Here is a 72,089-nt window from a genome sequence, read left to right as displayed (position 1 = left end):
AACATCATTTTGAGTTTCTGTTACTATAGGTATAATTTTACTAGTTTCTTCTATAGAAGACCATGATGTACTTCTGGTATTTGATAAATATCAAAAGCATTTGGCTTAGTTTTAACTCTGTTCTCAAGGGCTTCCTTTGAGACCACTAAACCATGCTTGAATTGAATTGTGGTACTCTCTACTGTAGGAGCACAGCTAGTGCTTTGCTGGAGTAAAGGACAGAATCAGTTGTCAACAGCAAATCTGACCCCAAGTCTAGGTTTATCAGCCCTAGATGAGAGGCTCAGACTTGGAAAGCATCTTAACAGTTCTAGAATCCAACCACACATTCTGTGTTTGCATCTCCACTGTGACATTGCTGCCATCTTCCCTCACTTTCCCCAAGATGTCCATCCCACAGAACAGATCCTGCAAACTAAAGTGTTTTGATTCACTTGCCTGGTGTTTATTTATTTTTCTATTTATTTATTTATTTATTTTTAAATGTGGATGCTTTTTAAAAAAAATTGTTATTGATTGATTTTAGCAAAAGAGGAAAGGGGTGTGTGTGTGTGTGTGTGTGTGTGTGTGTGTGTGTGTGTGTGTGAGAGAGAGAGAGAGAGAGAGAGAGAGAGAGAAACATCAATCTGTTCCTATATGTGCCCTGACCAGGGATCGAATCTACAACCTCTACGCTTTAGGATGACGCTCTAACCAACTGAGATATCTGGCCAGGGTTTGCCTGGTGTTTAAATGTGTGTTTGTTTTTTAATATAGCTTGTAACATTTAAAAAATTATCAGGAGTGTTGTAGCCACTCCCCCATTTAGACAAAGCATTTGCTTTCCAGCTCACCACCATTTCTATCCAGACTGCTGTTCACTCATCATGTTTCTTCTGTAGCCTTGGAGTTTCTCATTTCTGTCCAAGACCCTATGCGCTGACTTGACATTATGAAGAACTGACTCTAATCAACATAAATGTCCATGTTTTTTAAAAGGGAGAACTCACCTTTACTTCTTCAGTTACAGTCTTCCTGCTACAATTTATGTTTTCTTCACTCTTCTAATTTGTGTCTCCACAATCTGTTGATAGTCTAGTTCATTTGAATCAAATACTCTTTGTACTCTCACAGGGTCCACATTTCTCAAAAATAGGTTCTATGTACTTGGGGCAGGAACAAGGGAAGAGTTTTGGTCCCTACACTGGACTTAATAGCTCATCTAGGCAAAGTTGAAAAATGGAGAGTTGAGGCAGATTAATCTACATCAGGATGAACAAGCTCGCTCATTGTGGGAAGCATCATTCCACTTGCTGATGGCTAGCTAGTTCTATGTTGAGAGGATAACTGAGGACCTTTCTAACATTCGGTGCTGTTAGAACTGACTTGGGAGAAGAATATATAATTGTGCATATGAGAACTAAGTCTGATATCTTTGATGGTTAATATCAAAGTAAATTTCTTAAACCTCCTATGATTTTTCTGGACTCACTTGTTGTTTATTGTGCTTAGCTCAAATCTTGAGAAAGCTAACATTTTCTTTACATTTATATTCAAAATATATTGCCACTATGGTTACTTTTGGGTGGTCTACATGTTTCCTTAAACTTGGACAGGGCCCACCCAGCTGTTAGGAGAGAGATTACCTTACTTCTAAATGATCAGATTTCCGCCTACAGGTTAATATAGGACTCCCTCCAACAGTACCTCTCAGGAAATTTAAATTTTATATATACACACACATACATATATGCACATACATATAAGAGAAACAAATGGAGATATTATAAACATAAACCATTTTTTTGCTGTTGTTTTTGTCTGTTTTTACTTTTTCTGTTTTTTGGGTTTGGGTGGTTTTCTTTTCACATTAAACTACAGTATTTGAAATGGGCATTTGTCTATCCCTTGTCACAACAGACAGTAGTGACTATGCTCTCGACCGTCATACTGAATGTTTCTTCGAGGTAGAGGAAGCCGGTGCCCCACCAGCCGCTCGGCTCCCATATTAACAGACAATAGCATGAAGCACCTAGAGTTACCGGGCAAATCCATTATTAGTTGGAGAAAGGGGAAGCATTTCAAGTAAAATACAGGACAACCAAATATTTAACATAACTCAAACTCTTCTCCAATTTCTGAAATTCTGATCTTAGTTTACATTTTAAACTGCAGCTTTTTAAAATCTAACCCCATTAAAGAGTGACTTAGGACTGCAACAAAACTATCATTATCACACAAAAGGATTTTTTTCCCTGGTGCTATTTCTAGCCTGGTTGGAAACTGGAAGCTTTAGAAATCTACCAAGGCTATTTAATTATGCTGGATTTTTTTTTTTTTTTCCCAGTATTGAGGCCTGTGGGCTTGGATAAAAGTCAGAGAAATCTGTGGTAACATCTCAAAACATATATTTTCATGTAAAAATATTATGAAGAAAAGAGAGAATGGGGGTGCAAATGTATCAAAGAAAAGAAAAAAAAGAAAAGATGATTCCAGTCTTTGATAAGTTCACATGGTTTTAGTTCTTGTCCAAAATAACATTGCAGTTGAAAGTGAAATAATTCCAGGTGCCTTAGACATGCGAGGTGGGAAGTGAAGTTACCGAAGTCCATCTGTGTCGTCAGGGGAGAGAAGATTATGGAGAACAATCATGGAAGAGAGGCTTGGGAAATTTACCCAGAACTCATTGAATCGGTCTTTGATATGGTGCAGGCTTCCACAGGGAGAGAGAGAAATGAAACTGTATAGGAAAGACTGAGCTCGAGAGACAAGGACTGGGTACTGGAATTCAGATACAGCCTCCGCTAGTAAAATAAAAGCCCCTTGTACTGAGTGAGTACCCCGGCCCTTCCCTTCACAAAACAGGTTTACTCTGAGAAGTGATATAAACTAAAATCTGGGGAAAGGGAATCCTATTGGGACAAAAACGGAAAGAATTCTTTGTGGCTATTTTGCAGATACCTTTGTAAAGCAAGTATTCATTTATTAACTTCATTATTCTGTAAGTCTGAATTTTCTTATGGTGAGATTTCAAAACAGGGCACAACTGTTGTTTATGTATCCGTGTGAGGCCCTTGAAAGGTGAAGTTTATGTCTTGGTTAATTTATTATTGTTTATCTGCTTTGTGAAGATGACTTTCTACTCTATAAACCCCAGGGAGGATCTGTTTGTTATTCATCTGGCATCATAGCTATTATGTAAATATATATATATATATATATTTTAAGAATTTCCGTCGTGGAGTATGGCCTCCAGGTAAGAGAACAAACACTTAAATCAGCCCTCTGTCCAATGCCTGAGTCAGGGAGAAGTTGAGGGGGGGGGGTGTCCTCCCAGCTGAACAGAAAACATGGGGGTGGGGCCGGGAGGGGCTGGGAAGCATGGGCCTGGGTAACAAACGGGCTTTAAGAAGTCGTGATAGACAAACTCGGCCTTTGGGGGAAGACATGTGAAACCCACTCCTCTAAGCATTTCCTTTGGAATCATACCACAGGGCTCCCTTCTTATTTGCTTTTAGCCACAGCTATTGACTCAAGGAGATGGTGTCAACGGTTGTGTTTCCTGTTGCAAAGCTCACTTGGCTGGGGAGCTGCCTTTCAGGCCTGGGCACCTGAAGATGGATGTAGAAGAGAGAAAACCACAGAGTGCGGACGGACAGGCAGGCATTGGAGAAGGCAGCCTCCCCAGGGCCAAGCGCTTGAGGATCCAGGAGCAGGCCCGCTTGTTGCTCCTGGCGACGGCAGGGGCTGCCATTCATTCATTCCAAAGGGGGCCTGCGGGAGGCTTTCAGGTGAGCGGCTGGAACCACTCATATGTTTCGTTCAGCTCACCGTCCATGTACTGACAGCCTGGGTATGAGGCAGAAATACATAGGAAAGGAGGGAGAAGGGGATGCTCTACTTTGAAGTATTTTTCTCATTTATTGTTCTCATTTGTAAAGTGCTAACAATATTATTCAGCATACGTGATCTCAGAAGGGTAAATAAAAATAATATAAGCAACAAAGCTCACCGAAGCTCTGACCCAGGGAAGACATAATGTCCTGTTGTGAGTGTGAACGTCACTCTTTCTTTTATTTTTTTTAATTTTTATTAATTTTAATGGGGTGGCATTGATCAATCAGGGTACATAGGTTCAGAGAAAACATCTCCAGGTTATTTTGACGTTTGATTATGTTGCATACCCATCAACCAAAGTCAAATTGTCTTCTATCACCTTCTATCTGGTTTTCTTTGTGCCTCCTCTCCCCCACTCCCTCTCTTTCATCACTCTTGATGTGAGTGTGAAGTCCAGGCTGTGGTGGGAAGGGGAAGCTCCAGAGCATGGTGGGAAGTCCACCACCATTTACAAATGCACCACTTCCAACAGCCTCAAGTACGATCCTGTGTCCAAGCTGGCCATTCTTACTGAATCTAGTGTGCTTTACTAAGCTATTGCCTCTCAGCTTCACATCCATCCTTCCGTAGTCCACTCTGGGGCTCTGGAAACTACCTTTTCTCTTTGTCACCTGGTTCTCTGTGAAGAAACCAACGAGAAGGCTAGTGAAAGACTGGAAGGCATGAAGAGGGGAGCTTGGCAACACACTCAGATCCCATTTCCAGTGTGTGCCTACACTCCCACAGCCCCCCTCGGTGTGCCCAGCTCCTCTCTCCCAGAGACAAAGTGTCAGCAAGTGAATCCCTTCCCAGACATCAAGCCCCAGATCCATGGAGGTCTCCTAAGGTCTCCTAAGGTTTCTAGGTTCTGATAACCCCAGTGTCCTCCCTCTGGTTTTCTAGCCTTAGACATGGCAGGTGCTTTTTGTATATTGTTGCATTATCTTGGTGTGCCTTTTTTGATTTTCTTGTTCTGGAACACCTGTTCTTTTCTTTTTGCACATTTTAACATGAAGCTTAGAGTACCGAACACACCCTGATGTACCTTGCTTTTTCCAGGTCACAATATATTTTGTAGATATTTGTCTATAGAAATCTTTTCCATTTTTATGGTAGCTGTGTAATATTGCCGGTTTGATGTACCATAATTTGTCTAGTCTCTTATTGTTAGACATTTGGCTGATCTCATTATTTTAGAAAATTAAACATTTCAACAAATGACATGAAAAAATTACAAATGCCATACATCATTTGCATATGTGCATGTGTATATGTGGAACAAATTTTCTGAAGAGACATGGCCTTGATCATACTCACTTAGATATTGCCAAGTTCTGCGGAGAAAAGGGAACTCTCATCCACTGTTGGTGGGACTGTAAAGTAGTACAACCATTATGGAGGAAAGTATGGTGGTTCCTCAAAAAACTGAAAATAGAACTACCTTATGACCCAGCCATCCCTCTACTGGGTATATACCCCAAAACCTCAGAAACATTGATACGTAAAGACACATGTAGCCCTATGTTCATTGCAGCACTGTTCACAGTGGCCAAGACATGGAAACAACCAAAAAGCCCTTCAATAGAAGACTGGATAAAGAAGATGTGGCACATATACACTATGGAATACTACTCAGCCATAAGAAATGATGACATCAGATCATTTACAGCAAAATGGTGGGATCTTGATAACATTATACGGAGTGAAATAAGTAAATCAGAAAAAAACAAGAACTACATGATTCCATACATTGGTGGAACATAAAAACGAGACTAAAAGACATGGACAAGAGTGTGGTGGTTACCAGGGGTGGGGGGAGGGAGGATGCAGGAGGGAGGGAGGGAGGGAGAGAGTTAGGGGGAGGGGGAGGGGCACAGAGAAAACTGGATGGAGGGTGACAGAGGACAGTCTGACTCTGGGCGAGGGGTATGCAACATAATTTAATGACAAGATAACCTGGACATGTTTTCTTTGAATATGTGTACCCTGATTTATTAATGTCATCCCATTAACATTAATAAAAATTTATTTAAAAAAATAATAATAAAAACAAAAAACAAACAAACAAAAAAGATGTTGCCAAGTTGCCCTCTCTAGGGACCATATCAGTCTACATTCGTGCTAACAACGTTTGAGAGTGCCTGCTCCCTCTCAGCTTCACCAACTGGGTGTTAGAAACCTCTTTTGGAGTTGATAAAATGAGTCTTTCATTGAGCTTCTGGGACATAGCTGGGACAGTTAAAAGATTCTTTTATAGACCTTTAAAGTCTGGAATACTACTTTTCTGATCCATAAATAATCTCTTTCTCCAAGCCGAAGTTCCCCAGGGAGCATTCTGCTTTCTGTTGGACCCATTCTCTGCTCTCTCAGCACAATGGTGAAGCCTGGGGAGAGGCAGCCCAAGGGCCGGAGGTTGTGCTTTGAAGTCCGAGCCTGAGGATGTCTCTGGATGCCAGTTCGACCTTACCTCCAGATTTCTTTTCAGGGTTATTCTCCAATGTCTTTATTTCTAGTAATTTGATCTTATTTTGCAGGCATGAGGACCTGTAGAAGTTTTCATCAGGGTGGTCAGTGTGGAGAATGGACTGGTTGGGGATGGTCCTGAGCCCAGGTGACTCATGACTGAGGCCCGAGGAGGGCAGTGCTGCAGCCGTGAGTGGGGAAGGGGGTTTGGTCTCCAGAGATGGAGGGAGGAAGACCGGCTGATGGGCTGGAGGGAGATGGGAGCTCTGAGGAGGAGGGGAGAAATCACTCATGACACCATGTTAGCTTCGTATACTTGATGAATAGGGAATAAAAAAGAGTAGGTGGAAGATTGAAGAAAAGTTTTCACTGCGTATTTTTAGACGATTATTTTTCTAAATTTTTAAATGAAAGTTTTTAAACATGCACTAACTTAGAATGAAAGCATATTGAACACTTCTAAATGCATTACCTCAGTGAAAAAGTTATTCATGCTTTGCCATATTTGATTTATACACATACACTATACAAAGAAAAATATTTGTTTTTGTAGAAATATTTGAAAGTAATTTTCAGGCATCACAAGTTGCTAAATAATTCAGCATGCATCTCCCAAGAATAGGACATTCTCTCTCATAAACACAATACCATTTCAACATTTAAGAAAATTTATGCTATTTCTCTAATACTCTCCAATTTAGAGTCTGTATTCAAATTTCCCATATTGTACTCAGTCTCTTTTATTGATTATTGTAAGCAGGATCCAATTAAGTTCCATGCATTGCAGTCGGTTATCTATTTTTAGTTTATTTATTCTAGAAATCCTTCATTGTATAAATGATATTGACTTTTATTATGTATTGTCTTTTTGAAGAGACCAATTATTTTATAGATTTGTTTGATTATTACCTTGTGGTATCATTTAATTTGTTACATTATCCCGGTTTTATGTGTAACAGCAAGTTGGGTTTAAAGGCTTGATTACACTTAGGGTAAACACTTTTGGCAAATAATTTACAGGTAAAGCCTTATACTTTATATTTTACCCGATCAACAGGTATATAATTTCAGACTTTTCCACAACTAATGATACCACATTTGTCCGTGAAAAGATAAATTTTCCTCTTTGCAATTCATAAATGGTGTGTGTGTGTGTGTGTGTGTGTGTGTGTGTGTGAGAGAGAGAGAGAGAGAGAGAGAGAGATGTTTTGGCACCTTGCCAAAGGGTAGAAGGCTATTATAACTTTAATTTGAAAAACTGACCTGTGGAGTTGTCCAATGGAAAACTGGTGGAGTTTAGGGAGAAGAGGTTCAGTGAGAGGACTGGAAACCGTGGGTGTCTGGATGATGTCTGAAGTGGGTGAAGAAGATGTGATCACCCAGGAAGAGCATACAGAGAAGCGGTCTGGGCAAAGGCAGTAGACACAGAAGAAAGCAGAAAAAAGAGTTCTGAACAAGAATGTGAAAACACACGACTGGGAGATAAAAGTTTCAAGTTGGGGTAGAGGGGCAACAACAGCCACCCTGCGGAAGGTCTCCTGAGTTGAGGCCTGGAAGGAGGTTATGGGATGTGGAACGCAACCAGAAGGTTCTTAGTACATTGTTGAGGACAGAATCAGCTTGGCAATCAGGCCAAAGTCTGAATCAGAGAAAGGCCATATTTTTTTTTCAAAAAGCTGGATGTGGGTCAGAGAGTAAAAGGGCATCTTTAGAAATAAGAAAGTGTAGTCCTGGAGAAGATTTTATTTTGGTTGCTTGTTCATTTATAGGATGCAGTACTTTTTATTCTATTTTAGGACAAAGGAAAAGAACCAGAGGAGAAAGAGACAACTAAAGAAGTAAAGGGATAATTTATAGGTTGTGGCATTAGACGAGAGGGCACGGGTCACGAGCAAGGACACAGGTGTTCGCCTTGGGAAAGAACTGTCCCCTTCAAGATAAAAGTTGTCAGTAAGGATGGGGGAAATGTTTTAATATGTTGGGGAGGGAAAATGGAGGAGTTCTTGTCTGATGATCTTGTCCTCAAGGAGGGAGTCAGTTCTCTCATTTTCTAAGACAGCAGATGTGGGGATTCAGGGCCTCGAAAAGAGTGAAGAGTTTTAAACAGCTGCTGTTGAGAACTGGAAAGGGAGCCTATGTATGCCCATGTGATAGCAGGGAAGAAGACTGTGAAAAGGTCACCAAAAATGGAAATGAAAGGTCTGCTCCTTCCACATCTGTAGCTCATTAAGATCATAGCTTCCTAAAGAGTCCTCATGTGACTCCATCTGCTTGTGCTATAAGTTTAAAAAGTGGTGTCAGGGGTGCCTGGAAGCCAGCATTCCCACCCTGTCTGACAAACACTCCACGGACGGACAGCCCTGCTGCCCCCACGCAGGGTCAGGGAGATGCTTCAGAAGTCGGACTCACAGAGCCCCATTGTGGCATGTCAGAACCCACAGAAAATGTTCCTCCTGTGCATTATTTATGACTTTCTTGCATTTATATAATATCCAGCTTCCTGAAAGTAATTTGTTTTGGATTGTGTAGAGCTGGGCAGCACATCAAAGGTATGCTAAGCAGTGGTAATAAAACATTGAGGTTTATGGTCACTGAGGTATTAAATATCACTCATAAATTACAGGGTGAGTATTTTAAATGAGCTATGGCTCAGAGAACAGTAGGCGCCCCATCTCTGCACATATTAATTGCTACTGCCTGCCTTATTAATTATCAATAGTTCCAAAGGCTTTGTTGCTGTTGTTTTCTTAAGAAACTACTCTATGTCCTTTCTATGGTTCTGTGAGTGTGTGTGTGTCTGTGTGTGAGTGGATGTGTTGTGTGTCTAAGCTTGCACTAAGCATAACAAAAACATGAGGATACTTTAGAATACTGCAGAGTCTGATAGCCTTTCATTTAAAAATCAAACTCTCCTCCTTGTTAACCAATGGTGCGCTGGGTGCCACTTCCTAACAAGGCTGTCAGCTTCCTGCTTTGGACTCCTAGCAGCGAAGTCAGAAGGACAATATAAATCTGTTTCACTTCCAGTTCTGATCAGTTTGACTTTCTGGTTCTAAAGCTCTGTCCAGTGATTCTCACCCCTTTTGTGCTAAGTCACACCTCATTGGTATCAACTAAATCTCACAGCTCCTTCCAGTGTGAATTCTCCACTGTCCTTCTGTCTGCACCCACATCCAGTATTGCTTCATCATGCAGTCTCCGAGTTCCTCTTCCTCTCTGCGAGCCTCTGTATGTTTCTCGTCAGATGAGTTCCTTTAGATTTTTGTGTTTAATTATTCAATCAGGAAATTACCAAGGACTCCAAGAGGACACCCAAGTCCTGACCTTGGAAAGAGCCTGGTGTTTTAGTAGAACTGAATAACTCACACTTTGGGAATTTAATCATTTAAAACAGACACTTCAGACACACAGTCACCCCAAGAGTATCGAACGTGGGGACTCTCCAGCTTTGCATAGTGGGAACCGATAAGAGGTTTAGGAAGTAGGTGGCTGAGCACATAAATCAGGCTAGATTCCTGTCCTTAGGTGGCCCCGATCCTTTCTGATCAACACAACTTTCACCGCAGGTGGTTGTGTGCCACTGCCTTTGTCCAGCAAGGCCACGCTAGACTTGTTTAGTTTGATTTCAATCATATGAAAAGAAGATTCCCGGAGAGGAAAGGTAGGTGAATGTAGTTTTAGTCCCACAGGTTAGACCTGCTGTGTGCAATAGGGAAACTAAGAGCCGTATTTGGCCAGCGAGCTCTTGAAATGTGGTGAGTAAGACTAAGGAATGGGCTTTGTCATTTTGTTTAATTTTGATTAAAATTTAAATTAAAAATCAATACTTGATTTAGTTAGAAAATGTCTATGACTCTTTGGAACAAGTTATATATGTGACTCTACATTTACAACTCTACATTTTAAGAAATCTAAATGCAGAGCAAGTATTATATCTGTTTGGATGATATATTTAGAAATATATCATCCAAACAGATATACTCTAAGTGTAAAATGCCCACCAGGTTTTAAAGACTTAGTATATAAACATTAAAAATATTAAAAATTTTGATTACATATAGAATATTTTGAATATGATTAGTTAAATAAAATTATCAGAATTAATTTTACCTGTTCATTTTTATTTGTTTAATGTGGCTACTAGGACATTTTAAATTATATATGTGGCTCATGTGTTTCTGTTGGACAGCTCTAGGCTAGAACAAATATTTGTTGGAGGGGTGTGGGGACCCTTGGAGCCCATTCCTACTGAATCCTATCTACAGAAATCTTGATTGTAGCAATCGCTTGGCACTAGTGGGCAAAACTTTCAAGAAAGCACTGAAATACTTACCTAAGGGAGACTGTCAAGACTGGAAATTCAGACTACATGCTGATTAAGGGTTTGAATTGCTCTATAATAATAACCACCAGTCATCTTCTTTTGAATATTTTTAAACTTTATGTAAATTACATTTTTCCTGTAGGCTTCCATGGACTTTTTTGTTGTCCTGAACATTACATTTTCTGAGAGTTATCAGTAAGGGTCCTTGTAGCTCTAGTTAATTCAATTTTACTGCTGTAGAGTGCATAGTACTTATTATATGTATACACCGCAGTTTATTTACTGGCCTCCTTTTGATGGGCATAAGATTGTTTCTACCATTCAGGTTGTTTCTTAGCATTACAAACAAATTGTGCTATGAATGGTCTTGTTCGCATTTCCATGTTCACATACACAAGAGTTTCTCTAGAGCGTAAGTGTGGAACTGAGATGCCAGGCCTATTGTATACACATCCTCAACCTGACTGGATAGAGTGAATCATTCTCTAGGGGCCAAATCAATTTATATTCCCAACAGCAGAGTGGATATAATTGCTCTCTTCTCCACATGTGTTATTCTTTAAATAAAAGTGTCTCTGGAGGCTTTTTCATATTTTTGATCAGAAAGGCTTCTTTTGTGACATGCTTATTCATAACTATTGTCCATTCTTCTGTAGGGTATTTGTGTCTTCGTGTGAGGGACTCTTCCACCAGACATCTTGAAGTAGGTGACAACAGAGCTGTTTAATATCTCATTGTTGCTCCTTTTTATATTTGTTTTTAATTCTTTTTAAATGATTACTTTTTAAGTTTATCATCTGGGATCAAAGAAGGGCCACCCCCTTTCCAACTCTCCCCTGTTTTCTGCTGTTTCTGGCAAGTAGGGGGAGCCGAGCGGGAACGCGGGACGCCGCTGCAGCGAGCTGGGAGCGCCAGGACAGAGGACGGAGCAAGGCCGTCTCTTCTTCTTCACCACGGTTGACAGCCATTCTTGTGTGTTCTTCCTTTATAAAAACAGCAGCTGCTGTTTGCAAGAGAAAAAAGGCAAAAATTACCACAGGGAGTATAAGTATTCAGAAGGTTTCACTGAGACTATAATTAAATAAGAAAAATGAAATAATTTGAGAATTTCAAAATTACCATGAGTTTAAAGTAGTGAGGAAAACTAGCTTGAAGACATCAAAAGTGCTTTAAAGAAGCATCATTTGAATCCACAGCTAAATACCAGGTTGAATCCATGAGACTATAATGTTAAACTGACAATAAGGCACAAAGCTCTCTTAATACTTCTAACTGAGGTCTTCATAGGCACTGTGAATCACTTTTTGAAAGCTTTTCTGTGGCCTGTAACAGCTTTTGTTTCTTAAGACACTTGGTATCATAAGTATAGATATGGTTATTAAATGTTAATAATGATGCCTAGTATTTATACAACACCTTTCATCCAAGGACCTCAAAGAACTGGGCAAACATTAACTCACTAATTCCCATAAGAGCCATGAGGCAAGGGTTATTATACTCATTTTACTTAGGAAGGCGCTGAGGCACAGAGCACTTGAGTAACTAACTTACTGAAGGTCACACGGGACATTAAAATTTTAGCTGAGAATATGTCTAGACTTCATACTCTCTGCTTATGTTTGTCTTTGGAAACAAGTGGGTTTTTTCCCTCTTATTCCCTCTATTTTTTTCTAGCAAGTTGTGTTAAATAAACAATTATAGAAAGGAAAAAAATCGAATGCTTAAAGGCAAATTTCCAGAGGACAGCACAATGTCATATAATTTTGGTGACATCTTTTTTAAATGAAGGAATACAGGTGTGCGGCAGAAGAGGACAAAAGGCTTATGTAAGATGTACCCCTGGTTTCCAGTAAAAGAACCCTTAAGTCATTCCATCAAAGAAGTTACCTCTCAGTTCTTTAAAATTGATTAAGAAAATTCTACCATTTCAACTGGTAGTCCTACCGGTCCCCTTCCAGCAAGAAGATTCAGATTCAGATATTCTTTCTGCTTGACAAATCCTGGGGACCCTCATTAGTTTACTTGCAGCCCATTTGAAGAGATTCTGAATTCCTTTTTTTTTTTTTTTTTGTATTTTTCTGAAGCTGGAAACGGGGAGAGACAGTCAGACAGACTCCCGCATGCGCCCGACCGGGATCCACCCGGCACGCCCACCAGGGGCGATGCTCTGCCCACCAGGGGGTGATGCTCTGCCCCTCCGGGGTGTCGCTCTGTTGCGACCAGAGCCACTCTAGCGCCTGGGGCAGAGGCCAAGGAGCCATCCCCAGCGCCCGGGCCATCTTTGCTCCAATGGAGCCTCGCTGCGGGAGGGGAAGAGAGAGACAGAGAGGAAGGAGAGGGGGAGGGGTGGAGAAGCAGATGGGTGCTTCTCCTGTGTGCCCTGGCCGGGAATCGAACCCGGGACTTCTGCATGCCAGGCCGATGCTCTACCACTGAGCCAACAGGCCAGGGCCTTCTGAATTCCTTTTTGTACCAAACTGACACCTACCTCATGGGTCTTGGTTCTGCCTTCCTGCATGACACAGAATAGGACTAATTCCTCTTCAACATGACAGGTCTTCATAGCTCTGGACCCGCATCTTTTGTTTCCTTCAGTCTTTTCTCCTGCAACAACCAGAGTTTGGGCAACTGTAACTCACATGCTGCTGTGTGTAGGTACATACTATTGTGTTTGCCCCTCCCTCCCTGACACACTCCAGCTGATCAAGGTCTCTCTTAAACTATGGTTCCTAGAACTAAACTTGTTTTGAGATTGGAGAACAGCGACTCCCCCCCCCCCCCAACCACAACATGGTTCATCCCTGTTTTCAAAATTGTGGTTTAACCTTCTTGCAGCCTTTTCTCCTTCAAGCAAAAAAACAAACAAAAGAAAGCAGAACAACCCAGTTTACCTTGTCAGATCTTAAAGATTTATTTCTCATTATTTGAATATTTCTATGCCTATCTCCTAACATTCTTTCCTAATATATATATTTCTAAGTTTCATAGAAATGGACACCATGATCAAATGACACTTTTAAGCTGATTAAATATGATGAGCCGCAATTTTAGCAAGTCTTGAGGGTTTTTTTTTCTTAATCAGTTACTAGACTGTAACTTTGGTAGATGTGCCTGAAAATTGGGTGTATATTTAATAGTTGTCATGCAAGTTATATGCTAAATACAACAGTGAGGTTTATCATTTATTTTTAGAATAAAAATTGTGTGTGTGTATTTCTGATTACAAAAGAAAGAAATGAAGTTTTAGCACAATGTCTAATAACACGAATTTTGGAATTAGACCTACATGGGTTTGAATTCTGGCCTTACCACATATGAATCACTGGGCAAATGTATTTAAACTCTTTAAACTTTAGCTTCTGCATGAGTAAAGTGAGGATGATAATTGGGCCTCTTTTACAGGACTATTGAGAAGATATTATGTAATAATGAACATAAAAGACTTTACACAGAACCAAGCGTAGAGAAAGCACTCAATAATTCAATAAATATAAACTATTTTTATTGTGGAAATACTTAGAACATACAGAAAGCAAGACAAAGAAAAGTTACCCATAATGTCCAGCTTATTTCAGAAATATTTAGAAAATATTCTTAAACATTTTTCTATACTTTTGCTACTCCCTAGCAAAAAGCGTTCTTGCAGAATAAACAAGATTGTGAAAAATTAGCAGTGAAATTTCTTGTGTCATGACAAGCACTAAAACAATAAAAATACTATTCTATGATAGACTTCACTTAGAACTATAAGAAATACACATACAGATTGTAATATTGTTATTAGAAGTTGCCTAAAGTTATACATAATGAATAAGTTATTGTCTTTTATAACAGTAGAACAGAAGTATACATTATTGATACAATGGCTGTGGTTTAGAAAGCCTCTCAGAACATATACATGTGCACAAGTCTCCTGGCCAGATACATGTCAAGACCAAAGAGCATCAGGTACATTGTGGTTCTCAGAACCTTCTGGGATGTTACAGAACCAAATTATAGATCTATCAAGTTTAGGTGAAGTAGTACTTTGAAACTAGTAATCTCACCAAGGGATTTAAATTCTAATAGTAGTTGATTCAAACTTACCAAATTTACTTATGGGACTTATCTTATTGATAAATAATTTAAACTTGCATTAAATTGGTTTATTTCTTTCTTTTCCCTCATGTTTTCTTCCCATAATGTGACCTCTACTCTGGGGAAAGGGTCTATGGTTTCTGAAGCAATGTTAGTTTTGGCTTCTCTGCTGCACCTGGCATGTGTGAGAGGCTCATTAGAAATGGGACCACATTGCCCTCAAGGACCAGCTTCCACTTTATATCACACCCTCTTCTCACAGCCTCCTGCAACTGCTAGTAATATCTGGCCATTACCCTGCAGGGCTGGATTCCCACCAAAGTAGGAGATTCTCAGTACAAGGACCCTGAAGTGACCATTACCAACCCTCTCTCAGCGCCCTGAGCCACATCGTTCCCATGTAATAAAACTTCTAAACCTGGTACTGAAGCCAAGTCTTGCCCTGTTCGTCTCCTCAGACATGGGTTGGGCCAACATCTCAAAGGCAGAGAGCCCCAGCCAGCCAGTCCTGGGAGCGGTGAAGGCCTCCTGAGGCTTGATCAGGCCCCAGGCCAGACGACAGTGGGGCTGGTCGGGGGTGCGGAGGGGACCAGAAACACCACCCTGTTTTATGGCACAACGGTAGCAGCACGAAGGCAGATGGTGGTGGAGGTTGTTTGAAGAGCAGCCTGTGACAGACCTAGAAGGTGCAGGCAGGCTCTGTGAGTCATGACAACAGGTGCGTTACTATCGAATAGATGTCAGGGGCGGGGGTGGGAGGCTGGAATATAACTTAAAAGGCAGTAATGAGACCTTATCTATAAACATTAGCTGCTTCTAGTAACATGGCACTAAAAAGTGAGAGAAAAAACAAATTGTTAGCCAATCTCTGCTCTCTGCTTTTTGGTCACGAATGAGCAACGCAAGTGATGTGTGAGTAAGTGAAAGGGACCGGGTACCACCTCTTTCTGGGGGAGCCACAGGTTTCTTAGTCTACATTTCTCCCCGCTCCACCACCAACATGATTCCCCTGACTATTGTAAACAGACTGTCCATGTTGGGATCCTGCTAGCTCTTTTTTTTTTTTTTTTTTGACAGAGACACAAAGAGAGTCACAGAGAGGGACAGATAGGGACAGAGAGAGAGGAAAGGAAAGAGATGAGAAGCATCAATTCTTTGTTGCAGCTCCTTAGTTGTTCATTGATTGCTTTCTCATATGTGCCTTGACCAGGGGGCTACAGCAGAGCTAGTGACCCCTTGCTCAAGCCAGGGACTCCATGCTCAAGCCGGTGAGCCTGCGCTCAAGCTGGTGACCTCAGGGTTTCAAACCTAGGTCCTCTGCGTCCCAATCGATGCTCTAGTCGCTGTGCCACCACCTCGTCAGGTGACATCCTGTTAGTTCTTAAGACAATCTTACCCTTTCCTGCCATCCTGACCTAGGATGTAAAGGCTCCTTCTTACTTGAAGTTTTAGTTTTTGGCTTCACACTAGAGGGCAAGGGGTTCTATCATTGTTCCCTATTTGGTCCCGTTATTCAGGATTATAAAGGAAGTGTTCATAATCTGCTTTGGGGGTGCAGAGACCTTCTCCTCCTGGGGCCCTGGACAGTAATCGGTAGCAGTCATGTCCAGCTTTATGAGTGCTGACTGCACAAGTCCACGAGGCAAGCACTGATTGTCTCCAAGGCTGGTTGCCACTAGCAACTGTAGCTGACCATGCCCTCAACACAGCTTTCTTCAACTTTAGAAGCCCATTTCCATCTCAGCCCAGCAACCTCACCGGAGTACCCCTCCGACCCCCCCCCCCCCCCAGGAAACATTCTATCCTCACCAAAACCACCTTGAAAGAACAGACTCAGGAGGTAGCCCTGAGCACCCTGACCTATAAATAGGATGGTTAAGGGTTCCAACATTTACCGTTTATGTTTTTACCTTCTGTTTCTCTGCTTACAGAATTAGCATAGTTTACAACTTGAAACCTGCTTCACCTTGTTTCTACTTAACTCTTAACACTATTATTATCATCATCAATAGTAACACTAATAACAGTACCTGTATTTACCCATACCTGTTACTTGTTTAGGGTTTGTAGATCTTGTGTATTACCTCATTACTATTGTCTTGTGATAACTTTAAAGACAATTGATTTATTTTGAGAAAATTTAGTACCCTAGTAAAGAGTCTCAATATACATCTTTTTTTGAGTGAGAGGAGGGGAGGCAGAGAAACAGACTCTTTCATGCACCCCAACTGGTATCCACCCAGCAAGCCCACTAGGGGGCAATGCTCTGCCCATCTGGTGTGTTGCTCAGCAACTGAGCTCTTCTTAGTGCCTGAAGTGGTGGCCATGGATATCCTCAGCACCTGGGGCCAATTCGCTCCAATCGAGCCCTGGCTGTGGGGGGTGGGAGGAGAAATGAGAGTGAGAGAGGTGGAGAAGCAGATGGGCACTTCTCCTGTGTGCCCTGACTGGGAATCGAACCCGGACATCCACATACCAGGCCAATGCTCTACCACTGCGCCAACCAGCCAGGGCCTCAATAGACATCATAGGGTTTTATTTTACTTATTCTCTTCATATAAGACATTGAACACTGTCTATAATGCTGGTGGTCAAGGCCAGACAGGTTCACAATGGATTCAGGCAGACCACAGAAGAAGTGTGGTGTCAAAAGGCGTTGGGCCATTGCCATTTATTGAATTCTCACAGAGGCGGGCGAGTGAACGGGCAGGGGAAAATGCTTCTCCTGGCAGTGGGAAAGTGAACAGGGGAAAATGACCCCTCACAACGATAGGCTAGTGATCGAGAACACTGCTCCGCAGGGAAAGTACCGTAGCCTTATACAGGCTATACACACATGGCTTTCTGCAACATTTTCATATATTAATCACGCAATGTGCTTGCAGCCAGAAAACAAGCAATCAAGCCTAACCACAGCTGTTTTCCCTACGCTGTCTTTATATTTTAGTTCAAACTTTAGTTAATGTCTAATTACAAGACTACTTTTTCCTAAACATAACTCTTCACTTAACTGAAGGCTTTTTTTACTGAGTAGAAAAAAGGAATAAGACACTAAGATAAATACCTACTTAATACATAGCAGGTATTTTCATAGCTGATCTCATTAAGTTCTCCACTGATCCTAAGAGATAGCTCTTCTGTCTATATCATAGACATGAATTTGGTAATATTGCCCAAGGTCACAGAGCTAATAAGTTTAATTTAAACTCAGAATTCAAAGTTCTGCTTGGCTCAAAATATTCTAATTATGAGCATGAATTTCAGGAACCAAGATCAGAAAAGGGGAGAAGAAGACAGATTCCTGATGGTTTTCAAGTCTTTGGAGCTGGTGGACACTGAGGTCAGCTCCATGGTTACCTACTTGTGATTTGGTTATAGAGCCTATAATGATCACTTCTTTTCTTATGTCTTATAAGTTTGAAGTCTCTGTTGCTTATGATCAAAAGAACTCTAAGAAATACAATTCTCTACCTTCCTCCAAATGCCAATAGTCTATATTCCAATTTAGTTAAATTTAGTGAAAAAAGTGTTTGCGACTCTGACAGCCCACCACTCGCCACTCACTTACAATAATACTATAAAACGCTGTGATGATTTCAATGTTCGAGCGTCGAGTTTTAAGAAATGGATACCTTTAATCATGAAACAAAGAAATCTCTTTCTCCACAAGAAAATCTGAGACCTTCCTCAGTGTCCTGATTTCTTAAAAGAAGAAAGCAAACCAGAAAAGTCAACGTGTTAAGTCACTGGATAGAACTTCTGAATGAAATTCAGGAGGAGGGAATGTCCTCTATTGTGTAGGACAGGGGTCCCCAGATTTTTTACACAGGGGGCCAGTTCACTGTCCCCCAGACCGTTGGAGGGCCGGACTATAAAAAAAAACTATGAAAAAAATCCCTATGCACACTGCACATATCTTATTTTAAAGTAAAAAAACAAAACGGGAACAAATACAATATTTAAAATAACAAGTAAATTTAAATCAACAAACTGACCAGTATTTCAATGGGAACTATGCTCCTCTCACTGACCACCAATGAAAGAGGTTCCCCTTCCTGAAGTGCGACGGGGGCCGGATAAATGGCCTCAGGGGACCGCATGCAGCCCGCGGGCCATAGTTTGGGGACCCCTGGTGTAGGATTTGACACTAGAGCCAGAGGTAATAGAGTCTTCTCCTGGTGGCAAATGCAGTGGGGCAGGAAGAGAGGGGGAGGAGCAACAGCGCCAGACACTGCTGGAACTCAGGTTTCATGAAGACTTTCTGATCAGCGCTGGAGAGATCACTGAGCAGGGTTCAATGTGACCACCCAGATCCAGCCCATTGCAGCCTGGCCCCCTACTGCAGGGTGTAGCAGTAGTAGTTCAGCACCTCCAGCCAGTACAGTCATGCACAGCGTAACAATGCTTTGGTCAATGACAAACCACATATACAAGATAGTCCCTTCAGAATATAATGGGGCTGAAGATCTCCTCTTGCCTAGTGACATCATAGCCATCCTAACACATATGACAGCCTATTACTTATGTATTTGTGTTGATGCTGATGTAAACAAACCTACTACTCTGCCAGTCATATAAAAGTAAAGCAGAAACAATTATATACAGCGCATAATAATTGATAATGGCAATAAACACCTATTCTGCTGGTTTTTGTATTGACTATATTTTGCTCTATTTTCCATCATTATTTTAGAGTGTATTCTACTTATAAAAATTCTATAAAATAGTGTGTTGTGTTATGCTGGCAGTAGCCTCATACGGCTCATGTTTGCTGCATTTCTTCATTGCATCATTTTCTCTTGTGTTTGATTTAATTGTTCATCATGGGCCCAACGGTACAAAAGCCACTGCTGATGTTGCCAGTAAGAAGGCACATAAAGTGGTTGACTTGGAAACAAAGTTAAAAGTGAAGACTACAAAGGTGGAAAATTAGTCATGGTTGTTTCTCTCCAGTCAGGCAGGTCCCATACCACCACGGCTACGATCTTGAAGGGCAAGAACAAAGTGATGGAAACCGTTAAATAATCTCCTTCAATGAAGGCAATAAGACTAACAAAAATTTAAGAAGGGCCAATGTCAGTTATGGGGAAACTTCTAACAGCCTGGATTGAAGATCAGACATAGGAGTGTATCTTTTTCTGCAACACGATGATCACAGTCAGAGCAAAAAGTTAGTGATGTCGAATGAGAAGTCTCAACCCAATTATGATGTTGTATTTACTCCTAGCTCTGGATGGTTTAAAGGTCCCAAGAGCCACTACTCATTACATTACATGATGTAAGTGAGCGGTGACCTGGGAGCGCTGCTGCGAAGGCAGCTGAAGCATTTTTGGAAACTCTAGTTAAGCTGATGGTGGAGGAATATTACTTGTCAGAGAAAAGAGTCGATACAGATGAAGGCTCCCTATTCTGGAAAGTGACTTTCATCCATAAGGAGGCCAGGCCAATGCCAGGTGTCAAGGCTTTTAAGACTGGATAACAGTCTTGTTTGGGGGCAATGTTACAAACTGAAACTCTTCGTGATCCAGCACAGTGAGAGGCCCGGGCCTCAGGCTGTCACTGAGCACACACTGCCAGTCTGCTGCAGGAGCCCAAGAAGTCGTGGGTGACCAGGTTCCTCTTCCAAGATGCCCTCCTGAATTGCTGTGCCAGCAAAAGGGTTTTGGAGAATAACATTCATTTCAAGATTTTCTTTATTGTTGACAATGCTCTGGGACAGCCTCCTTTCATTGGTGATCTTCATCCTAATATCAAAGTGGTGTTTCTTCCTTTACACACCACCTTTTTGGATCAAGAAGTTATAGCAGCCTTTAAACCTCCTATAACCTAAGGAGGTCCTTTGCCCAGACTACTGTTGCAACTGAAAAAATACTGAGAAAACAATGATGCAATTTTAGAAGAATTGTAATACCTACGACTGTATCAAGAATCTTGCTTGGGCTTGAGTGATGTCACCAGGGAGTGTATGAATGGCATCTGGAGGAAGGCACTCAAGAGCTTCCTCCGTAAATTCAAAGGATTTGCTGAGGATGAGGAGGTTGCAAAAAACAACAGTGCCCTGGTTGTGATCGCAAACAACTTTCACCTGGTGCAGGTAAGGGGACTATTGAGGAGCTCTGAGAAGTGGTTCCTGAGCAACTAAGTTGTTAGAAGCAAAATAGAAACATATAGCTGAAGAAGATGCAAGAGAAAAGAAACTGCAGAAGAATGGAACCCACAAGAAAATTTATGGTAAAGGGTTCAACAGAAGCTTTTGCAGACCTCACCAAGCTCCTTAAAAATGTTTGAGTCTGACCGGGCAGTGGCCTAGTGGATAGAGCATTGGACTGGGGTGTGGAGGACCCAGGTTCAAGACCCTGAGGTCGTCAGCTTGAGCGTGGGCTCATCTGGTTTGAGCAAAGCTCACCAGCTTGTGCCCAAGGTCGCTGGCTCGAGCAAGGGGTCACTTAGTCTGCTGTAGCCCCCCGGTCTAGGCACATATGAGAGGGCAATCAATGAACAGCTAAGGTGTCGCAACAAAAAACTAATGATTGATGCTTCTCATCTCTCTCCGTTCCTGTCTGTCTCTATCTCTGACTGTCTCTCTGTCTCTGTAAAAAAAAAAAAGTTTGAAAATATGGACCCCAACACCAAAAGGGGTTTCATTAATAGAGAGGAATGCTCATGGTGTATTATCTGCTTACAAACAAAACTGTGTTGAAAAAAATAAACCAAGCAAATCACTGTGGACATAGTTCTGAAAACAGAGACACCTCAAGAAGAGAGGTCCTTCAGGAGGAGTTTCAGAAGAAGGCACGGTGGTCATAGGGATGACAGCTCCATGCATGTTATTGCCCCTGAAGACCCAGCGGGACAAGTTGTGGAACGGGAAGCCACTGGCAGTGACAATCCCAATCCTGTGTAGGCCTAAGCTAATGTGTGTGTTTGCGTCTCAGTTTTCAACAAAAAAAAGTTTTAAGAGTAAAAACATTTTTCTTTAATTTTAAAAATAGAAAAAGCTTATAGAATAGGACATATAGAAAGAAAACATTTTGTATAGTTGCACAATATATTTGTGTTTTAAGATGTTATTACAAAAGACTAAAAAAGTTAAAAAAATAAACTGTTTACAAAATCAAAAAGCTACAGTAAGCTAAGGTTAATTTATTATGAAATTAAAAAAAAAGAAATGAAAAAAAAATAAAGTGAGTGTAGCCCAAGTGTACAGTGTTTATAATGTCTATGTATGTATGGTAGCATACAGTAATGTCTAGACCTAGGCCTTCACATTCACTCACTACTCACTCATTGGCTCATCCTGAGTAACTTCCAGCCCAGCAAGCTTCAGTCATAGTAAGTGTCCTATACAAGTGAACCATGTTTTATCACACACACACACACACACACACACACACACACACACACACATTTTTTTAAGTGAGAGGAGGGGAAATAGTGAGACACACTCTCTCATGCTCCCTGATCAGGATCCACCCAGCAACCCCTGTCTGGAGCCAATGCTTGAATCAACTCAGCTATCCTCAGTTGAACCAACGCTAGAACCAAATTGAGCCACTGGCTGCAGGAAGGGAAGAGAGAGAGCAGGGGAGGGGGAGGGAAGAGAAGCAGATGGTCACTTCTCATGTGGGCCCTAACCAGGGATGGAACGCAGGATGTCCACATGCTAACGCTCTGTCCACTGAGCCAACTGGTCAGGACCTATAATATATTTTCATTGTAACTTTTCTCTGTTATGATATATTTAGATATACAAATAACACTGTGTCACAATTGCCTACAGTACTCACTAGAATAACATGCTGTATAGACTTTAGCCTAGGAGCAATAGGTTATACCATACAGTCTAGGTGTGTAGTAGGCTATACTATCTAAGTTGTGTAAGTGCACTGTGCAATGTTTACACAATGATGAAATTGCTTATCGATGCATTTCTCAGTCATGACACGACGCATGACTATAGAGAATTAGATAGGAACACTTAGTCTAATGGCAAAAGAGGAAAATCTCGTACAAAAACTTCAACCTATGCCTTAAATATAGTCTGGAGAGAGAGTCTTTCTGCCTCACTAGTAAGAACAACTCTAGAAAACCCGAAGGAAACCGCCAAGCTTATGTTTGGTACATGGCAGAGCTTGTGAAAGTCACAAAAGCCCCTGAGTGGCTGAGATCACAGACCAGCTCTGCAGAGGGGGAAGATGGTTCCTGAGAGAGAAAACCAACTAGAGCCACTCTGCACCACAGATATTCAAAGATAAACAAGGTTGTTTTCCATTTTAAGTACAACTTATTTTCTTTAAATACAAGCAAGCCTGAATCCACACTGTGAAATGACATGTATAAATCCCAAGGCCCCAAATCTCTTTTTCCTTCCCATACCATTTTCACAATAAAAACAGAGTGTAGTCGTATAGTCAGGATTTGAATCACATAAATATAATTATCACTACAACATACTAGTAATGTTTTAGGAATTAAAACTTTAACACAGCCACAAAGGACTGTTACTCTAAGCACCACAATTTGGGTTATTGTAAATTCAATTCTGATGGGATTATAGGACTGAGACCTCCATATATGTTATTTGTGCCTCATGCTTTTCCCCTTTGCCTCAAGCATTTTCTTTTTTTTAAATTTTTTTTAATTTTTTTTTTAATTTTTCTGAAGCTGGAAACGGGGAGAGACAGTCAGACAGACTCCCGCATGCGTCCCACCGGGATCCACCCGGCACGCCCACCAGGGGACGACGCTCTGCCCACCAGGGGGCAATGCTCTGCCCCTCCAGGGCATCGCTCTGTTGCGACCAGAGCCACTCCAGCGCCTGGGGCAGAGGCCAAGGAGCCATCCCCAGCGCCCGGGCCATCTTTGCTCCAATGGAGCCTCGGCTGCGGGAGGGGAAGAGAGAGACAGAGAGGAAGGAGAGGGGGAGGGGTGGAGAAGCAGATGGGTGCTTCTCCTGTGTGCCCTGGCCGGGAATCGAACCCGGGACTTCTGCACGCCAGGCCGACGCTCTACCACTGAGCCAACTGGCCAGGGCCTCAAACATTTTCTCAAGTCACATATTGGTGTAAGGAGGTACCATTGAGATGATCTGACTTACTTTCTTTGTCTTTTTTTAAATTATGGTAAATTTATTGGGGAGACATTGGTTAATAAAATTAAATAAGCTTCAGGTGGGCAATTCTATAGTACATCATCTATATATTGTATTGTGTGCTCAACACCCTACATCAAGCCTCCTAACCTTGTTGTCTTTGGAAGACCGGGACACTAAAGCTCAAATAGATGACATAACCTGCTTAGGGTTACCCAGGTTGCTAATGGCAGGGCCAGAGTTAGAAGCCAAGTCTCTGGAATAACAGGTTCTGACTCAAGACACGGCTCCATGAGCTGCACTATGGAAGACAACATCGTGACAGGAGACTTCACAAGAGGAAGAAAAGGGGACAAGCACACCAACTCAAACTGACCAGCACGAATTTGAGTCAGCAGGTCAGAACTGTGACAAGATGAAAACAAATGTTTCCTCAAGTGAACATGACTAGAGACTTTGATAGTAGTTAACATTTTCATAATATTTTTTATCTGTAAGGTCTCAAAATATTGTAAAACTAGTATGATTAATTCAAATTTACAGATGGAGAAACTGGTAGAATTAAAAACTTGCCCAAAGTTATACATAGAAGCAAGAGTCAAACTTAACCTATGACTTTGGTGTGAACCATAGATTCATGGGGTTTAAAACGTAAGAGTCCATAGTAATTGTCTAGTTCTACCCTCTGGGTGGAAACCGAAGTGCAGAAATGTTCAACAATCTTCCCAAGGCCGCAGAGCTTGTTAGTAAGTGAGCTGCAATAAAACTCGGGTCGCTGAGTCCCAGTGCTGGTCTCTTTTCCCTTGTTGATGTGATATAGTCCTGCTCAGGCCATGTGAGGAGCCCCTGAAGGGACTTTCTACTGAAGGCTTCTAGCTTTCTGGCTGCAACATCATATTTCTTTCCTCATTTGCCTTCAAGGGATGATCAGCTCAAGGAGACAATCTGTCTTGCTTGGCTGCGAAGACCCAGTATGAGACCCAGAGTGAGAATAACGCACTGATGAAGGAAGGTCACCCAACAGTCCTCATTTCAACTGATGAGTGACATCTTCAAGATCCCTCAGCTGTATCCACTGCTTCAGAGCTTATTAGTCATCAAATTGAAAGTCCAGCAGTAGCCAGAATGGCCTGGCAGCATTGGGTGGTCATGGACTGGAGTTACTGGTTCCATTAGATTCTTAATGGTGTCTCCTTCAATTGAAACCACCTAGGATTCTTCCTGTTGTGGGACATCCCTAAGCAAAGAACACCCTCTTAGTTTTCTTCTAAATATTATTTTGGCAACCACAAGAGAGGTCAACTCTGTTACAGTTGAAAAATCTGCTCCACATCAAAGCCAGCCTTTCTTATCACCAGACTCACAGAGCTTGTAATTCCCAGCCTTCCTAAGTTCTCCAAACACCACCAATGTTGACATTTTTGTCCAGCCTACACGTCTTTTCCTGCTCAAGAACCATATGCCCTGTCACTTTAGTCATGTGGCTAACACACCCTGCTTCCTTCCTTTCTGGCTCTTCTGGCCTTTGACTCAGTTACACCCATCCTGGCTGGTGGTACAGTAGGGAACATTTTTAAAATATTGGTTCTTGCCAATGCCTTCTGACATGGTTCCCTTGCTCAGGACTGAAACGACTCTAGCCACTCAGTCACTATAGAGTCACCAGTGTTTCTCACTGCTGATGTTCTTCAATAAACGCTCTCTGACGGTGACCATTGGAGAATTTTTTTAACCTGAAGTCTACTTTTTCTGTTCTTGTCCTTAGTGAACAAGAGTCAGGAAGTAAGGTAGTGATGATTGGGTTTGGAAAGAAGGTAAAAACCAAAGAGGTTGTCATCCATGTCTTGCCTCAAAGTAAAGATGGAAACCCTGGTCTACCTAATGACCCTGGGCAGGGAAAAAGCAAGTAACAGCCTTATTTGAGATAGAAAGGTCCTTAATAGTCTTCTCAGGTACTAATAAATTATAAGGGAGTGAATTTTCCAGAGAATTCTTTATTCTTTCATAGGAAAATTTTTTTTAGAAAATCAAGTCATGTCATCTTAGGTTGTGGCTGAACTCAATTCAGTCATTTAACAAAATATTTATTGGCTATGTACCATGGGGGGATTCTGCTAAGTTCTGGAGACAGTGAGTAGAACACATATGGTGTCTATCCTAGAAAGTTGCAGCCTCGTAGGAGACTATGCATTGAACACGCACCTCACCCAACTTGGTCAGCTGACACTTTGGTAAGTTAAATACCCATGGAGTAAAGTGTATTACATATAGATATAGACTGTTTTGTTCACTAGATATTTAGTAATAAGCTCTGCTAAATCAAAAAGCTGCAAAACTTCCTATCATTAAATAGGCTGCCTCACCAGCAGAGGGCACCATTGTGCACTTGACCAAAGATAGTATCCACAGCCATGTGGGTGCTCTCTAGGAATGGGGTGGGCTAGAGGAGACTTCTCAACTGCTTATGAGCTAAGGAGCACTCCAAGTGGGCACAGAACTCTGTGCTATGTACATGATTACCCCATCAAGTAGGTGTTATTCTTTCCGGTTTATGGAGAAACTGAAATTCAGGGAGGTAAAATTACTTGTTTAATGTCTAGAACTAATATCAGGCCTGAGTTTATATCTGTTGACTCAAAAGTTCTTGCTTTACTCACTCATGACACACTATCTCTCAAATCATATAAATTAGGATCTACAATGCAATAAGTTAAGACTTAAAATTTGCCAAAGTTAGCTTTTGTGTAATAAAGGAGCTGTCCTTTTATAAAGAAGCTGTTTGACTATTAGTTAGATCCATAAGGTTGGGGTCCCTTTGCCTCTCTTTTTCTTATGGGGGAGGGTCTCTAACTAAAGCAAAGGCCAGGCCCTTTGGGTATCTATATATATATATACTTACATCAAGTTTCAACAGATGTGTTTCACATGTGGATCTACTATTTCATTTTTTTCTCATTCTAGACCAACACAAAAACACAAGTCAGAGGGAAATGTAAGATCATTCACATGGGAAATGTCATTTAGAAATCATGTCCCTGAGCTCCACTTGCTCTGTCTCTCTGATCCAGTTTATCCCAAGACAGAGTCATAGTTTGTCATACCCTGAAGGGGAACAAAAAAACAACAACAACCAATAACTGTACTTCAAAGCACAGAAAGTCCTTTCTAACTTAAAAGAAATGATCAAGCAATTTAATATGAAAATGAGTCAAACTTATTTTAAAAAACAAACAAATATAATTGGAGGCCTATTGAATGAAGCAAAAGAAATAATTAGTGTTTTTTTTTTTTTTTAAACATTGTTTTGGAAGAAAATCAGGCTTTTCTAAGAAACCTTATGCTTATTGAATGTGGTCAGGTGATTGCAACATGGGTGTGGAAATGTACAATTCATGGCCCCCTTCTCCAAATTGTGAATGTCTAATGGACTATAAGCCTCCAAAAAAGTTGTTTATTAATTCTGTGCTGTTGTTTGGCTGTCTACATCAGCATGACTCTTATACTGTGATTTCTAAACTAGAGATCCTCATAAGATTTTGGAAATTTATAATACAAATGAAATCATCCTGCCATGATATAGTCTGGCTGGTGGAAGTGCAATTGCTGTATGATGAAAAGAGTGAGTAGGAAACACCAATGAAAAGGAAGTGTGTGTTTATATCAGTGTCCATGGGAACTCATGTTAAATAGGCCTCCAATGGGCACATAACTCAGAAAACCATGATAGTACAAGGTCAATTTTGGAAGGAGCTAAGGAGAAAGGTATGGGAAAGAGCTATCTATGTAATATATCAAGTTTGCACTGTGAGCTGAGCTGCAGGAGAAATACAAAGCCTGTGTTCGAAAGATGGGCTGGCTATAGAAAGGGGGCCATGAGGAGGGGATAGAGACCAAGATTAAAAGTAAGAGTGATGAATACAAAGGTTTGAGATTCTTTTCTCCATATTAATGAGGGTAACTGCATTATTATTGATTTATATGTACCCACTCTGCTAGAGTCAGTACTGAGCATAAATATTACAGACTGATTTTTAAGTTAAGGGCCTCCAACTCAAGGCTTGTTAAACTATCAGTGTTAGAGTCTCCAAGAATACTTCCCCGCATGGAAAGGACTAGAACTGCAGTTGGCATCAGGCACATTTCACAGAAATACTGAGAACCTAATGTCTGTCTGCAGACGGACAGACCCACCAGGAGCTGGAGAAAGACACCCTAGCTAGAGTGGCAGTATGTCCCAATTAAACAGAATTACTAGCACAATTAAGCAACTGTCATGGCCATTATGAAACTCAAAGGAGTTTGCTTGGTGATGGCCTGATTAAGTCATTTACTGATTTAGTACACCACGGTGGTTATTAACAATCCTTAGCTGTGGGAATTACCATTTGCTTGGATCCTTGAATGGATGAAGATGATACTGGTAGTGAAAAGGATATCAGCCTCAATGGGAAACATTTGGACAGTCAAAATAGGTTTTGTTGAAATTGCTAATACAGCTGCTTAAGCTTTTCTTGGAATTCTGGGCCATTCCTTCTCTCTGACCCGCTCATGTCTTGTGATCTAACCAGCTCTCAGGGGCTCTTTGGTCAAGCACTTTGGCCCTGCTTCCTCCCTTCGCTTGGCTGGCAACTCTCACATAGACTTCAATAGCAAAAAGCTGTCAACAGTTCATAAAAGGATCAAACACCTTAAGACGTTGTATACAAGTCCCAGGGATGTTTTCAAATACACTTCCTTTCCTAGTTCCTCAGAGATAACCTTTGGCATGCAGTGAAGTAATTTGGAGGGCGGGTAGCCAGTCGTGATTTGGGGCAAAATTTTCCATCCACTAGTTATCATCATACGGGGTTTGGTTGGGGAGACATTTCATCAATGGAACCTTGTGATATTCCTGTTAGCAGCTTTCCTCTTCCTAGGGAACAGAGGTCAAGGAAAGGTTTTCAAAGGGGGCCAATTGCAGAGGCCTGGGCTTACTTTTATGTCTGCCATCACAGGTCTTAACCATTCCTCCTCAAAGAGAAGCAAAAGAAAACAAAGCTTCCCATGCAGCCTGTTCCTTTTGTGCCAGCCCAATTCCTAGCAAGAAGAGTTACAAAATAAAATAAAGGTTGTAAAATTGTTGATTTTTCTAAATCTCCAGCTCTGAAGCTATTGGTAGAGTGTTTAAAGAGGACTTCAAGGTAAAGAGCACGACTACTCTGCTGGCCTCTATCCATGGCTAGTGGGGCTTTCTTGCTCTCTGGGGCAGAAGGCGGTGAATAGAGGAGCTGGCAAAGGAAAGGTGATACTGACCCATTCATTGTTCACAGAATCACAATCTCCAGTCGGCCTCTGAGAAACTTGTCCTAAGTTCTTCTTTGTAACCCTGAAGCTTTTTCTGCATTAGGGCTCTTCTTTGAACCACAAAACAGAAAATGATTTGAGTGGCTATTTTCTCAGTTCTCCCAAGGATGTCAGAGAGCTAGTGCCATTTTGGAAGATGCACAGAAGTTAATTTATATAGTGAATAACTTTCAGCAAGTGGGCTGAGCTCCATCTCTCAGGAAGGCTGTTAGAGAAACACCATCCCTCAAGGCCCAAGCCTGCAGCAGAAAGAGACAGATGCAAATTGCCCCTCCGAGATGCACAGATGACTCAATGGTTTAAAAATAAATGCATGGCTTGAAGTTTACCTTTCACATGGTCACAAAGTTTAGGGAAAATTCTTTCAAATGAATCTAAGAAAAGTTCCAAAAGTCATTGAAAGCTTTAGATGGGAGGGTCACAACAAAATGAAACAAAACCATTCCATTTTGGACTCAGATGACCAAAATGAATACATTTCCCACAATATTAACTCTGTACAATTCATTAACTTCTCCTCGTTCCAGCAACAAATAAACATTTTGTTGGGCACTATTTGGTGATAGGTATTAGGGGCCCATTAAATGTTTCAGTTATAAGTTAGACTGTCGGTTGTCAGGGTGTCCTAGTTGGCACAGGGAGGAGGGCAGGCATGTAAGATGGGAATTGTTAATTGGCTGTATTTGTAGAATGAAGGGAGGGGCTGATTTTGGCGGGTGACTTTTCCAGGCCTAATTAAATGGGAAATGCAGGAGGAAGGATTGAGTTGTTGTGCTTGTGGTTGTTATTGGTATGTGGGTGGTGGGGGAGATGGTGATGAAGACCTTAGTGTTGGAAGAATCTGAAGTTCCAGTAAGGCTCCCAGGTGAAGGTATACAGTGAACAGCTGGACACAGGTCTGGATTTCAGGAAAGAGAGCTCTCCTAGAGACGCAGATCTGAGAGTCATTAAAAGTTTTAGAATATGTTCTGTTCATTCATGGAGAATGTGTTTACTGAGTAAAAGAAAGGTCTTTATTTTAATCATTTGAGAAGCAAAAGCTGTTTTGGTAGCAGACTGTGTCCTGCATATTCAAAATGTGATATAAATGCAGCCATCGTGAAACTCTTGGCCTTGATTTTGACCCAAGGGAACCTTTGCAGGCTTGATGCTTTAGGCACCAAATTCAATGGCTCTGACACTGTTTTCTTGGACACAGCTCCTTTTCTCCCCTTTCAAATACCATAATTCTCTAGTTTTCCCTAAGCACTTGACTTCCCTGAGAGAGATCAAAAAACCATCTGTGCTTCAATATGCTTTCTTTGGAAATCTGTTCGATTATGCTGTCCATTGTAGAAGGAGATTAAATAAGAATAGTAACAAATAGATTTTAACATAATTAGTATCCAAATAGCAAAATTTTGCCATATTTCTAACAGCTTAAAATTTATATATAATATAATATAATATAATATAATATAATATAATATAATATAATATATATAATATATATCTCAATTCTTGTGACAAAAGGGACAACTATGATGATATGAAATTCTAAACACTGACCTCTCTATAAATCATTATACAAAAAATATGCATAATGAATACTTAAATATTACATTTACTAAAAACAATCAAGAAAGTAATATAATTTGTTTTTTTTGTTTGTTTTTTTTTAAATAAATTTTTATTAATGTTCATGGGATGACATTAATAAATCAGGGTACATATAGTCAAAGAAAACATGTCTAGGTTATTTTGTCATTAAATTATGTTGCATACCCCTCGCCCAGAGTCAGATTGTCCTGCGCCACCCTCTATCTAGTTTTCTCTGTGCCCCTCCCCCTCCCCCTAACTCTCTCCCTCCCTCCCTCCTGCGTCCTCATTCCCCCACCCCTGGTAACCACCACACTCTTGTCCATGTCTCTTAGTCTCGTTTTTATGTTCCACCAATGTATGGAATCATGTAGTTCTTGTTTTTTTCTGATTTACTTATTTCACTCCGTATAATGTTATCAAGATCCCACCATTTTGCTGTAAATGATCTGATGTCATCATTTCTTATGGCTGAGTAGTATTCCATAGTGTATATGTGCCACATCTTCTTTATCCAGTCTTCTATTGAAGGGCTTTTTGGTTGTTTCCATGTCTTGGCCACTGTGAACAGTGCTGCAATGAACATGGGGCTACATGTGTCTTTACATATCAATGTTTCTGAGGTTTTGGGGTATATACCCAGTAGAGGGATTGCTGGGTCATAAGGTAGTTCTATTTTCAGTTTTTTGAGGAACCACCATACAGAAAGTAATATAATTTGAAAGTAAAATTTAGCACAAAGTAAAAATAAGAAATCATAGTTATTTTCACCTAAGTAAATGGAGAAATTATGAGTGATAATATTCCAAATTATATATAATAATTTATTGATACAGAAACATCAATGAGTCATATTGATTAAAATAGCAATTATTTCTAAGTGAAATGACATAACTAACCTCAATGTCTTGATAAATGCACTGCACCTCAGACTTACGGGGCCCCTTCCTGCTGAGCTGGACCCCGCCATGCCACCGGGCTGCCCAGGGCAGAGAACAGGAGGCAGGGTTTTATGAGCAGTCAGACAGTTCAGTGGCTAAGAAGGTTGGCTAAGAAGTCAGGCTGGCTGGATTCAGATCTTGGGCAAATTACTAAACTTCTCCAAGTCTCTATTTTCTCATCTGCAAATGGTGATAACTTTAGAACTTTTGTTTACAGCCAGTATAAAGAGCAAATGAGTCAACATAGAGTCTGGTATGTAGTAAATGTTCAATAAGTACTGTGAGGCTGTGATGATGATGATGATGACTGAGTGGGGTTTTGAACTGAGATGTGAATCAAAACCACAGCTTGTTAAAACAGGGTGATAAACGACATTGGAAGATACACTGTTTTTACAGAATGATACAATGCAGAATGAACTGCTGTAAAGGGTCACCGTCTGTGTGCTGCACAGGGCTCCGTTCACAGAGATGGTGACATGCACAGGGCCTGTGGGTTTATGCTGTACTGGCCAGAAATTAGCCCACCAGGACAAGAATATCCTTTTTCCTCCCTCCTTGAATTAGAAAAAAGTTGATTTTCCTCATTTAATTCCAGCACTCTTCACCTATACAAAATTCTTTATTTCTGCTATTTTACCTAAATCAGGATTCCAAATGAATGAGCAGTCCAGGCCATTAAACATGGGAACTAGCTTACTATAGTCAAAACAGAGAAAATGTCTCATCTAAAGGTATTCAGATTCACATAGTTTTGAAACACTGCACAGCACAAATAAAACACATATGTTGACTCAGCAAGCTAACCAACTCTGTGGCCTCACTTGAGTCACTTCATCTGTTTTCTTAATGAAGACGAAAGATAAGACCATTCTCTCACTGTGACTCAGGAATGATGATCACGGGGATGTAGTCTTCTCAGTCTACCCCCAGACAATATTATCTGCTGAGTCAGACTACAGATGCGGGTCTGAAAAAGAACAGCCTCTTCCCCCAAGAGTAACCCATCTCCCCTCCTTCCACTGCTCTATTTCATGGTCTCCTATCTAGTTGACTATAGTTTTATAAAATTACTTAATATCAGTTTATTATAAAATATAGCATTTGGTCCTGGCCAGTTGGTTCAGTGGTAGAGTGTCAGCTCAGTGTGTAGATGTCCCGGGTTCAATTCCTGGTCAGGGCACACAGCAGAAGTGACTAACTGCTTTTCCACCCCTTCCCCCTCTCCTTTCTCTCTCTATCTCTCTCTTCCCCTCCTGCAGTCATGGCTTGGTTAGAGCAAGTTGGCCCATGGCCCTGAGAATGACTCTATAGCCTTGCTTCAGGTGCTAAAATAGCTTGGTTGCTGAACAACAAATCAATGCCCTAGATGGGCAGAGCATCACCTAGTAGGGGGCTTGCCAGGAGGATCTCAATTCGGGTGCATGTGGGAGTCTGTCTCTCTGTTTTCCCGCTTCTCACTTAAGAAAATTTTTTTAATAAAATAAGATAAAATTCAGCATTTGAGAAATACAAAAGAGCAGAAAGGAGAAATAAGTCACCTACAGTCATATCTCTGAGTACACACACACACATACATATTTGGTTTTCCTCTGGTATGCACTCACATATTAATTGTATAAAATAGGGATCATTCTGTATGTGCTCTTTTATAGCATAGCATATGTGATTAATATTTTTAAATGTAAGTTAATGTTTCATTTTAGAATAGTTTACAAAAAGTTGCAAAGATTGTACAAAGAATTTTCCCATTTCTTCTATTGCTTACATCTTATATTGCTATGGATATGTTTGTCACAATTCACGACCATCATTGATCCATTACTATTAACTAAACTCCATACTTTATTCACCTGTCACTTAATTTTTCTCTAATGTCATAGAAAAAGAATACTGGTCAGGTATTTTGTAGAATGTCCTGAAACTTGGATTTGTCTGTTTTTTTTTCCTGGGATTATAGCATTTGGGGAGGATGATTAGGGAGGTGAAGTTCCATTTTCACACATCATATCAGGAGCTCATGCTCTCAACATGCCTTATCACTGATGACAGTAACTGAACACCTGCTTGAAGTAGCATCTGCCAGGTTTGCTCACTCTAAAATTGCTTTTTTATAAGCTACTCTTAAAAGGCAAGTTGCAAAGCGCAACCCACCCAAAGTATATGGAGTTAAGCTCCACACCTTGAAGGTTGAAGAATCTATATATATGATATAAATTATTAGGAATTTTTCTGTATGGGAGATCTGTCTCTTCTTCATTTATTTACTTGTTCTGTCATTTATTTATATCAGTGGTAGTCAACCTGGTCCCTACCGCCCACTAGTGGGCATTCCAGCTTTCATGGTGGGTGGTAGCAGAGCAACCAAAGTATAAATAAAAAGATAGATTTAACTATAGTAAGTTGTTTTATAAAGATTTATTCTCCAAACTTAGCGAAAATCCAACATAAAATACTTGGTAAGTAATTATTATTATATGCTTTAACTTGCTGTAACTCTACTTTATAAATTTTATAAAGTAAAGTTACTTCCCTACTTTATAAATCACCATTACTATGGAACCGGTGGGTGGTTAGAAAATTTTACTACTAATAGAGATACAAAAGTGGGTGGTAGGTATAAAAAGGTTGACTACCCCTGATTTATATCAATATTTATATCAATGCTACTTATTTTAAACTTTGAGTTTTAATCCAATACAACATTATTTATTTTGTTGCTCAAATTGTTGCAGTTTGGGCTATCAGAAGCACTCTCAGGTTGGTTCCTGTGTCTCTTTAACATAACTCCATTCTTTGTTTGTTTGTTTGTTTGTTTAGTACTTCCTTACTTCCTGGCATTTAGAGATGTTTCCGGCTCATCTTGCATACTTCCTGTTCCAGCACAAGAATCAGCTATTTCCTGAGGGATCCCTGGGGTCCTTTGGAGGACAGTGTTAGACACCAAGATCTGAGGGACATATATGCTCACTGCTACTGTAGTGTCACTGCTTCTAGTCTCCTTTAGTAGATAGAGCTAGGGAATATATAAATGCTTACTACATAATGTGTACACACATATCTATAATTATTCCTGTACTGGTTCATCTTTACCTATATTGAGCTAAACATGAGTTCACAGTAATGTCTCTAATCCATTATTACATATTACATGGTTCATTCTATCCTTTTCCCTTACTTATCTGTTACTTATCTCTCTAATCATACAAAAAATGTCTTCTACTATCTGTTATCCACTTATTCATTAAATTACAATAAAAATGTATGACAATTTTAGAATTACTAAAAACAAACCTCATGATAAAAAAATTTTACCAAGTAGTGCTTATGTTCAGCTCCTTTTGTCTTTTGATTTGTTATTTCTAGTTAGAACACCATTTCCCAAAGTTTTTTAGGTCAACATCTATATATTTCTCCCCCATTGCCTTCAGTCAGGTCCTGTATTTGTGATATAGTTATATTCTTTTGTCACTTTTTATACTGAAATCTCCTGACATTTTAATGTATCAAATTGGCATATATTAAGGTTCACTATGTACTGCAAAGCTCTCTGGGTTTTGACAAATGCATAGAATTATATATATATATCACCACAGTACACACAGATTAGTTTCTTCACCCTGAAAATTCCTAGTCCTCCCCCTAGTCAAACACTTTTTCCTCCTTATATTCTTAATCACTGTTCTATATTTGATTCCTATAATTTTGGTCTTTTCCAGGATATCATATGAATTGAATTACATGTTATGTAGCCTCTATGGTTTGACTTTATTCACTTCTAAAATGCATTTATGATTCATTCATGTGGATGTGTGAAATAATAGCTCATTTCTTTTTATTGCTGACTGGTATCCCATTGTATGGATATACTGCAATTCATTCATTCACTTGTTGAAAGACATCTTTGAGTTTTTGACAATTATGAATAAAATTGCTATAAACATTTACATGGAAGTTTTGTATGGATGGAAGTTTCAGATCAGTTAGGTAAATGACTAGGAGAGTGATTACAGAGTAATATGGTAAATCTATGTTAAATTTATAAGAAACTGTCAACTGTCTTCCTAAGTGGTGTACTATTTTGCATTCTCACCAGTAATAAGTGAAAGTCCCTGTTGCTCTGCATTCTTTACCAGCATTTGGTATTGCCACTTTTCTGGATTTTTGCCATTTTAATAGGTGTATAGTGGTATCGCTTGTTTGAATTTGCATTTCCCTAATGACAAATGCTACTGAGCATCTTTTCATAAGCTTATTTGCCATTTGTGTATCTTCTTCAGTGAGGTGTCTATTCAGATCTTTTGCCTATTTTTAAATTAGATTATTTGTTTTCTTATTGTTGAGTTTTAAGAGTTATTTATATATTGTGTCTACAAGTCCTTGACAGAAAGATAACTTACAAATATTTTTTTTCCTGTGTGTGGCTTGTCTATTCATTCTGTTAACAGTTTTCATAAAAAAAAAGTTTTAAATTTTGATTAAGTCTTGTTTACCAATTTTTTCTTTGTGAATTGTGCTTTTGGTGTTGTAGCCATAGTCACACATATTTTCTCATTTTTATAGAAATGTAATATTTTTACATTTAGGTCTATTCTACATTTTGAGTTAATTTTTGTATAATGTGTAAAGTACAGGTCAAGGTTTATTTTGTTGTACATGAATGCTTAATTGTTCCAACACCATGTGTTGAAAAGACTATCCTTTCTCTATTGAATTGTTTTTGCACCTTTGTAAAATAAGTTGACTATATTTATGTGGATCAACTATTTTTGGGTTCTCTATTCTGTTCAGTTGGTCTATGAGCCTATACTTCTCCTAATTTCATATTGTCTTAGTTACCACGGCTTTACAGTAAATCTTGAAATTGGGTAGTGGGAGTCCTCCAAGTTTGTTCATCTTTTTCAAAATTTCTTTGGCTAAGCCTTTTCCCTTTGTGTGTTTGTGTGTGTGTGTGAGAGAGAAAGAGCTTTCTCATACCTAAAAACAAAACTCTTCTGGGATTTTGAATCTACGGATTAAATTGAGGAGAATTGGCATCTTCACAAAATATTTTCCAATCCTTGAGTATATCACTCCATTTGTGTAGGTCTTCATTCATTGACTTTGCTTCTTTTTTTATTGATTGCTTCTCTTATGTACCTTGACTGGGAGGGTGTGGGGGGGGGGGGGCAAGCCAAGCCAGTGATCCCTTGTCCAAAGCAGCGACCTTTGGGCTCAGCCAGCAACCTTGGGATCATTTTGAAGATCCTGCACGCAAGCTGGCGACCCTGCACTTAAGCTACTGAGCCTGCACTTTGACTAGTGACCTCAGGGTTCCCAAACAGGGCTCTCAGTGTCCCAGGCCAGTGCTTCATTCACTGTGCCACCACCAGCTAGGCTTCACTGATTTCCTTCATAATGATTTTTTTTTTGTATTTTTCTGAAGCTAGAAATGGGGAAAGACAGTCAGACAGACTCCCGCATGCTCCCGACCAGGATCCACCCTGCACGCCCACCAGGGGGCGACGCTCTGCCCACCAGGGGGCGATGCTCTGCCCCTCCGGGGCGTCGCTCTGCCGCGACCAGAGCCAATCTAGCGCCTGGGGCAGAGGCCAAAGAGCCATCCCCAGCGCCCGGGCCATCTTTGCTCCAATGGAGCCTTGGCTGCGGGAGGGGAAGAGAGAGACAGAGAGGAAGGAGGGGGGGTGGAGAAGCAAATGGGTGCTTCTCCTTTGTGCCCTGGCCGGGAATCGAACCCGGGTCCCCCACACGCCAGGCCGACGCTCTACCGCTGAGCCAACCGGCCAGGGCCTCCTTCATAATGATTTTGAAGTTTTCAATATACAGATTCTCCACGTATTTTGATAGATTTTCAACTATGACTTTGCTGCTATTGTAAATGATATATATTTTTAAAATTTTGAAGTTTTGTTCTTTTTTGTTAGTGTATAGAAATACAATTTATTTTTTATATTGACCTGTGTTCTATAGCTTTTGTTGAACTCAACAACAAAAAAAGTCACTAATTCTAGTAGCTATTTTATAGTTTATTTGGGGTTTTCTACATAGACATCTGCATTCCTTTCCTATCTGTATGAATTTTATTTCTTTTTCTTGCTTAATTGTGCTGGCTGGAACGCCCAGTATGATATTGAAGAGGAGTGGTAATAGAGGATAGCCGTGTCTTCTTTCTGATGTTAGAGATCTTCCTTAGTGCTCCTGTTCCTCTCTCAGTTGTTATTCTGGGCCCAGAGCTAGGAAATGGTTCAGATCTCCATAAAATCATGATGAGAAGGCTATTGGAATCCTACCTAGTGTTTTAAAAGTGAAAGAGACCTTAAAGATTTTCAATACTTTTATTTTAAGAATGAGAAAACTAAAAGTCAGTGTGCAGTGTCACTCAGACACTCATTTACTTATTGCAGAACAAGAGCCAGAACTCATATTTGCGTACTTTTAGTCCAGTGCAGCTTCTACAATTCTATGGATGCTATTTGAAGAGACAGAACAGACAGACCTCAGCAAAGAGTGATATTAACTTTCTGGTGATTCTTATCTATACTGCCTATACTCTGAAATGTGGAACTGCATATAGAAATGTGTTCAAGCTTGTCTTCCTCCTGATATGGACCCCAAAACACTCTTGCAGGCAGCCAGCTTCAATGTGGTCATAGGACTAACCTTACCTTTCACACAACCCCATTCCCTGAGATCTCTCTACCATGGCCTCTATCCCCTTCAGATCCACTCAAAGCCAGTGGTCCTCTGAGTTTAAGGAAAAGAGAAGGGTGAGAGGGGGAAAGTAAGGTAAGTAAACAATAAAATACCTATCTCTCCAGGGGAGAATGTCTATGACTACCCCAAGACACAGAAAGTTAAAAACATATTGTTAAAGTTAAAAACATAGATGTTAATTTGGGAATTCTTACAAAGTCTACTGAAAGGGTTGCACTTATTATAGACTGGAATTGTGTGTTAAAAAATGATTCCTATTACTTTATAGTCATAAACCATATTCAATCCTTTATAATAGCAAATAAAAGAGAAATAATAACACCTGTGTTTGTATATTACTTTACAGCTTACTAAGAACTACTACAATCATGATCTCATTGGATCCTTGGAGTAATGTTACAAAGTAGTTAGAGAGGGCCATGTTACAGATGAGGTAACTGAGGTTTAGAGAGTTTAAATTATTTACTCCAGATCCAGCTGAGAAATAGAGTTCCAAGACAGGAATCCAGAGCTGGGGACAGAGGAGTACTCTGTGAGGGACACTAAGCATGACCAAAATAAGAACATTTTCTATTTCATGGATTTAAGATTCAAATCAAGTCTCAGGTTTGGGTACTGAAAGAGACCTTGAAGGCATGTTGAAATGGTACATCTAAAGGTAAAAATCCTCTGCAAATAGGAAACAGGTTGTATGGCTTTGAAACGGTGTAACTTTTATAGCAGCATTGCTTTAGAAAGGAAATAGTGAGTGCTAATGAAATAGAAGTCCAAGAAAGTGTTAGAAAGGTCACAGGTAGCCAAACAATTTGAACTCTGGTTTTGCCTACTCTGTAAAAAAAGAAGGAAGATTCAAAAAGAAAAATGAAAATGAGAAAAAAATAGTAACACAAACAGATGTTCCTGTAACTCTTTCTAACCAAAATAACCAGTATTCCTAATCTCCCCACAAAACATACACAAATAATTTCAGAAGAGCTGAACATACACATATTTCTAGGCTAAGCTATGCATGATTATGTACATAATTTCAGGATGTTTGCTAAGCATGACACCAAGGCAAAAATCATATAGGAAAAGATTTATTGATATGACTATACAAAATTTAAACATTTCTCTCTCTTAAGTGAAAATAAAATGAAATACCGTAGACAAAGTTATAAATTAAAAGGACAAGTTGTAAAATATATTTGGAAAATATACACCTGACAAAAGGTTAATGTCTTCAGTCTTTAAAAATCACTGACAAATTTATGATAATAATAAACTTTCCATTGAAAAAATATGGGCTTGGAATATGAACAGAAAATTCAAATCAGAAAAAAAATATGGATAGCCAGTAAGTTATATATTCCACCCTTTTTTGTATACATATCAATCCACACTTGAGTAAATTTATTTTATTGATGTGAGAAAATGTTGAAATGTGTATAAAAAAGGATACAAAACCTTATGTTTAGTATTGTTTTTCCTTTTATATACATCAAAGTTTTGGAAGAACAGGGGTACTAAGACATAAAATGTGGGTTATCTGAAAACTCTGGCCAGTTGGCTCAGTGGTAGAGCATCAGCCTGGCATATGGAAGTCCCAGGTTTGATTCCCGGCCAGGGCACACAGGAGAAGCACCCATCTGCTTCTCCACTTTTCCTTCTTTCCTTTCTCTCTATCTCTCTCTTCCCCTCCCTCAGCCAAGGCTCCATTGGAACAAAGTTGGTGGGGTGCTGAGGATGGCTCCAGGGCCTCCGCCTCAGGTGCTATAATGGCTCCAATTACATGAGCAATGCTCCAGATGGGCCGAGCATCACCCCCCTGGTGAGCATGCCCAGTGAATCTCAGTCGGGCGCATGTGGGAGTCTGTCTGCTCCCCCTTCTCACTTCTGGAAAATTAAAAAAAAAAGTGGTTTACCTGTAAACACCAGAATTATGGATACTTTAATTGTAAAGTATTTTTTTCTTACTTAATTTTAAAAATAATGAATGTTACTTTTGCAATAAAGAAACCAAGTTGGTCATTATACATGTAAGCAGGGTCATAACTTCCCATTACACAATGATTTCTATTTAAAAATCACATTGACTTACAGCATTATGATTTTCAACCCCAACTTCAAGAATACTCTGCCATGAAATGGGGAGGCTTTGTATACTTTGTATATATATAACTCAAATCATTTGCATAAATTATTTGAGTTGGCATGCTCCCCACTTGGTGTTTCTGCCCTTCAGGGTAATTTGCATAGTTACCTCCTGGCTTTCTAGATATAATTATTCCAGGAAAAGAAGTACCTATATTATTATATAAACAAACAGCATAATCATAAATGGTATCTCCTGGAATTTGGGATGCTGCCTATTTTTCTTTCATAGCAAAATTGGATTTACATATATTTTGTAGAGGCTACATTAGAAACCTAGAACCTTTGGAGAAATCCTCCACAGTGGTCAGATATAGACTTTGATGTAACAGATTATTTCCCCAGTTTAGACCCTTCTCTCTTTGGTAATCTTGCCCCAGGCACCCCCCCCACACACACACACACACACTCAGCCCCATTAACAAGCACAACCAGTTATACACATTATTGTTTAACCAGATACAGAGAAAGAGAATGAGAACATTTCTCACAATCATCCAAGTGACAAAACCAGAATCCAAAGAAGAGGCAGTTTGAGAAAACTTTATTTTCTGACTTTAAATAGTCCAAAAATCAGATCACACTCACTGGAGAAGAGGGGTGATCTAATATGTTTTTAAGGAGATTATGAGATCCTGAGAGTGTTCTTGTTCTTCAGGGCCCCTTGCGGAAGGCAGTTTGGCAGGGCACTTCATTTTAGTGAGGGTCAAAGTAGCAGAAAGACTTTACATACATTACCTGTTTTGTTTCTTTTACCACAGGGAAAAAGACAGATATTAACAAGTCATTGTTAGCATCTGTGTTGTGCATCATGAGCACATGGTTGAAGTGGAAATGTCTGGCTCTGTTCTGGCTTAATCACATACATAATAGACTACTTTGTGTATTGGGCTTCTGGTCACTGCCTCTTCTCACCACCAAATCTCCTGACACCATTACCCCAGAAATAGAAAAAAAACTCTTTCCTAGATGAAAACGGTTTCTTTTGCTCTCCACCTCCAGATATTCCACTGTGGGTGTGTGTTTGCACGTGCATGCACGCACGCATGCATGGGGTTTCCTGAGGGTCTCATCGGCAAGCCATGCTGACACAATCTCTCATTCTTGCAGAACCTGGCCAGTAGCAGTGCAAGATCTTGCCTAATAATAACGATGATGCCACTTACACTTTTCATCTTCAAAGCACTTTCCAAACAGTAATTAATTCCTATAATAATCATGAGGTAAGTAAGTAAACACCATTATCCCCATTTTATAGATAGAGAAACTGAGGTGAAGTAGCCAAGCAAATGGCCCAAGGCCAACAGCAGACAGTGTCAGAGCAGAGATCAAAGGGAAGAAGCCCGGTATCCGTGGGTCCCTTCCAGCTCGCACCACGGCAGGCTGCCTGCGTTGGGGAGAAGTCACGGCGGAGCTGCAGGTAGCCACAGGCTGAAAGAGGGCAGGATCTCCCAGCAGGCCCCGCTCTGGCCTCACTGCCCTGACAAATGAATGCTGCTATTCATCCCGTGGGCAGTTTGTGGGCATTCACTTCAAGATCCTTGCAAAATAACAACAACAAAAACTCTATTGAGGCTTCTTTCTCCTCGGACCACGTATTTCCTGAGTTTTTCCTTGAAATCAGGGGATGCATGGTACATACACGCCCTCAGGAAGCAGGATTATTCAGCCCACCCTACAATTCTTGGGAGGCTGCATTCAGAAATGTGACCACAGAGCAGGCCGCACTGCAGGAACCTTCTCCTCCGGGGTTCTGGCTGAGCTCCCTCACAGGACATTTAAGAGCCATCTGGCTGGCTTCACACTGGAACACTCATCTGGCTGCCGCCTCACCATGGCCCCCCAACTCCCTGTGCTCAAGATGGACACATCTCAAGTAGCTGGCAATTACACTGAAACCTTATATTAATGCTACAGAGGCAGGCCAGGAGAAAATAGGACTTGAAATGAAAATGGCTTATCAAGGAGGGACCCCGTCTCAGAGAAATGAAAGTCCAAACTCCCACACCACTCCAGCCACGACCCTGACCCAGGCCACCTCGCCCTGCTCCATGGCAATCGAATCATTCCCTCAGTGGCCCCAGGACATAGCAAACAGTGCTCTCTGATGCTTTTCACCTGCCAGAAATGCTGCTACCCGTTCCCTACCCCGAATCTCTCCTCTCACCACCTCAGATTGCCTTCAATAGCCTGAAGGTTGCTATGACCACCCACTTCACATGCGTGGCGAATTTAGAGGCTGCTGCTTTCAGCATTATCTAGATCGTGGTGGTGTCATGACTTGGCCCCAAATGAAAGCCCAGAGCCTTTGAAGTGCTGAACCTAACATAACAAATAGTTATACCGTTCAGCTCAATGCTCCGCTTTGGCTCCATGTCTTGCCTCCTATTTGGCAGCGTGCACCCTCCAGAGCTGCCTCCCTGGTTCTACGGGGAAACCAGACCTAAGGAAGCTAGGAAGGGCTCCTGGAGAAGTTTCAGCCCAGAGAACATAGTGATGGCACCCAAGAAAACAGTAACGCAGATGCCCTGTCAACGTCAAGCACACCCAGCACAGGCCTTTGGGGCCGACTGAGGCATCTCACAGGCTGGCCGCAGATGACAGCGTGTCTGTCCCACCTACCTCACTCACTTCTGACCTGCTGTGGCAAGAGCCAGGTTTGGTAGGGCACAAGTTTATGCAGTTTATACAAGGCCTTTCAATGAGCCCACAGACCTGTGGAGGAAGAAGTCCCCAGCACTGAATAAGGCCCCTCTCATGAATATACAGATGACATTAATCAGACAAGACACCTCCTGGATTAGGACCAGCCTTCCTGGTCCACATAATTGTAAAAATTAAACAATCTTAAAAATAACCAACAAAGCCGGAACAACAGGGTTATAATAATGTCTTATCCTTTGGGTCCTGGACAGGTAAACACCCCCATCTGACCAGACAGTAAATTAAGCCTATAGGAAGCATTCTTTCCAGTCAGCCCTGAATGGACTCCATGTCCCCCTCCCACACCGAGCTCCCCACCGGCCCCATGGCTGAGCGTGTTCCAGACTCAGGCATTGCACATGCGCTGTTCCCTCCACAGTGACACGCTCCAGGTGAATGCTGGAGAGGAGGCCAGCGCGGAGAGGCATAGCTCCTCACCACATGAAAGGGGCAGAGTTGGGCCCCTGCCAGAGCGCCGGCTGCTCAGTGACAAAGCATGTCACACCTTGGATTCTGAAGTTCATAAGTAGATCCATAATGTTGATACTTCAGGGGGATGGCGGGTGGGAGCTGGATTTCTGTTTCTCCAACTCTGTAATTAATTTATCCAGCATCAAGGCTATAATGATGCCAGGAAGAGAAAAAAAATCCCGACAGGCTGTCTGTGGCTTTTCCTCAGAATGGCTGGGTTCTGTTGGGTTGGGGCTGCAATTTAGATATGTGTAAACTCAAAACTCTGTGTGTGTGTGTGTGTGTGTGCGTGCGTGCGTGTGCGCGCGCGCGCGCATGTATCTGGTGTGTCTGGTGCATATGGTATGAGATGAAGGAGTATGTGTGTGATTTGTGTGGTATGTGTTTGTGTGTGTGTGATGTGTGTGTGTGTGTAGAGTTGTGTCCATGTGATTTGGTTGATCTGTGTGTCTATCTGTGGTATGTGTGTGTGGTCCATATTTATGTGGTATTATTTATGTGCAACACAAGAGTGTGAGGTATGGCATGTGTGCTATACTGTGTGTGGTATGTGCTATAGTGGGTGTGATATGGTATGTGTGTGGTGCATATATGTGTGTGAAGCATATATGGATGTGGTGTGTGAGCATGTGTGATGTGAGGATATGGGGTATGTTATGAATGTGTGTTGTGTGTGTTACCATGTGTAACATGTAGGAACATGTGTGGGTATATGTGTAGGATATATGAGCATGTGTGTTATGTGTGTGATGTGTGGGATGCATGAGTGTGTGGTGTGTATGTTATGTGTGAGGTGTATGAGCATATGTGGTGTGTGATGTGTGTGTGTATTATGTGTGGGATGCATGAGTGTGGCATGTGTGATGTGTGTGTAGCATAGCTATGTGTGTGTGACATGTGTGCAAGTTCTGTTGGCCAGCGCTCGTACAGACAGGCCCGGCCCTTAGCTCTTTGATGTTAGTGAGGAAATATCCTAGTGCAGCTGGCTGTGGCCCGGCACTCTTGCTGGGAGAGCTGAATCCCAAGGCAGGAAAAAGAAAGTGCTGCTCAAGCACCACACCCTAGGGAAGGGTTTGAAGTTGAGGATATTCACCTGAGACTCTACCAAGCTTCTGCCTGCTGCTCAGGCTGCACTGCAGACCCGGGTCTTGCTGGTGCAGTTCAGAGAGTGCAGGGAAGGGAAGAGATCCTAATGCTATCTGCGGAGGAGTTCTGCAGGACTCCAGCCACAAGGTCAAGCCTCCGTCTTGACACTTCCCAATGATGTGGACAAGGGAGTTCAGCCCCTAGTTCTGACATCGCTAAAACATACATAACAACAGGTTCTCCCTGGTAGGAGAGTTCTATAACAGAGCTGCACTGTGATAACCATTCCCGCCTTGCCTTCAGTGACGGTGTGAGCTTGCTCAGGAAATGGGATTCTCGGCTTTTTTTGGCTTCGGAGATTTGGATCTGCACCTCATACCCTAAAAACATTCATCTCCAAAGCTGAGAACTAATTGGCAAACAATATGGCTGATGGCTTGCTCCTGTCCTTTTTTTTTTTTTTTTCTAGTTCCTATGGACAGTGCTAGCAGGCCTGGGGACAGTAACTCAGTGTCCTGGCTCTGAGAGGGGGAAGGGAGGTGACATAAGTTCACTGAGACTCTAATTCAAACCCGGCATCAGGGCCAATGCTTTGCCGCGGGGTGGTATTCAAGTACTTTAATGGTTAGGGGCATGGGATTTCACATTTCTGCATGTCAACCTCTAGGTAGGCAACCTTGAAAAAATGACTTAAAGTTTCTGAGCCTCAGTGTTTTCTATTCTCTAAATTAGAGCTCAAAATAGTGACTCATGCATAGGATTATTTGAGGATTAAGTGATATAATGAATAGTAAACTCTTGCACAGTGCCTAGCACATAGGACATGGTAAAAAAAAAAAGTACACTTTACAAGACAATTCCTCTACTCCCCTGGGTAGCTATTAAAGCCATACAGAAGGAGGCTCAGACAGGTAGAGCAGTTTGCCCAAAGTCACTCAGCTAATAAGTGGTGGGCCCGCTGCCTATCCCCGTCTGTCTTGCCAGCACACTGCAGGGCCACTCTTTGCCTTCTATTTCCACCACTTCATGCCGCCTGACCTTGCAGCTTTCAGAAATATCTCCATGGGAGACTATGAGTGCCCTTGACTCTGTCACCCAATTAAGTTTTAGTCCCCAAAATATTTTAGGACAAAGTCTAGGAAGTAGGAAAAAGGGCCACAGACTGGCAAAGTGAGATTACTCCTTTCAGTAGGAGCTGAAAAATGCCCCGGGCCCCACTACATGATCTGTTTGAGATGGAGAATTTGTTGCTGAGTAAAAACAAACCTGATAGCAAGATTTCGTGGCTACCCTCACTCATCACAGAGCCTGTTGTGCCCTTTCAGGCCTCCATGCCTTTGCACAGGCTGTTTCCTCTAAAAGGGACACCCTTCCCCTCTCTCCCAACCATCACCCTACTCTCTGCTCCCACCCCATTTTGAATACACCTCCTCTGTAGTATTTAGCACACTAATCTAACTAGCTGTTTCCATGTCTGATCCCTGCCCTTGGATTGTGTACACCTAAGGGCAGGTGCCCTGTTCCACTCACAATTGTTTCCCCAACCCCTGGCAGGCTACCCAGTGAGAAAGCATTGCCAGAGCATGGCACACACCCATCAGTTGTTGATGCGGCATGTGCAGGGTTGGCCCTGGTGCAGGGTGGAATGAGGTGTAGGCTCAGGGATGTGGGGTGCGCATGACCAGGATCCCCCCTAAAAATAGAAATCACTTCAAGTGTTCGCAGCAAAGGGAATTTAATGCAGACAATTTGTTCTACAGGTGTTGGGAACCTAAAAAGCCAAATGAAAGAAAGGAGAAACCAGAAATTAGCAACAGATGTGACCATTACCAGTGCTGGGCTGCAGAGGCAAAGACGAGAGAGAGGTGGCCGTTCCCCGAGCACGAGAGCAAAGGCAACCTGATTGACAGAGGGCCGAGCCAGTCAGGGCCTGTCCTGGGGAGCGGGGCTACCAGGGAGACCCGGCCAGAACAGACACCGAGAGCCTCCTCCTTCCACCTCCCAGCCTCCGTCCCGTGCACCCATGCACCTTTTCCAGCTACAGGGCACCTGGATACAGAGCCTGGACAAAGCCTCCTACAGAATAAGCTCGTCCAGCAGGGAGCAGAGTCTAGGCAGAGTGGGATGGATCTGAAGGTAAACATACCCGGGATCAGCCCCCACCCAATTCTAACACTGATATCTTTGGGTAACGGGATTAGGTGCCAGTGACCAAGGCCAGGCAGGTTCACATTGGATTTGGACGGACAGTAGAAAACGGCAGAGCCAGACAGCGTTAGGTCATTCCCGTTTAATAGAGTCTCGCAGCAGTGGCCAAGCTAAAGAGGCAGGGGAAAACCGCTTCTCCTGGCAGCAGGCAAACAAACAGCAAAAAATGACCCCTTCACAGTGGCAGCAGGCAATCTGCATTCCACCATCCGCCCTGAGGGCAAGCACCCCTAGCCTTGCATAGACTAGACACACATGGCGCTGCCACACGCTCACGCAGTAACGAGGCAAAGTACAAGCGAGCAAGCCTAACGCAGCTGTTTCCCAACAGGTATAACTTTTATTTTGCCTTATTATATTTTCCAATAATATTGCAGTTTGTGGGAGGAGGACTACTGTGGAGAGGATTCAAGACCAGGCCAAGGAAAGGCTGCAGGGTGCAAGTCTAAGTTATAAAAGTGTGTTGATTTCAGGGCAGGTCTGTGAATTAGTTTTCTGCTGCCACATGGCAAGTAACCACAAATTCAGCGATTTGAAACAATACACGTTTCTTATCTCCTGTTCCTATGGGTCAGGGGTCTGGGCCTGACTGAGTTCTTGGTCAGGGTCTCACGAGGCTCCAGTCAAGGTGTCAACCTAGCGACGTTTCCATCTAGAGACTCGACTGGGGGGAAACCCAGCCTCAAAGCTCATTCATGCAGTGGGCAGAGCCCACTTCCTTGTGGCTGTCTGACTGGGGGCCCCGCTTTTGGCCTGGTATCAGCTGGAGGACATCCTCAGGCCCTGGAGCTGCCTGAAGTGCGTAGCTATGTGGGCTTCTTCAACAAGGCCACTTACTTCATTAAGCCCACAGGGAGAATCTTGTATGGCCTAATTTAATCACATGCGTGATGGCCCATCACCTTCGCCATATTCCATTGTCAGTTGCAGGCCCCAAGAAGGCCTGCACTCAAGGGAAGGGCATCACACTGAGGGGTGAGCACTGGAGGCCCGGTGGGGGGAAGTGGGGTCTGTCAGCAACATACATCTCACACTGGAGCTCTCTGTGCCTCACGTCGATTTTCTTTTGCAGATCTGAGCTCTTACACACTAAAGAATAAAATAATAGGAACGGTCTTGTGAATGTTTTATCATCTGGCTCAGGAAATTAGCATTAAAATCCACAAGCATTGCAATTAGTGAAAGCTTAGATATACCGTAAAATTTTCTTAAAGCAAATCCCATGCCAAATTAACCTTAACTTTTAATCTGGACTATTCAAATTCATCTTTAAAGCCTTAATATTTAGCAAGCCTTTTCACCAAGAAATTCCAGTTCTAGAAATTTATTCAAAGGAAACTGTCATGGATGTGTGCAAAGATTCAGCTACAAAGATGTTAACCACACACTGCTCATAATTGGGGGGAAAGATACAACTCCCCCCCCCACCAAAAAGATAAAGTTACAATGCGTTCAAGCCATAAACTATGATGATCCTTTTGACTATGATGTAGACGATATTAAAGTACATAGGAAAATGTTTAGTATATAATGCTCAAAATAGGGAAAGATCTTAAAATAGCACACACCCCATGGTCCTATTTTGTCTTTGTTTTGTTTTAGCATTTGGATAAATGACTGGAGAGAGTCACACAAAATTGTAACTATTGATATCTTTGGGTAATGAGATTAGATGTGATTTTTATTTTGCCTTATATTTTCTAAATTTTCCTTAAACAATTATTACTTTTATGATAAGAAAATTATTATAATATTACATTTTAAACATCTAAGTTTTTTTAAAATCAAATATGAAGAACAAAGGGGATATTAAAAGCAATTTCAAAAATTACTACTAACTTTGGGGTCGTGTTTCTTCTATTTGGAGTTCTGTTACCTCAAGCAAATCACTTAATCTCACTAACTATGGTTTACTCATGTATAAAAGAAAATATTTCCTCTAGCTAATAGCAGTGTTTACTGTAACAAGTAAGATGATGTGTAAGAAAGTGCTTGCTAATTGTGAAGCATGAATTACAAAGTATTTTTTCTTTGACATTCAAATTAAATAAGATACATCATAGAAAGAGAGGTATGAGGAAAAATCTAGTAGTTAAAAATTGTTAATCTGTGAAGGAATTTCTCTGCAACACTACATTCAATGCCATATGACCTCCCCTGGTGTTGGGCTCATTGTGTCCGCACATATGACTTGTATACCATTAGCTGGCTGTCTCCTCTTGAGGACATTAGTTACCCTCTCTGATAGTTTCCTACCAAAAGCTTATAAGGTAAGCATTGTATTAGGTTGAAAGGTTTCCTACCAGGCCTGTTTCTATCAAGAAACTGATGATTTCTAGGGTTTTTCCGAGCTCCACTATTCTGATTCTGGGCAGTATATTTTTTCATGGGTAGAGCATAGCAAAAGGAAGTGCATCAAAATGGAGAAAAATAGGAATCAGGATTTTTCACTTTGAGGAGACTGCAGTCCAGGCTGGTTACATTCCTGGGTAAGAAAAGATTAAAGGATTTCAGTGACATATCAGTAGTATGGCCAGTAGCCCCGGCCACTATCACAGCCGCCAGGCCCATGCAGGTTTGCATTTGATTCAGACAAACAGTAATGAAACAACGGAGCCAAGAACTGGTGGGCCATTAGCTTTAATCCTAGTTTGCACCCGGCGGGCAAGAAATACACACAATGGGGGCCCTGGCCGGTTGGCTCAGCGGTAGAGCATCGGCCTGGTGTGCGGGGGACCCGGGTTTGATTCTGGCCAGGGCACATAGGAGAAGTACCCATTTGCTTCTCCACCCCCTCCCCCTCCTTCCTCTCTGTCTCTCTCTTCCCCTCCCGCAGCCAAGGCTCCATTGGAGCAAAAGATGGCCCGGGCGCTGGGGATGGCTCCTTGGCCTCTGCTCCAGGCCCTAGAGTGGCTCTGGTCGCGGCAGAGCGATGCCCCGGAGGGGCAGAGCATCGCCCTCTGGTGGGCAGAGCATCGCCCCTGGTGGGTGTGCCGGGTGGATCCCGGCCGGGCGCATGCGGGAGTCTGTCTGACTGTCTCTCCCCCTGTTTCCAGCTTCAGAAAAATACAAAAAAAAAAAAAAAAAAAAAGAAATACACACAATGGGAAAACACTTCCCTTTCCATTCAGGGCTCCCAAAGCCACTGACTTATCCAAGTTTTCCTAGAATCAAAAGTTTCTAGCTCACCAGCCTTATTCACCTCTGTTCCCCATCTCCTTCCCTCTGCACAAACTCTGCACACACTGCCTTCTCCTTCAGCGCTCCGCCATCTTGGCTGCTTCTCCTCTCCTCCACGTGGCCTTTCTCTGCTCTCCTCCAGCATAGGCTCCTCTGCCCCATTTTATAGTGTAGTGTTAAGCCTAATCCGAGGGACTCGAAACATCGAAAATGTGAACAAAATCCGTCGATTACACACCAAAGCTTTATTGTCTAGCTTGGCCAAGTGGCGGCAACTCCGACAGAAATCTGAGGGAGAGCACGCCGGCCCTTTGTTCTACTTAGTTTTTATAGTTTTGCAAGCGGGAAGTATAGAAGCAAAAATTGCAATTAGGTGCCCTTTACAACTATTGGTTATAGTCATATGCCCTTTAACATGATAGGACTATGTTTAATTTGCAAGCCATACATCATTTTGGAGAAAACAAAATTTACAAGTCAACACAATGATAGAAAGATATTTCTTTACATATTAAAAAACATTGCTATATTTTCTAATGTTTATCCACCATCTCTTTGTCCAGAGTCACACACATTAACTATATGCATTCGTACAGGAGAGGTAGTTTCTGTGGGGAAAAATGCCTGCAAATGGCTCATTACTATAAGAAAAGGTTTATTTTGGTTTTTCTCTTCCTGCACCTGGCTAGCCATTCACCCCTTTCACCACAGGTGTGGTGGAATGTCAGGGAATCCATGTTTTCCTCCCCTTTGCATTTACAATACAATGCCAAGGGCCATCCTGGTTTTATGCCAATAAAACACAGTACAGAGATTATTCACAAAATTTCTCTGCATACCTTAACCCAAATTAATAAAATGTTCTTTAAGCCTCTTAAAATATTAATATTGATTCTGTAGTTTTTGGTACTTTACAACACCTGCGGGTGAGGTGGCCCAGTGCTCCTCAGGGCTCCTCAGTAGAAATCAAAACCTTTAATCCAATATACAAACAAGGAAGTCTCTGATACAACGTCACTTATCTGAGGAATAAATGAGATTCCTCATAAGAGTGCATCACCCCCTATTATGCAACAGTCAAGGGTGTGGGGAAAAGCTTAGTTTTAAAACTAAGCCTTAGGCTATACCAACCCTGCCTGTTTACAGCCTGTCCCCCACACCCAATGCAAACTATAAGCAAGCAAACATATACATCATATTTACAAACTTATTTGACCCACATCAGTGATATAATAGCAAACCTCCCAAAGCCCTGCTGCATTTGTGATTGTGGTGGCATTGGTGTGACAGGTGGCACTGGAGAATACAAATAGCATGGGCTCTGGCATCAGACTGGCCTGAGTTCAAATTCTGACTTGAACTCACCACCTGTGTGATCTTGGCAAGTTATTTCATCTTTCTGAGCCTTGGTTTCTAAACCATGTATGACTCTTACCTTATATGGTTTTGGGAGAATTAGGAACTGATACAGTACATAGCACATAGATATTCAATAACCAGTAACTATAATTATTATTTGGAGTTCACTAGAATAAAGGAATCAGACAATATTCTTGATTTAACCTGGTTCTTCATTTCTCCTAGGTCAAAAGCATTCCATCACCATCTAAGATGTGCCCTTGTCATGGCTCAAGTACCCTTTGGTGAAGCCCAAGTTTTCTAGGGTCAGCTTTTTAGTCACTGACTGCACTCAAGTATTCAACCATCAAATTCCAAATCATGGATAAGAATCATGTTAAAATATCATGTGGCTTTCAGTCATTCCAATAGATGAGAGTTTGTTTCTGTCCACTTAAAGATATTTTCTTGAGCTTCCCAACAATATTTCCATTTCAGCTTTCCTAAAAATATTCAGGTGCAGAACTCCCAAACTGTTGCCATCGATGTTAAACAGTAAGTCGAACTCTGCCCTTCCCAAAGCTGTAAGTCAAGTGCAGAAGCAGGATAGAAAGTTGTACTTAGTGGTCTAATGTGTCAAGACAGAGTATGATGTGACTTCCATTGGTAAATGAAGTTGTTGTAAGTTTTACCATGTCACCTACACCCAGAAGGAAGTGGCCTATCATGAGGCAGGAACAAGTCTCGTAAGAGACCAGTCTGGGCCTTCTGGTCACCTGAGACCAGGATGATTGCACCAATTTCCCTTCCTGTCCCTTAGTGAGGCTGTTCTCAGTGGGTGGGGGGTTTTCAGGGACATCTGGGCACCCAGTTTCTTGCACTTCAATATGTGAGAATTTTAGCGTGCTGATTGTACATTTCAGCTGCCATTAATGAACAAGAGAAAGGACCCTGACAGATAATAACTCACCTCTGACACAAAATGTCAGAGATTGTGCTGAAATATCTGAGCAGCACTTTGTAGAATAAAATTATATACCACAATGAGTAGACCTTGTGAGCTAAAGATTTAGAGTACATTATTCTTTAGAAAGACTAAGTTAAAGATTTGTCCTTCTATAAAAGGCTGAACTTAATGTATTTCCTAAAAACCATGGCTATTTCTGCCAAGAAAAAATTTTTTAAATAAGAAGTGCAGAAAAGATCTTTTTAAAGTAATAATAAGTGAATGTTATAAGGTCAGGGGCTGCCACCATCGTGGCCATTCACATGCGGGTTCTCATTGAATTTGGGCAGACGGCAAAGAAACAGTGGAGCCAAAAAATGGTAGGCTGTTCCTTTATTTTAAGCCTTGCAATCAGTGAGTAAAAACACACAGGGCTCCCAAAGCCACTGACACATTCTCTGGTTCCACAACCAGGAGGATCTTTTCCGGTTTTTCCTAGAATCAAAGGTCCGCACCAGTCTAAGTCACCTCTGGTTCCCCATCTGCCAACAAGGCTTCTTACTCTGCAAAACTGGCTTCTTTCTCCTTCCCTTCCATCTTGGCTTCTTCTTCTTCTCCTTCTTCCTCCTTCATAAAAACTACCTGGGCCCACAAAGACCCCCTCCTCCAGCACACATTAGCATAACAAAGCCCCTTCCCAAGCAGGCAGGTAATTAGCAGTTTCACCTGGTAGCGCCATTCACGTGGGCAGCGCCATTTTTAACAATCAAAGTGAGCAAACTTGGAAAATACAGACTTTACAAACTCATTTCAAACTCATTTGACCAACAAATGTGTTTTATTTTTTTTATTTCTCATTAACTTTTTTTCTTTTATTATAAAATTAACATGTGCATGTTAAGAAATTTTCTAAAAATGGCAAAAAAAAAAAAAGAGAGAAAAAGCTCATGGACATGGACAATAGTGTGGTGATTGTCGTGGGGGTGTGGTGAAGTGGAGGAGGGGAGGAGGGATAACATGGATGGAGACTGGGCTTGGCATGGTGAACACACACACAGTATACAGATGTGTCGTAGAATTGTGCACCTGAAACCTGTATAATTTTGTTAACTAGTGTCACCCAATAAATTCAATTAAAAAAATAACCACTAAAGAATAAAGAAAATTTTTTTAAAAGAAAAGGAAATTTATTTTCTCATGATCCATAAAGGAATGAAATGGCAAGTGTCCTCTCTTCAACCCTGTCTGAAACTCAGAGCAAATCATCCACCTCCCCAGAGGTTATCTCTGTTATAGCTAGAGAGATAGCCTGTCAGAATTTGGAGGGCTTATATACCATACATATATGATATAATACATTTGGTTTCTTAACAAAACTTTTTATGTGAGACCATTGTAGTTTCATATGCAGCTATAGGCAAAAATACTGAGAGATCCTGGGTACCTTTACACAGTTTCTCCCAATGGTAACATCTTGAAAAGCCATGGTATAACACCACAACCAGGCAATTGGTGTTAATACCATTCTGTGAAGACATAAAACATTTTCATGTCCACATGTGGCCCTTTAACATCCACTTCCCTTCCACAACCCCCCTTTATTAACTTTTGGCAACCACTGTGTCTCCATTTGTATAATTGTAATTTCAAAAATATCTTATTAATGGAATCATACAATATGTAACATTTTGGGATTAGGCTTTTTTTTTTTTTTTTTTTTTACTCAACTCAACTCCCTGGAACTTTATCTAGGTCAGTGATTTTCAACACAGCACACTGGTAAGCCACAGGAATTTTTAAAGCACACAATACCTAGCTGTTTCGTGAGGGGCACTGACCTCTTTTCCCTTAGATTATCAAATAAAAAATGACAACAGCCAACACAACAAAGCTGTCCAGTGTGAATGAATCAAAATTATACCTATTTTCATGTCAGATTGGCAAAAAATATATGTTTTTTGGTGTGCTGCAGAATTTTAGTAATTAGTTTATATGTGCCATTAGATGAAAAATATTGAAAACCACTGATCTAGGTTGTTGCATGAATCAATAGTTTGTTTGTTTTTGTTGTTGCTGAATAGTGTCCCGTGGTATGATTGTACCCAGTTGGTTACACTATTGACCTGTTGAAAGACATTTGAGTACTCCCAGCTGGGGCTTTTACAAATGAAGCTGATATAAACACTCGTGTACTGATTTTTATGTGAACACAATTTTTTATTTCTCTAGGATAAATGCCTAGAAATGCAATTGCTGGGCCGTATGGTAGTCACATGTTGAGTTGTTTCTTTTTGTTTGTTTATTTGTTTGTTTTTAACTGCAAAACTATTTTCCAGAGCAGCTAGACCATTTTACATTCCCATCAACAGTATATGAGTGCTACAGTTTCTCTACATCCTCATCAGCATTTGGTGGTGTCACTATTTTTTATTTTCTTCATTCAGATAGGTATGTAGCAATATTTTATTTTATTGTCTTAATTTGCATTTTGTTAGTGACAAATGATGTTGAACACTATTTTACGTGCTTATTTACCATATGTATATTCTTTTTTTATTTTTTATTTTATTCATTTTTAGAGAGAGGAGAGAGAGACAGAGAGGGAGGGAGAGGAGAGAGAGATAGAGAGAGAGAAGGGGGGAGGAGCTGAAGGTAAACTCCCATATGTGCCTTGACCAGGCAAGCCCAGGGTTTCGAACCAGTGTCCTCAGCATTTCCAGGTCAGCGCTTTATCCACTGCGCCACCACAGGTCAGGCCATATGTATATTCTTTTCATTAAAAAGTTTCTTCATATCTTTTGACTATTTTCTAGGTACTAGTTTTATGTAGAATACATACTTCCCAAATATTCTTTTCCCAGTCTTTAGTTTGTCTTCTCATTCTTTTAACAGGGTTGTTTTTTTTTAATAGAGCAAAGTTTTACATTTTAATGAAATCAATATATCAATTTTTTTTCTGTTCTGAGTCATGCATTTCATGTTAAGTTTAAGAACTCTCTGCTTCACCCTAGTTCCCAAAATTTTTCTCCTATTTTGTTCTAAAATTTTTAGAATTTTTGTGTGACTTTTAGTAAACTAATTTTAGCACTTTTAAAAAATTACGGTTGACATTCAATATTATTTTATATTAGTTTCAGGTACACAGCATAGTGATTAGATAATCATATACTTTTCAAAGTGTTCCTCTGGATAGTTCCCATCTAGAACCATACATAGTTACAATATTATTGACTACAAATATTGATCGACTTACTACCTATGCAACTTACGACCATTTGACTTTATGACCACAATCGCTAGCCACAACTGCTCCACATCTGGCAGTGCAAGCGTTGCCCAGGTGGGCATACGATAGTGCAGACCAGCTTCCGGCAGCACTACCATCTCCGCTTGCACCATTTCAACTGTTATCCCAGACTCGGTACAGCAATTTGTGTTTTGTGTCTTGGATATTTTTCATCAAACCCCTCCCAAGATGTCTACCAAGAGGAAATTGTCTTTGCAAATATTAAACCAGTTGTACTGGTAATGCAGTGTTTTATTTAAACCTGATGAATGTGAAAATAAGAAACAAAATGGTGTAGAGATGATACAAATGGCATAAAATGAACAAAGAAAATTATGATATATAACAACAGTGAAAGAAAATTATGATAAAATATGACTTAAAGATTTTTATAACATCATTTCACAGTACTGTACATATAGCCTACTCAACTTATGACCAAATTGTGTTATGACCGGTATGTCGGAACCATCGTGGTCGTAAATCGAGCACTAGCTGTATATTCCCTAGGCTGTACTTTTTATCTCAATGACTATTTTGTGACTACAACTTTATACTTCCTAATCCCTTCACTTTTCACCTAACTCTCAAGCCCTTGCCCCTCAGGAAACCATCAGCTTGTTCTCTGTATCCATGGATCTTTTTCAGTTTTGCTTGTCCATTTATTTTGTTCTTTAAGATTTGAATATAAATGAAATCATATGTTATTAGTTTCTCTGTCTGACTTATTTCACTTAATGTAATAATACCCTGTAGGTCCATCCATGTTGTCATAAATGGTAAGATTTACTTATTTTTATGACTGAGTAATATTCTATTGTATTTTTGCACCACTTCTTCTTTATCCATTTGGCAATCTGTGGACACTTAGATTGCTTCCTTATCTTGGCTATTGTAAATAATGCAGCAATGAACATAGGGGTGCATATATCTTTTCAAATTAGTGTTTTGGATTTATTTAGAAAAATACCCAAAGTGAAATTGCTGGGTCATAACATAGTTATATTTTTAATTTTTTGAGGAACCTCCATACTGTTTTCCAAATTGGCTGTACCAATTTGCAATCCCACCAACAGCATACAAGTGTTCCCTTTTCTGTACACCCTCCCAGACAATTGTTCATTGATTTACTGATGATAGCCATTCTGATAGGTGTGAGGTGATATCTCATTATAGTTTTAATTTGCATTTCTCTAATGATTAGTGACATTGAGCATCTTTTCATGGCTTTTGGCTATCTGTATGTACTCTTTGGAGAAATGTCCATTTGGGTTCTCTGTTCAGTTTTTTGTTTTTTCAGATTTATTTATTTTTTTTGTATTTTCCCGAAGTTAGAAGCAAGGAGACAGTCAGACAGACTCCTGCATGTGCCCAACCAGGATCTACCCAGCATGCCCACCAGAGGACGATGCTCTGCCCCTCTGAGGCGTTGCTCTGTTGTAGCCAGAGCCATTCTAGTGCTTGAGGCAGAGGCCATGGAGTTGTACTCAGCACCCAAGCCAACTTTGCTTCAATGGAGCCTTGGCTGTGGGAGGGGAAGAGAGAGACAAGGAGGAAGGAGAGGGGGAAGGGTGGAGAAGCCAATGGGCACTTCCCCTGTGTGCACTGACCAGGAATTGAATCCAGGACTTCCACATGCCGAGCCGATGCTTTACCGCTGAGCCAACTGGCCAGGGCTTCCTCTGTCCAGTTTTTAATTGGATGGTTTTTTTTTAATGTTAAGATGTGTGAATTTTTTATATATTTTAAATATTAACCTCTTATTGGATGTATTATTGGCAAATGTGTTCTCCCATTCAGTAGGTTGTCTTTTTGTTTTGTTGATGATTTCTTTTGCTGTGCAAAACTTTTTAGTTTGATACAGTCCTATTTGTTTATCCATTCAATTACCCTTTGTCTTTTGCTTGGAGAATTTAATCCATTTATATTTAAAGTGATTAATGGTACATAGTTATTGTGATTTTATTATTTATGTTTTCTTCTTTTTTTTTTACAGAGACAGAGAGAGAGAGTTAGAGAGAGGGATAGATAGGGACAGACAGGAACGGAGAGAGATGAGAACCATCGATTATCAGTTTTTTGTTGCGACACCTTAGTTGTTCATTGATTGCTTTCTCATATGTGCCTTGACCACAGGTCTTCAGTAGACCGAGTAACCCCTTGCTTGAGCCAGCCACCTTGGGTCCAAGCTAGTGAGCTTTTGCTCAAACCAGATGAGCCCATACTCAAGCTGGCAACCTCAGAGTCTTGAACCTGGGTCCTCCGCTTCCTAGTCTGACATTCTATCCACTGCACCACCACCTGGTCAGGCTCTTCCTTCTTTTTAAAGAAATTCCTTGAACATTTCTTGTAATATTTTTTTGATGGTAATGAACAACTTTTACTTTTTCTTGTCTAGGAAGTTCTTTATCTTTACTTCAATTTTAAATGATATCCTTGCTAGGTAGATTAGTCTCGGCTGTAGGTCCTTGCTTTTCACCACTTTGAATATTTTGTGCCAATCGCTTCTGGCCTGCAAAGTTTCTTTTGAGAAATCAACTAACAGCCTTATGGGAGCTCCCTTGTAAAAAACAGTCTTTCTCTTGCTGCTTTTAGGATTCTCTCTTTGTCTTTAACCTTTGGCATTTTAATTATGATGTATCTTGGTGTGGGCCTCTTTGGGTTCATCTTGTTTGGTATTCTCTGTGCTTCCTAGACTAACTTATATGTCTATTTCCCTCACCAGGTTAGGACAGTTTTCAGTCATTATTTCTTCAAATAGGTTCTCAATCCCTTGCTGTCTCTCTGTTTCTTCTGGTACCCCTATAATGCAAATATTTTTATGCTTGACATTGTCCCAGAGGTTTCTTAAAGTATACTTGATTTTTTTTATCCTATTTTCTTTTTGTTGTTTTGTTAGGGTGTTTTCTGCTACCTCATCTTCCAAATTGTTGATTCGGTCCTCTCTCTCATCTAATCTACTGTTGATTCCTTCCAATGTATTATTCATTTCAGTTATTGTATTCTTCATTTCAGTTATTGTATTTATTGTATTCTTCATTTCTAATTGGTTATATTTTAATGGTTTTATGTCCTTTTTTTATGCTTACTCCCTCTTTGTTGAAGTTCTCCTAAGATCCTTGAGCATTTTTTTTTTTTGTATTTTTCTGAAGCTAGAAATGGGGAGAGACAGTCAGACAGACTCCCGCATGCGTCCGACCGGGATCCACCCAGCACGCCCACCAGGGGGCAACGCTCTGCCCACCAGGGGGCGATGCTCTGCCCCTCCAGGGCGTCACTCTGTTGCGACCAGAGCCACTCTAGCGCCTGGGGCAGAGGCCAAGGAGCCATCCCCAGCGCCTGGGCCATCTTTGCTCCAATGGAGCCTCGACTGCAGGAGGGGAAGAGAGAGACAGAGAGGAAGGAGAGGGGGAGGGGTGGAGAAGCAGATGGGCGCTTCTCCTGTGTGCCCTGGCCGGGAATCGAAACCGGGACTTCTGCACGCCAGGCCGACGTTCTACCACTGAGCCAACCAGCCAGGGCCTTGAGCATTTTTTTAACCAGTGTTTTGAACAGTGTATCTGGTAGATAGCTTGTCTCTATTTCATGTCAATCTTTTTCTGGAGTTTTTTCCTGTTCTTACATTTAGATCATGTTTCTTTGGCTCCTCATTTTGGCTATTTCTCTGTGTTTGTTTCCATATATTAGATAGTTAGAGCTGCTACATCTCTCAGTCTTGGTAGGGTGGCCTTATGTAATAAGTGTCCTATGGGGCCCAGTGTTGCAGTTTCCCTGGTCACCTGATCTGAGTGCTCCAGGATTGCTGTGTGCTTCCTGTTTTATTTGAATTTTGATTGTTAGTAGCCCACCCGTGGGTAGGTTTGACCTTAAGGCTGATTGACTATGAAGATTGGCCATGACCACAGTGTATGAGCTGCTGTGCAAAGGCTAATCCCACAGAGTGGGATTTACCCCAGCAGGCTCTGGTGCCTGCCAAGACCACCCTTTGGGTGTACCACGTGGAGCTAATTAATTGGGTTGTACTCTGTTGTTGTCTAAAGCTGGCCTCCAGGTATATTTTTTCTGGGGCCTCTTTGGAGAAGCTCCTATGCAGGCCAAGGTCAGCCACTCTCTGTGACCAGCCAGAAACTACTGGTAGGAACTATAAAGCAATCCATGGTTGGTGGTTGCCTATGCTATACCTGGATGTGTATGGGAGATGCCATGCTGTGAACTGAGGCTGGCTGCTAACAGTCCGAGGCCTGCAACAGCTCAGCAAAATGCACAGAGCATCCTGAAGCCTGATGCTGCTTGCTGGCTATCCATAATGTTCAACCTCTGAAAGGGGCTCTGGCAGTGTGAAAGTTGGATAGGGCCAGGTCACAGGAAGTCATCAGGGTGAAACAAGTGGAGCTCACCAGGCTAAAGCGTATTCAGGTTTGGCCATGCAGGAGGAGGTCTCAACATAGGAAAGGTGGGGCCAACGTACCAGCTGTGTGTGTGTGTGTGTGGGGGGATACAGGGATAATGGCAGCTAACCCTCCAGCCCTTGTTCTGAAGCCCATAACTCAGTTTCTTTCTATGTGTCTCTGGAGCCTCCTGGGTCTCTGACCCTATGCCATAGTTCAGGGTAAATGACTTCAAGTGAGCAATTCTGTGTGCAGGTCCTTTAAGAGGATGTCTGGGTTTCTAGCAGCCTTCTGACTCACCTGGATGGACAGATGGAATTCTTGCTGATTTTTACAGCTAGATATTTTGTGGGCTCCTCTTCCTGGCACTGGTACTCCAAGCTGGGAAGCCTGGTATGGGGCTAGGACCCCTGGCTTGTCATGGGGGACCTCTACAGTTGATTCTCAACCACCACACCTGGTTGTGGGGCCAGCCCATCTTGCATTTCCTCCCTTTCTACCAATCTTTATGTGGCTGGACTTCTGTTCAGCTACTCTTCAGATGGGTCTCCAAGTTCATTGTTCTATAATTTACTTATACTTTTAATTGTTTATGAGAGGATAAGTGCACAGTGTTTACCAACTCCATCTTGCCCAGTACTCCTTAGAACATTTTTTATATTTATGTCTGTGGCTCCATTTTGAATAATTAATTTTTGTAAGCAGCTAGAAATTTAGATTGAAGCTCATTACTTTTTTTCCTATGGATATCTAATTGCTCTATCTCCATTTGTTGAAAAGGCTATTCTTCCTCCATTAGATTACTTTTGTGCTTTTGTCAAAAATCAATTGGCCATGGTTCTGAGTTCTCTATTCTGTTTATTTACTTATGTGGTCATCTCTATGCCAATACCACACTGTCTTTATTCTAGGGAAGACTGATTCCTCCTATTATATTATTCCTTTTTAAAATTGAGTTATCTATTCTATTTCCTTTGCCTCATCATATACATTTTGAATAATGTCACCTATATTTATAAAAAATATTGCAGGGTTTTGATAGTCATTGCATTAAACCTACATATCAATTTATAGAAAATTTACACCTTTACCTTATTGAGTCTTCTAATTTCTGAATAAAATATGTCTCTCCATTTATTAAGATTGCCTTTGATTTTTTTCATCAGCATTTTTAGTCTTCATGTTTTGTTAGATTTAACTTAAGTATTTCACATCTTTTGTGATTGTTAATAGTATTATATTTTTTGAGAATGTTTTCCACCCTTATTAAGATATAATTGACATATAGCATTGTGTACATTTAAGGTGCAAAATGTAATGATTACCACAATAAGACTGGTTAACACATTCATCATCTCACATAATTACATATTTTTGATGTGGTAAGACCAATCTCTTAGCAAATTTCAAGTACATAATATAGTATTTTTAAGTACACACATCAAGCTATATATTAGATACTCAGGTCTCATTTATTTATCTTATAACTAGAAGTTTATGCATTTTGACTAACATCTTCCCATTTCCCCCACCCCCAAGTCTCTGGCAACCACCCTTCTCTCCATTTCTATCAGTTTACCTTTTTCTAAGACTCCACATATATATGAGATCATACAGTACTTGTCTTTGTCTGAACTTACTTCACTTAGCATAATGCCCTCAAGGTTCACCTATGTTGTTACAAATGGAACAATTCCCCTCTTTTTATGGATGAGTAATATTTTATTGTGTATGTGTGATATTTTCTTTTTCCATTCATTTATCAGAAGATTCTTAGGTTTTATTCCATGTCTTGACTATTATGAATAATGCTGCAGTGAGTGTAGAAGTGCAGATATCTGTTTGACAAGTGTTTTCATTTTCTTTAGATATATTTATATATGCAGAAGTAGGATTGCTGGGTCAGATAGTAGTTCTAGTTCAGATTTTTTTGAGGAACCTCCATACTGTTTACAATAGTTGCTATACCGATTTAGATTTTACCAACAGTGCACAAGGGTTCCCTTTTCTCTACATCTTCACCAACATTTATCTGTTTTTTATAACAGTTATTCTAACAGATGTGTAGTAATATCTTATTCTGGTTCTGATTGCATTGTCCTGATAATCAGTAATGTTGAACAACTTTTCATATACCTATGAGTCATTTGTACACATGTTTTCTTTGAAAAAATGTCTATTCAGGTGCTCTGCCCAATTTTTAATGATTATTAGTTTCTGTTTTCTGTTTTGCTTTTGATATTGAGTTGTATGAGTTCCTTATATTTTGGATACTAATTTTTTATCTGATACATAGCTTGCAAGTATTTTCTCCCATTATGTACTGTATTTCCCCATGTATAAGACGATCCCATGTATAAATATAAGACGCACCTTAATTTGGGGGCACAAAATTTTTTTAAAAATGTATTACATAAAGTTATTGAACTCAAGTTTCATTCATCATAAAATTCATACAACTCCTCATCATTGTCAAAACTCCCATCTATTATCTTGTCCTAATCTGTGTCTGATGACGAATCACTGTCTTCAACAATGAGCACAAAAACAAGCATGAAAAAAGTGGGAAGTGTAAGTAAAAAAAAAAATCTATAACCACTGTATAAGACGCACCCAATTTTTAGACCCCAAAATTTTCGAAAAAGGGTGCGTCTTATACATGGGAAAATATGGTAGGTTGTCATTTCAGTTTGTTGAGTGTTTCTTTTGCTGTGCAGACCCTTTTTAGTTTGATGTAGTCCAATTATTTATTTTTGCTTTTGGTGTCATCCAAAAATTATTTCAAAATCAATATCAAGAAGAATTTTCCTATGTTTTCTTCTAGCAGTTTTACAGTTTCCAGCCTTACATTTAATTCTTTAATCTCTTTTGAGTTAAATTTACAAGTGGTATAAAATAGGGGTCTAATTTTATTTTAGTTTCTGCATGTGAATATCCAGTTTTTCCAGAATCATTTATTAAAAAGATTATTCTTTCTCCATTAATTATCCTTGGCTTCACTATCAAATATTAGTTGACCAAATACACATGGGTATATGTCTGGGCTCTTGATTCTATTCTATCGGTCTATGTGTCTATTTATATGCCAGTTCTAAATGGCATTAGTGTTTAAAATTTGAGACTATGTGTTCATTTCTGGTACATATAAAAATAAATCAATTTTGTATATTTACCTTTATCTTGAATTCTTGCTGATCTCACTTATTAATTCTAGTCCATTTTTATAGATTTCTTGGAAAAATCATGTATTCTGAAAATGTGAATATTTTTACTTCTTCCTTTCTGGTCTGTGTGCATTTTATTTCCTTTTCTTGACTTACTTCACTGGCTGGAACTTTCAGAATATACTGAAAAAGAGTGCTAGTGGATATCTTTACCTTGTTTGTAATCTTAGTGAAAAAGCATTCAGTTTTTCATTATAAGCCATAAAAGTAGCTGTAGGTTTTTTTGTAGATGCTCTTTATCAAATTGAGGAAGTTCACCTTTATTCCTATTTTTCTAATAGGTTTTTATATTTTTATTATAAATAGGTGTTGATTTTGTCTAATAATTTTTATGCATCAATTGATATAATCATTTTTTCTTTAGTTTGTTAATATGATAGATTATGATTGACTTTCAAATATAGAACCAGACTTGCATCCCTGTGATAAACCCTACTTGTCATAGTATATAATTATTTTTATATTGTTGAATTCTGTTTGCTAGTATTTTGTAAAGAGATTTGCATCTATATTAATGAGAGATAGTGGCATGTATTTAATTGTTTTTTGTGGGTTTTGTTGGCACTTACTTTGTCTAATTTTAGTATCAGGGTAACACTAGCTACATAAATTAAGTTGGGACATGTTCTTTCCTCTTCTATTTATTGAAAGAGATTTGTAGAATTGGTCTTAATTCTTCTTTAAATATGTGGTAGAATTTTCCCATTAAACCATCTCAGTTGGAAGATTTTGTTGGAGTTTTTAAATTACAAATTTAACTTCTTTAACAGAGAGCTATTCAAATTCTCTATTTCATATTGAGTAAATTGTAGTAGTTCTTAAAGGAATTGGCTCATTTTGTGTAGTTGTTGAATTTATATGTGTAGAGGTATTTATACTATTCTTAAAAAAACATAACAAACAAAAAGAAGGTACCACGATCTCCTACAGTAAGCAAGTTTACAGCTTGAAATATACATATATATATTTTTCTGACTAACAAACTTTATTTCCTGTTATACTTGACAAATGAAGCATTAATGGCTGCATACAGTTAAATATATCAAGATCTGACCATCTAACTAACAAACTAGACAAGCATATTTTAGGATCCGTGTTTCAAAACATTGAGAGACAAGCATATTGATCATAGAATGATAGAATCTTAGTGTCAGAAATGAACTTAGAATTTATCTAATCCATGCTGTATCTGCTCACATATGCAAAGCTCACTATACAAGGATGGGCAATGTAGGTTTATACTTGTGAGTATGTGAAACACGGACTTTATTTTTTTATTGTTACTTATTAATTATTGTATTATTTTCCATATGAACCCTCAAAAATCTATCTTTGCCCCTTCTTTTATATTCTAATGGCCATATATTTTTTCATATACAGTGTGTCCGTAAAGTCATGGTGCACTTTGACCGGTCACAGGACAGCAACAAAAGACAATAGAAATGTGAAATCTGTACCAAATAAAAGGAAAGCTCTTCCCTCTGACAGCTGTCCCTTTGCTCCCTGTGACCCTGCCTCTGCCTCTATTCCATTCCTCAGTTCACTTTGTTCATTAGATTCCAGTTATAAGTGAGATTATATGATGCTTGTTTTTCTCTGTTTGGCTTATTTCACTTAGCATAATAATCTCCAGGTCCATTCATGCCATCTTAAAAAGTAAGATTCCCTTATTTTTCATAGCCACATAATATTCTATTCTGTATATGTACCACAGTTTTCTATTGACTCATCCACTGATGGACATTTGGGCTGTTTCCAGATCTTAGCTATTGTAAACAATGCTGCAATAAACATGGGAGTGCATTTCTTCTTTTGAATCAGTGATTTGGTATTCTTAGGATATACTCTAAAAAGTGGGATAGCTGGGTCAAAAGGCAGTTCCATTTTTAATTTTTTGAGGAAACTCCCAACTGTTTCCCACAGTGGCTGCACCAGTCTGCATTCCCACCAGTGTGCAGGAGGGTTCCCTTTTCTCCACACCCTCGCCAGCACTTCTTGTGTGTTGATTTGTTAATGAGCTCCATTCTGACAGGTGTAAGGTGGTGTCTCATGTGGTTTTAATTTGCATTTCTCTGATGATTAATGATGTTGAACATTTTTTCCTATGCCTATTGGCCATCTGTATGTCCTCTTTGGAGAAGTCCCTATTCAGTTCTTTTGCCCATATTTTAATTGAATTATTTACCTTTCTGGTGTTGAGTTGTAGAAGTTCTATATCAATTTTGGTTATTAACCCCTTATCAGATGTATTGGCAAATAAGTTCTCCCATTGGGTGGGTGGTCTTTTTATTTTGTTAATGGTGTCTTTTGCTGTGCAGAAGCTTTTTAGTTTGATATTGTCCCATTTGTTTATTTTGTCCTTTATTTCACTTGCCCAGGGAGATAAATAAAAAATATTGTTATGAGAGATATCAGAGAGTTTACTGCCTATGTTTCCTTCCAAGATGTTTATGGTTTTGTGACTTACATTTAAGTCTTTTATCTATTTTTAGTTTATTTTTGTGAATGGCATAAGTTGGTGATCTAGTTTCATTTTTTTTTGCATGTACCTGTCCAATTTTCCCAACACCATTTATTAAAGCAATTGTCTTTATTGTATGCTCTCACTTCCTTTGTCAAATATCAATTGACCATAAAGGTGTGGGTTTATTTCTGGGTTCTCTGTTCTGTTCCATTGGTCTGTATGCCCATTTTAATGCCAGTACCAAACTGTTTTGATTACAGTGGACTTGTGGTATAACTTGATATCAAGAAGTGTGATACCTCCCACTTTATTTTTCATTTTCAAAATTGCTGAGGCTATCCATGTTCTTTTTTGGTTCCATATAAATTTTTGAAATATTTGTTTTAAATCTTTGAAGTATGCCTTGGAATTTTAATAGGAATTGCATTGAATCTATAGCTTGCTTTGGGTAATATAGACAATTTAATGATGTTTATTCTTCCTAACCATGAGCACAGTATATGCTTCCACTTGTTTGGATCTTCCTTGATTTATTTTTTCAATGTCTTATAATTTTCTGAGTACAAGTCTTTTACCTCCTTGGTTAAATTTACTCCTAGGTACTTTATTCTTTTGGTTGAAATAGTGAAGGGGATTGTTTCCTTAATTTCTCTTTCTGACAGTTCATTGTTGGTGTATAAAAATGCCTCTGATTTCTGAGTATTAATTTTATATCCTGCCACCTTGCCAAATTCATTTATCAGGTCCAGTAGTTTTTTTGACTGAGACTTTAGGGTTTTCTATGTACAGTATCATATTATCAGCAAATAATAATAGTTTTACTTCTTCTTTTCTAATATGGATGCTTTTTATTTCTTCTTCTTGTCTGATTGCTCTGGCTAGGACTTCCAGAACTATGTTGAATAAGAGTGGTGAAAGGGGTTACCTATGCCTTGTTCCTGATCTTAAGGGGATTGCTTTTGATTTTTGCCCGTTGAGTATGATGTTGGCTATTGGTTTGTCATAGACAGCCTTTAGTATTATGTTGAGGTATGTTCATTTTATTCCCATTTTGCTGAGAGTTTTGATCATAAATGGGTGCTGCATTGTATCAAATGCTTTTTCTGCATCTATTGATATAATCATGTGGTTTTTCTCCTTCCTTTTGTTTATGTTATGAATCACATTGACTGATTTGCAAATATTGTACCAGCCTTACCTCCCTGGAATAAATCCCACTTGATTATAGTGTATGATTTTTTAAATGTATTGCTGGATCCAGTTTGTTGTATTTTGTTGAGAATTTTAGCATCTTTGTTCATCAGGGATATTGGCTTATACTTTTCTTTCTTTGTAGTGTCTTTACCTGGTTTTGGAATGAGGATAATGTTTGTCTCATAAAAGGAGCTTGGAAGTCTTCCCTCCTCTTGAATTTTTTGAAATAGCTTAAGAAGGATAGGTGTTAGCTCTTCCTTGAATGTTTGGTAAAATTCGTCTGTGAAGCCATCTGGTCCGGGACTTTTGTTTGCTGGGAATTTTTTTGCTGTTTCACTTTTATTTGTTGTAATTGGTCTGTTTAGGTTTTCTGATTCTTCCAGAATGAGTTTTGGAAGATTGCATGTTTCTAGGAATTTATCTATTTCACCTAGGTTTCCCAATTTTTTGGCATATAGATCTTCATAGTACAATCTTACAATCCTTTGTATTTCTGCGATGTCAGTCGTTACTTCTCCATTTTCATTTTTAATTTTATTTGAGTCCTCTCTCTTTTTTTTTTGATGAGTCTGGTTAAAGATTCATCAATATTTTTTATCTTTTCAAAGAATCAGCTCTTGGTTTCATTGATCTTTTGTATTGTTTTGTGGGTTTTTTTTTTTTTTTTTAGCATCTATGTCACTTATTTCTGCTCTGCTCTTTATTATTTTCCTCTTTTTACTTCCTCTATGCTTTATTTCTTGTTCTTTTTCTGGTTCTTTTAGATGCAGGATTAAGTTATTTATTTGAGTTTTTTCTGCTTCTTAAGGTATGTCTGTAATGCTATGAACTTCCCTCTCAGGACTGCTTTTGCTGTGTCCCATAAATTTTGAGTTGTTGTATGTTCATTTTCACTTGTTTCAAGAAATTTTTTTTATTTCTTTCTTGATCTCATTGTTAACCGATTCATTTTTAAACAGCATGCTATTTAGCCTCTAAGTGTTTAAATGTTTTTCAGTTTTTCTATTATAGTTGACTTCTAGTTTCATGCCATTGTGATCAGAAAAGATGCTTGATATGATGTCAGTCTTCTTAAATTTATTGAGACTCATTTTGTGTCCTAACAAGTGGTCTATCCTAGAGAATGTACCATGAGCACTTGAAAAGAATGTATATTCTGATGCTTTGGGGTGAAAGGTTCTGAAGATATCAATTAAATCCAGGTGATCTAGTATGTCATTTAAGGCTACTGTTTCTTTTTTAATTTTCTGTCTGGAGGATCTATCCATTGATGTTAGTGGGGTATTAAAATCCTCTATTATTATGGTATTGCTGTCAAGCTTGCCCTTTATGTCCATCAAAATCTGCTTTATATATTTAGGTGCTCCTATATTCAGTGCATAAATATTTACAATGGTTATTTATCCTTCAATTTTAAATGATAGCCTTGCTAGATAAAGTAGTATTGGTTTTAGGTTCTTGTTTTGCATCACTTTGAATATTTCTTGCCAATCCCATCTGGCCTCAAGTGTTTCTGTTGAGAAGTCAGATGCCATCCTTATGGGGTCTCCTCTGTAGGTAATTAACTGCTTTTCTCTTGCAGCTTTTAGTATTCTTTCTTTGTCTCTTAACTTTGGCATTTTAATTATGATGTGTCTTGGTGTGGATCTCCTTGGGTTCTTCTTTAATGGAACTCTCTGTGCTTCTTGAACTTGTGTGACTTTTTTCTTCATTAATTTAGGGAAATTTTCAGCTATAATTTCTTGAAACTGGTTCTCTAGCCCTTGTTTGTTCTCTTCTTTTTCAGAAATCCCTATGATGTGGATGTAGTTTTGCTTCATGTTGTCACAAAGGTCTCTTAGAGTTTCCTCAGTCTTTTTGTGCCTTTATAAATTTTGCTGCTTTACTTCTGTGCTTATGTTTATCTTCTCTTCTACATTGCTGATTTTATCTTCTGCTTCATCCAGCTTGCTGTTGATTCCTTCTAGTGTAGTCTTCATTTCTGATACTGTATTTGTCATTTCCGACTGGTTCTTTTTTATGATTTCAATGTCCTTTTTGATGCTTGCTATCTCTTTATTTAGGTGCTCATTATGTCCATCCATTGTTGCTCTAAGATCCTTGAGCATCCTAAAAATCATTATTTTAAACTCTGCATCTGTTATTTTGGTTACTTCCATTTCATTTAGTTCTTTTTCTGGGAATTTCTCTTGTTGATTCATTTGGGTCACATTTCTTTGTCTGCCCATTTTGTCTGTGTTTTAGGTAGCACTGTCTGACTTTGAAATTTGTTGTGGTGTCTTTATAAGGAAGATGGGCTTGGTGGTAATGCCCATCTGGGCTTGGCCACTGAAAAAACCTCTGGTAGAGTCTAGAGCCTGAGGCAATTCAGAGATTAGGAAGAGTGGTGGGTATGACTCCACCTTTCAACCCCAAGTATCAGTCTGTCCAGACTTTATTCACAGACCTCAGTAGGGTGTGGTCTGCCCACACTCTGGACAGTTTCTACTGAGTCTCCCATGAGGCTGAATTACCAGTCTTAGACTTGGGGGTGTGTGGGAGAAAGCTCTGGTCTCAACACTAGAAAACTGAGTCATTGATGCGCCCCCTGCTTCCTGGCCTCTCAGAATGACCTTTCACCATGACTGGAGTAGGAGAGACTCCCAAGGGCAGAGCAGTTGCTTTTCCCACGGCTGATGCTGCTCAGAGCAGACTGCTCTAACCAAGAAAGATGGTGACTGCAGTATTGGAGAACAACTCAGCACAGGGGTTCCAGTGGCTATCCCCTACAGTCTCTCACTGGGCCTCCTCATGCAACTCTAGTCCTTTTAGCTCTTCCCTGCCAGAACCCCAGGTAAGTGGCTGTGAACAAGATTTTGTACACAGGCCCTCTAAAACAGAGTCTGTGTCTCCGAGAGTTCCATCTCTTTCTCATAGACAGAAACCCCAGCTCTTTTCATCACCAAATGCTATCTCCTAGGTTCTTGGGCTCTAGGTTGGGGCTCCAGGCCTGGGACTGAGGACCCATACTTCTCAGGGTGACCCGCTCACTCCTGGGAGTGGGGAAGCCCCTTCCGCATCTCTGCCCTTCCTATCAGTCTCATTGTGGCTTCTTCTGTGGTCCTTGGTTATAGACTCTTCTTTGTTTAGTCCCAAGTTAGTTTTTCAAGATGATTGTTCTCAAGTTAAGTTGTAATCCAATTTGGCCCTGGGAGGGGGCAGTTCAATCATTTGCCTATTCTGTCACTATCTTGGAATCTCTCTCTCTCTCTCTCTCTCTCTCCATATATATATTTAGAGAAAGAGAGAGAGAGACAGGGAGAGAGAAAGAGGAACATTGAACTGCGTAAGTATATGTCCTGACTGGGAAATTGAACTGGCAATCACTGTGCTCCAGGATGATGCTCCAGAGCTATCCAGCTAGGGTTTAACTTTTTAACTTATTTTTAGAAAGATGGAGAGGGGGAAAGAAATCATTTGTTGTTCAATTCAGTCATGCATTCCTTAGTTGCTTGACATGTGTGCCCTGACCGGGTATTGCACCTGCACCCTTGTTGTTTCAGGATGATACTCTTAACTGACTGAGCTAACTGGCCAGGGCTCGCAGCTTGAAATTTTAGAGTGCAAAATTCTCCATGCTGCCCAGTCTGCCTCCCTATCCCTGACTGCACTTTAAATTCAGTTGTTGGTTGAACATAAATCTGACAATGCACTAAATACATAATCCATGGTAGAGGACCAAAAGTTAACTTTATGTATTGTCTCTCTTTAAAAATTTTTGTCTCCTTTAAAACTTATTTCTCTGCCACTTGATGAAAACTTGCAGGCCTCATGGCTTTTCTGCTCATTCCAGGATAACAAACCATCCTGAAGTCTCAAATCGGTAAGAAGGATGTATTCAGTAAGAGATGAAAATCAACTCTTCATTTTCAATTGAAGACCAGACTGCTGCTCCCAGATTTCTCCTTGAGTCTTAAGACTGGAGACTGCCTGCCCAGCTTCTTCTCACTTCCATGACCGCATTCTCCCCTAATCTGAGACACTTATGCAAACTCCAACTATGTGACAGAGGAGCAAGATAAGCCAGGAAAGTGGCAGAAAAACCCTTCTTTGGTCATTGGCTTGTGCTCCTTGGCACTAGCAGATGACTGAGACTCACCCCTTCCAAGATTCCCATCACTGGGGACCTCCCTGTGCAAGCCCTCTGGCAGCATTCCCCCTGTGGGCCTGCAGCTTGAGTCCTCTTGCTCTCCCGGCTCCTCCTCTTGTGCAGGATTTGAGAAGGCTACAGTGCATTCCTCCTCTCAGACATGGTCACACCTAGTTCCTAGGCAACATTCATGTATCCTTTATGATGAGAAATTAAATGTGCAGGCCTTTCCCAGCTCAGGATCATACTGCCAAGTCCAAGCCATTCACAGCCCTTCCCTGTCCTCCACATCTCCCCAAGGACCAGACCCAAGCTCACCCTGTCTTCAGTCTCCAAGTCCCTTGACCAGTCAGTCCTCTGCAAACCTCTGCTATAATCCACTAAAGGAAGGGCGGCTCCTGCTTGGAATAGCGGGGTCACAGTGTACCAACAGCTCTCTTAAAGGAAAAGTTCTTTACAAACACTTCAATCTGGCTGAAGGAGTCCAAAAATTGTACAGTTAATTCTTATTTTGGGGTTTCTTTCCTTTAGAAAACCTGCAAGTGATGATATAGAATCTCATTATATTTTTCTCATTTAAAATTTCAATGTTGATACCCAGCACATGAAAGTGGCAACATTTTGTTCCTCCAACTTACTTATTAGAATTTCAGGGCTGTTATTAAATCTTCCTCTGGCTTGTTCTTTTTCCAGAAGCTCAGTGATCCCAATTCTTAGAGCTGTGTCCCTCAGGTCCATCAATTTTTCTCCTCAAACTTCTCTAGTTTTACCACATTTTAGATAATTTGTACATCAGAACTAAACACACAAGATGTTCATATGATTTTTATGGTCTTTTAAATTGTTATTTCACCGACTATTTTTGTCAGGTAATACTTTCATTTAATTAAAAGTTTAAAAATTACAAAAGCATATACCATGAAGTTTCTTTTTATTCTTGTCCTAAAGCTTCC

The sequence above is a fragment of the Saccopteryx leptura genome, chromosome 5 (assembly GCF_036850995.1).
Source record: "Saccopteryx leptura isolate mSacLep1 chromosome 5, mSacLep1_pri_phased_curated, whole genome shotgun sequence".
Classification (NCBI taxonomy): Eukaryota; Metazoa; Chordata; class Mammalia; order Chiroptera; family Emballonuridae; genus Saccopteryx; species Saccopteryx leptura.
This window is presented reverse-complemented; position numbering follows the sequence as displayed.